Source organism: Vitis vinifera, chromosome 1 (assembly GCF_030704535.1).
Source record: "Vitis vinifera cultivar Pinot Noir 40024 chromosome 1, ASM3070453v1".
Taxonomy (NCBI): domain Eukaryota; kingdom Viridiplantae; phylum Streptophyta; class Magnoliopsida; order Vitales; family Vitaceae; genus Vitis; species Vitis vinifera.
Genome location: NC_081805.1, coordinates 22,894,754 through 22,959,925, shown reverse-complemented (window position 1 = coordinate 22,959,925; position 65,172 = coordinate 22,894,754). Strand labels below are relative to the sequence as shown.

Sequence of the window (65,172 nt, the reverse complement as noted above, 5' to 3'; positions counted from 1 at the left end):
AATAAGAGAAAAAGAGTACAATATTTTTATAGATGTTATTCTTTTAGACTGTTAGAATTGTATCTGATACGAAATATGGGATGAAAAATAATAAGTTTTGTCTATTAGATTGACTATACACTAAGGGTCTCCAAAAAGCCCGCGGCCCGCTTTAGGCCCGGCTCGGCCCGACGGGCTAAAGCCTGGCCCCAGCCCGTTTACGGGCGGGCCGGGCCGCGGGCCTAAATTTACGCCCGGTCCGTAGGCCCGCCCTTAGGCCCTCCCCTTTAAAAAAAAACTATAAAAATAAAAAGTATTAAAAAAAATATTCATTTCAAAATTTTATTCATTGAATGTATAATTACATTTTAAAATGTGGGAAAAGTTTACATCACTACAAAATAAATACATCCCAACTAGGTTGACACCTATTTATTTGTCAATCATCTGTATTTTTCAACCACAAAAAATAAAAATAAAAATATAATATACATTTAGTCATTATTTTCTTGCGGTGATGGCAAACTATCATGCATCCATGAAGATCTTGATAATTTTAAAGATTCCATATCGGCAACCATCTCTGTTTCTCGAATGGAATCGAACATCCTTTTATCTGCTATTTCCCAATCTTTCACACATATCCCTGTTTCAATAACATCTGACGCTAAGTTGCATCGTTTTTTACTAACTACTCTTCCACCTATACTAAAAGCAACTTCTGATGCAACTGTACTCATAGGAACTGTTAGTACATCACGAGCAATTATAGAAAGCACAGGATATTTGTGTTGATGTGATTTCCACCATATTAAAATATCAAAATCTTCTTGATCTTCAAATGAAATTAAATCAGTATTAAGATATTTATCTAAATCAGATGTATTATTTGGAGAACTATTTGTTGTCTTTTTTCGACTTTTCAACATTTCTAGAGCTCCTTTATAAAAAGATGAGGAGTTTGTAGATGTAGGTGGTAATTTAATACTATTAATATTATTACCATATTTTTCTTTATAATAGTTATATAAATTATATAATAATGAATTTATTTCATTTTTAATTTCTTCAATTTTTATTTGGTCATTAAAATAAATAATTGTTAACCATTCATCCAAAGCTTCAAATTTCAATCTAGGGTCCACAATTAAAGCAATATAAAAAATTAAAGGTATTTCCCCCCAATATTTTCTAAATTTTTCTATCATTGCAAATATTGTATCATTAAATATTTCAAAACTTAAATATTTTTGAAGTACAATAAAAATATTAGTTATTTGCATAATAACTCGATTTGAAGTTGGATAATATACACCACAAAAAATGTTTGTTGAAGTATCAAAAATTTCAAAAAGATCTCTTAAAAGATCTGCAATATGCCAATCATAATCACTTAATGCATAAATATCTGCTTCACAATCATTGTTAAGTAATTGTATTTCATATAATTCGACTACTTTTCTATATTTTGTAATATTTTGTAAAAGTTTATATGTGGAATTCCATCTAATGGCCATATCCAAATTTATATTTTTTCTTTTCATATTTAACATTTTGCAACAATCAAAAAATAATTCATGTTTTGCTTGAGAACTATTAATACTATATGCAATGCCTCTAATTTTTTCCAATGTATCATCAACATTTTTTAATCCATCCTTTATAATTAAATTTAAAATATGTGCACAACAACGCACATGAAATATTTTAGCATGATCTTCTTTTACTTGCCAATATCGTTTTAGTCTATGTATTGCTGTATCATTATTAGCAGCATTATCTAATGTTATTGTCAATATTTTATCACGAATGCCTAAATCTATAATTTCATCATTTATTAAAGATGCTATATTTTTACCACTATGTGGAGCATTTATTAATTTAAATGAAATTATTCTTTTATTTAATTTCTATTCATTATCAATGTAGTGAGCAGTTATACATAAAAAAAACCAGTGTGAGTTAAAGATGTCCAAATATCAGATGTTAAACAAATATTTCCTTCAAAATTTGCAAAAAAAAATTTTAAAATTTCTTTTTGTGTATAAATTTTTTTCATAATATCTCTTTTAACTGTATTTCTAGACCAACCTTTAAATTGAGGATTAATACCTCATTGAATTGTTCCTACAAAATCATGAGTTTCCATCATGTTGAAAGGTTGTTCTGCTCTATTATATAATCAATCATTTCTTCACGACAGTTAGATTCATCATAAGAAAATGTTTTTAAATTTCCACTTTCATTTTTACCTAATTGCATATAATTTCTAATATCTACATTATTTTTAGTTTTACAATTTTCATGATGTCTTTTTAAATGACTTGTGCCTGCATTTGAGCCACCAGTAAGAAATTTATTACAAATTTTACATTTTGCTTTTATTTCTTTTTTATTATTTTCTAAAATTATTTCTATTCTATCAAAAAAATTCCATATATTTGAAGTAAATTTTTTGTTTGATGATATTTCATCACATGGACTAGATGAAGAAGCACTTGTCATATTATAATTATTGATCAAATATTATGCCAAAAATAATAAAGTAATAAATATAAAAAAAATGTAACAAAAAAATAATGTAGTAGGGGTGAAGTATGTTACTCAATTAGAGAACCGATGCAGAAATTCCGAGCAAATTTGAACTCTTGGAGCCACCAATACTTGTTTTGCACCACCAACAATATTGTATAATTTGAGGGAAAAATAAAAGAATTTGAAATATTGTAGAATGTGAGAGAAATAGAGAGAATTTGATGAAAAAATGAAAAGGAAGAAAATGTATTTATAGGAAGGTTAAAAAAAAAATAGCCATGTGACCGTTGGAGGCTTAGCTCCAACGGTCATATGACTCACATGGGCTGGCTAGGCTCCAACGGTCACATGACCGTTGGAGCCTTTAATTTTTTTTTAAAAAATAATATACTTTATTTTTATATATATATATATATATATATATATATAATTAATTCAATTAATAAGCATAAAAGGAATGTAGTTCGGTTGGTTAGAGCCTTGAAATTTAAGCATGAGGGGAGGGGTTCGAACCCCCCCCCCCCCCCCCCCCCCCCCTCTCCCTTCCTTTCTTTGAAAGCCATTTTGGCTTATTTTAAAAAGCTCGCGGCCTGGCCCGTTAGCCCGCGGGCTCATAGGCCGGGCCGCGGGCCTAGCATTTTAGCATGGCCCGGCCCGGCCCGAGTTGGGCCGCGGGCCTCCTATTTACGGCTCAGCCCAGCCCGGCCCGCCCGTTGGAGACCCTTACTATACATACAGTTTATATAGGAAATTATAAGAGAAGATATACGAAACAAGAGACATAATAGGAAACTAACTTATACCTAAATCATAAAACTATCTATTTACAGAAATATGAAACTAATAAAACTATCTATTTACAGAAATAGGAACTAACATAATAGCAAAATAATTCTCCTATTCTATTTACAGCTCAACACTCCCCCAGTTGAGGAATAGATGTCTTCCATTCCCAGCTTGAATACAAGATCATGAAACATTGAATTGTTCAGCCCTTTTGTTATTATATCAGTTAATTGATGTTTTGATGGAACATAGGACATACACACTACTCCTTCCTCCAATTTTTCTTTGATGAAATGCCTATCAATCTCAATATGTTTTGTCATATCGTGTCATATAGGGTTATGAGCAATATTAATAGTTGACTTGTTGTCAAAATAGAGCTTCATGGGACCAACCCACTTGATTCTCAAATCATCTAGAATAATCTTCAACCAAAGTAGTTCACACAACCTTTGAGCAATGACCCTAAACTCTGATTCTACAAACGACCTTGCTACCACATTCTACTTTTTACTTCTCCATATTACCAAATTACCTCTAAAAAAAGTACAATACTATGTAGCTGATCTTCGATCCACTAGGGAACCTGCATAGTCAACGTTAGTGTATGCTTCTAGAGCAAGAGTATTGTTCTTCTTGAACAAAATTCCTTTCTCGGGGTTGCCTTTCAAGTTATGCAGTACCCTGTAAGCAGTTTGAAGATGAGGTTCTCTTGGATCATGCATGAATTGACTGATCACGCTCATCGAGTAGGCGATGTCTGGCCGAGTGTGAGCAAGGTATATGAGCCTACCAACCAGCCTTTGGTACATTCTTTTATCCACCACTGGTTCTTCTTTAACTTCTCCCAACTTGTGGTTTGGATCCATTAGGGTAGAGACTGGTTTACACCCAATCTTCCGTGTTTCTACCAATAAATCAGTCACATACTTTTGTTAAGAGATGAAGATCCCTTGTGTGGAATATGTCACCTCAATACCGAGGAAGTACTTCAATTTTCCTAGTTCCTTTATCTTAAACTTTATTATTAATCTCTACTTCACTTCATGCTTTTCTCTCTCATCATTTCCAATCACTATGATGTCGTCAACATAGACTAAAAGAGTAGTTACTCCCCCTACAACCGAGTGCTTAATGAAGAAAGTGTGGTCACCTTAGTTTTGTTTGTATTCAGACTCTTTCATGACTTTTGCAAATCTCCCAAACCAAGCCCTAGGAGATTGTTTTAGCCCATAAAGGGTATTTTTTAGCTTGTACACCTTGTTACCTGTTGTTAGCCCAAGGGTTCTCCTAATCAGGTTTTCATGATAACAAACCATGGTTAAGTGACTAATTGGTTTGAATGGTAAAGAATCTCAGGTATAAACTCGAAAATTCATCAAATGACCAAATGGCTACAAGATTGTGACTTTGGAAGACTTTTGATCATAGAAAACAAATATAAGATGAATGCATGGGTGCACTTAGGTTTTTCATACCTTTTCATGCATCTTTGAAAACTCGGTTTGTTCTTTAAAATTTCAATTTCATTAAAACCCGAGTTTTATCAAATGTACCTTAAAACAAACGTTTTGAAATTTGCATATTAATTTACCTAAAGACCTTGCCTAAGTGTTAGAAAAGAAATGAATTGAAAAAGATAGGTTTTCGGGGCCAAAAAGCTGAACCGGTCAAGGCTCTGGCCAACCGGCTCAACCGATTAGGGAACTGGTCAACCGGTTGCCCTTGTCCAGTCGAGGTATGGTCGAAGAGTGCCAAAAACACTCTCTCTCATCCAGTAGCTTTCTCTTCTCGATCAACCTCTGGTCGAGGTTCGATCAAGACAACGATAACTTGCCAAAGCATTAAATGCTCCAATTGCTAGTGAACCGGTTGACCCCCAACTCGACCAGTTGAGGTTGTCTTTTGCTTTTCTTGGCTCCCGAGCTTAGAAACCTATAAATTGAGAGCTTCACTTCATTTATGACATAGAGAACACTTGCAATCAATTGTCTACCTACCTGTTCTTGGCCTAAAAGCTCTCATTTCTTTCTTAGTGCATTAAATCATTACTTGCATATCTTTTAGTGCACCCTTGTGAGTCATCCTAACTTCATTTTGTTTTTTAGCTATCTTTGAGCTAGGTTGAGGGATTCTTTCTTGTAAAACTTGAGTGTTAAAGCCTTAAAGAGGTTTGAATTTTGAAGAGATTGTGTAAGAGTTCATTGGAACTGGAATCAAAGTGTAAAGGATTGGAAGCTTGGTTGAAGCTTCAAGCTAGTGGAACCCTCACTCAATTAGGAGATTGAGGATAGTAGACGTAGGCAAGGAAGTGTCGAACCACTATAAAATCCAAGTTTGAATTCTCTAACTCTATCTCTTTATTTTTTATTATATTGTGCTCAAATTTTTGTTATGTTGAAAAAGTTTTTGAAAAACCCAATTCACCCCTCTTGGGTGTTTTTCTCATTTAAGCATAACCTTTATTTTCTCACATGTGTTTCCCTCAAATCCCGGTGGGATGTTCAAGTAAATCTCTTCATCTAAATCACCATGAAGAAATGCATTCTTAGCATCATACTGTAGAAGTTGTCAATTGTAGTGGGCAGCCAGTGACAGTAGGATTCTTACAGTATTCATTTTTGCAACTTGAGCAAAAGTCTCCTGATAATCAACTCCATAAGTTTAAGTGTACCATTTGGCTACCAATCTTGTTTTATGTCTCTCAAGAAATCCATCAGCCTTATATTTCAGTGTGAAAATCCACTTGCAATCAACAATGTTTTTCCCTTTTGGTCTTTCAACAATCTCTCATGTTTTATTCTTTTTTAATGCATTCATCTTTTCTCTCATAGCATCATTCCATTCCCTTTTTGTCAATGCCTCAGCAACAGTGTTAGGGTTGATGGTGGTGTTTAGACTCATAATAAAATTCTTGTGGGTTGGTGATAGGTGTTTAAGAGACACATAGTGTGATAGTGGATAGAGTGGTCGGTTAGTGCATTCTCTAGTGCTTTTTCTGACAACAATAGAAAGGTTTAGGTCTAGGTTGTCTGTTGAGTCAATGGAAATTTCACCAAGTTGTGTATGTAAAGGTGGGTCTGATCTTACCGTGATTTCATTCCCAGGGTCTGAGTTGGATTCTTGGACCTACTTTTGTTCTGGAATGGCCTTTTCTCTTTAATACACCTTAGAAAATTGTGGAAAATTGCGAGTGACACTGGTTGGAACAGGGATGACATAGGTTCAGTGGTAAAATTGGGTAACTCAGGTGTGATTGACTTGGATGACTCAGGTTCTTCATCACCATGGGTTGAGACATAAGGAAGATCAAGAGGTTCAAATGACTCATAAGGATTATCTTCTATTATTGAAATCTTCCCCTAAAGAGAAGACTTGGGGAAAAAATGTTTATTTTTTGTGAAGGTGACATCTGCAGAGACGTAAAAAATTTTGGTTAAGGGATTGTAACACTTGTATCCTTTTTAAGTGGATGAGTAGCCAAAGAAGACACATTTTATGGCTCGGGGGTCTAACTTGTCTCTATGTTGGCTGTGGACATGAATAAATGTAGTGCACCCAAATACCCTAGCAGTAAGCCTATTTGAGTTCTAAAGTGTGGATAGAAACTCTTAAGTATCTTTACGGGGCTTTTGTTGTCTAAGACTCGTGAGAGAATTCTATTTATCATGTATGTGGCAGTAAGAATAGCTTCCCTCCAATAGGACTTAGGAACATTCCCTTGAAAGAGTAAGGCTCGGATTATGTTAAGTAAATGCCCATTTTTCCTCTCGGCTACCCCATTTTGTTGGGGTGTGTTAACACATGATGAGTCATGGAGAATGCCCTATGATTGAAAATAGGGTGACAAAATCTGGTTGAAGTAATCTCTAGCATTGTCTGTCCTAAAGCTTTTTATTTTAACCCCAAATTGGTTTTGAACCGTTGAGTGGAAATTAGGTATAACAATGCTAACATTAGATTTTTGTTTAAGAAGAAAGATCCATGTAACCCGAGTGCAGTCATCAATTAAGGATACAAACCAACGAGCCCCAAAAACATTAGGTATAGTCGAAGGATCCCATATGTCACTATGAATCAAATGAAAAGGATGAGAACTTCTTTTATTGCTAATAGGAAAATATACACGAGTATGTTTTGCCAATTAACAAGTTTCGCAATGAAACTCAAAAATATCTAATCCTTGGAACAAATGAGGAAACATAACCTTTAAAACCTAAAAGATGGATGACCTAGACGTAGGTGATACAACCAAATGGTATCTTTATTTGAGGAACTGAGAAAAGACAACGACAAATTATTACTAGTTTTCTAAGATGATTCAAGGTGGTAAAGGCCGCTCATTTCCTTAGCAAGTCCAATCCTCTTCCCCGAGCCCTATTCTTGAAAAACACAATAAGAAAAGAAAAAAATAGCATAACATTTAAGATCATGGGTAAGTTTTTGAATGGAAACAAGGTTGGCCGATATTTTTTGGTACATGGAGAACATTTTTAAGAATAAGGGTAGGTGTGATGTATATGTCTCTGAAACCTGCAACAGTAGCTAAAGAGTCATTGGCCACTGCAATTTTCTTGTTCCTTGGGCTAGGGACATAGGTATGGAAAAATTGAGATTTGGAGGTCATATGGTCTGTGGCACCGAAGTCTATTATCCAAGAGTCATGATAAACCTAGTGTGAGGCATTTATGCAAAAAGAGAGTGAAAGTGTACCTAAAAGAGCCAAAGAACAAGTTCCAGTAGGTTTGTTAAGGGATCCTAACAAGCTTCTCAGCTTCTTCATTTCTTCACTATTGAACAAGTTCCAATAGGTTTGTAAATAAAAAACAAATCCAGCTATGAAGGCTAGAAAAATGGCGATGAATGCCAAAATGATGCCCAGGTCTTAAAAACCTACAGCTCTGATACCATGACAAGACATATGGGATGAAAAATAAAAAGTTATGTCTATAAGATTGACTATACACAATTTATATAGGAGATTACAAGAGAAGAAATAGGAAACAAGAGACATAATAGGAAACTAACTTATTCCTAAAGCATAAAACTATCTATTTACAGAAATAGGAAATTAACATAATAAGAAAATAATTCTCCTATTCTATTTACAGCTCAACAGTATCATTAAAAATCTTGCTAGAAAAACTTAACAGGACAAATCTTGAAAAAAAAAAAAAAAAGGTGTAGCATGTCAACATCTTTAACACATCTCCTTATAAGTATACTTTCTCTCATATTGATATAAGTATGCTACAAAAGTTTAATAAGAAAAATCATTGAATCAATGTATTTCAATATTATACATTAATTTCCTAAATATTGAGCTTAGCAAAGCCTTTGCGAATTAATTTGTTAGGTTATAATCACTTGAATATATTTGTTGAACATCAATTTCATCATTCTTCTTAAGTTAATGTGTATAATAAAATAACTTTGTTAAAATATGTTTGATCCAATCTCCTTTAATAGAACTCTATTTTTATCTGCGTAATGCATGTGACAATACCTTCATATATTTGATCGAGAAAAGTCCATGATTTCTAAATATGTTGGATCATAAATCTTAACCATATACATTCATCACTTTCTTTATGAATTGTAAGTACTTTTGAATGATCTGAAAATGTAACCGGCATTTGTTTACTTGATAGATTTCTATGAAGTAATTGTGATATCCTATATTGAATAGGGGATAAAGTTCCTTGCACCATATAAGTATGTGCTCTTCTTAACCTTATAGACACATTTAAAAGCCGCGAGGACCCCTTATGCCTAGAGCAAACAGTATCTATATGGTTGGGAATGGGTCATTGCAAATCTTCTTAACTATGTAGATGTGTTTTAAAGCCATGAGAGCCCCTTTGGACCCAAAGCAGACAATATCCACACAGTTGGGTACGAGTCGTTATAAATGATATCAAAGTCGATCCTCGATTCTTGTATGGGGGTTTGTTTGGCCTCATGAAGAATGTCTGTCCATTTTACCCCGTAATTCCATAGAACACAACATTGACGTAGTGTCTACATAAAAGGAGTTCTTATGATATCTCACATCAGATAAGGAAAAAAATTCATGGCACTATATAAGTATGAGCTCTTCTTAACCTTATAAACCCATTTTAAAGTCATGAAGGCCTCCTTGAGCCCATAATGGACAATATTTACACGATTGGATGCGGGTCGTTACAGTAATAGTATTATTACAACTGACCACATTATGTTCAAGCTTTGTGGAGGTCTGAAAAGTATCATGCATTTACATATTTAAGCAATTGTAGCTTTGATTTTCTTGAATAAAGTAGATTCTTATCAATTGCTCTGCAAAGATAGCAGTATGTGTTCCATACAATTCCAATGTCTTTGGATTGATGCAAACTATATATTTCCAATAGATAAAACAATATTTGAATATGTACAATTAACAAAATATATAAGTTCACCAATAGCACTAAGTATGGTACTTCATGACCAAGTGGATTTTTGTCATTTTCGTAAGGATAAAATGAGTATTTTTTACTTTAAGTGACCAGAAAATTGTTGAAAAGACTAAAGGATGTGTTTGTTGGGATTGAACCCCTAAAAGCAAGACATGATGTAACAAAGTTAGAATTCATTGTCCATTTGTTATCTTATTTATGCATTAATATTGACTTGAACATTCAGACTCATATCACTTACATTGTACATGACTTAGGTGTATTAGGAGTTGCATAGGAGATATAAATCATGCACTCCTTGTAAGATGATAAGTTATTCACAATCGATTCATGGATTTGGAAATCTAATAGAAATTATGGTGCACTACCTCCTAATTAGAAGGATGACTTGTCTTGATCATCGAGATAGGGTTCCTATGGTGAGTGCACTAGCATGTATGATTGCACATTGGACATGACTTACGGTGAATCATGACGTAAGACTATCAGATAGTCATGATTCACCAAGCTCCTATGTTTCACGGACTCTCAACCTTAAGAGGATATTGAGTTTGTATTGAAATTAATAGGAGGCTTTAACCTATGGGTAAGACCCTAAAGTGGTCATATATTCCTATGAATTGGATCACTATTGATGGAAGTTGGTAACAACAGATATTATCAATAGAGGCACCCTGATATCTCATGGGATTGAGACAATGTGTCCACTTAGGTGATCCAAAGGACATGTGATCATGAAATATATGGTCACAATAATTCATTTAGTAAAATTTAACATATACTCCTTAGAGTTAAAGTATGTCAATTGATTACATAATAAGAGTATATGTAACTTAAGGATTGAAGAGGTAATATTAATTAGTTAACAGCATTATCTTGTTAGATTATAGACACTAGTTCATTAGGAATCTACATACAATGAATAGTAGGTCATAGACCCGAACTGTCTCATTGTAATTTCATAGGATAATATAATACAATTGACTCTCTTTAGTGGAGTATGAGAAAATAAAGGCTATGCTTAATTAAGAAAAACACCCAAAAGAGGGGGAGGGGTGAATTGGGTTTTTTAAATTCTTTTCAATCACAACAAGTTCAAGCACAATATAAAAAAAATAAAGAAATAGAGTTAGAGAATTCAAACTCGGGTTTTATAGTGGTTCGGCACTTTTTTGCCTACGTCCACTCTCCTCAATCTCCTAACCGAGTGAAGGTTCCACTAACTTGAAGCTTCAACCAAGCTTCCAATCTTCTTACACTTGGATTCCAACTCCAATGGGCTCTTACACAATCTCTTCAAGATTCAAACCACTTGAAGGCTTTAACACTCGGTTTTTACAAGAATGAATCCCTCAACCTAGCTTAAGGATAGCTCAAATACAAGACAAAGCTAGGATGACACACAAGAGTACACTAAAGGATATGCAAGTGATGATTTAATGCACTAAGAAAGAAATGAGAGCTTTTTGGTCAAGAACATGTAGATAGACAATTGATTGCAAGTGTTCTCTTGTTAATAAATAAAGTGAAGCTCTCAATTTATAGGTTTCTAAGCTTGGGAGCCAAAAACAGCAAAAGGTAACCTCGACCGATCGAGTTAGGGGTCGACAGGTTCACTAGCCGTTGGAGCATTTAATGCTTGACAAGTTACCGTTGCCTCGACCGGGAATAGAATCACCTCGACCAGTGAGAGAAGGCTTCTGGGAGAGAGAGAAAATTTTGTGCATCCCTCGACCGGTCCTCGACCGGACAAGGGCAACCGGTCGACCAGTTCCCCAACCAGTTGAGCCGGTTGGCCATAACCTTGACCGGTTGAGTCTTTTGGCCCCGAAAACCTATCTTTTTCAATTCCTTTCTTTTCTAACACTTAGGCAAGGTTTTTAAATGAATTATTATGCCAATTTGAAAACAATTTAGCCTAAGGTACATTTGTTAAAACTCGGGTTTTAATGAAATCAAAGTTTTAAAGAATAAACCGAGTTTTCTAAGTTGCATGAAACGATATAAAAATCCTAAGTGCACTCATGCATTCATCTTACATTAGTTTCTTATGATCACAACTCTTTCAAACGTCTTGATCTTGTATCCATTTAGTCCTTTGATGAATTTTTGAGTTTATGTCTGATATTCTTAACCATTAAACCAATTAGTCATTTAACCATGGTTTGTTATCATCAAAACTCGATTAAGAGAACCCTTGGGCTAACAGAGTGTTAAGTCAACTTCAGAATTGGATTTTAAGGGAGTTAGTATTTTCTTATAGGTTCTATTGGTCATCGCTCAAGCTCCTAGTTCATAGTTGCACATGCTTTGAGGGTATTTTGGTTATATAATTCATAAGTGTGCATAAAGGCATTTTAGTAAAAACACGAGATTGCATTGGATTTTATGAATGGCCTTTTTGGGATAAACTAATTAATTAATTGGAACCCATTAAGGCAAATTAATTAATTAGAACCCAAATGGGTTGGATTACGTGAATCAAGCCTAATTTAGGTTCAAGTCACTTAAGCTCACAAAGAAGCTTACATAAACCTATTTAGGGGTTAGGGTTTCAGTTTTCTAGTTTAGATTTCTAAAATTCCAAAGAGATGAATATTGAAGAATTTTGGATTACTCCATTTCCAAGCTTTAGATTGTTAAGGTGCATGAAAATTGTGCCATCAAGGAATATAAGCTCGAGAAAGGACCATTAGGACCCATAGGACAATTCTGGCTCCTTCATAGTCAAAATTTAAAGTTGATTCAACACCTCACTATAGAAAGTCAATTATACTACAATACCCTATGTGTGTTACAATGAGACACCAAGTGTTTGGGTCTATGACCTACTATCCACTGTATATAGTCTCCACATGAACTGAAGTCCTTAATTTAACAAGGTGAAAACTATTAACCTCTCAAGATTACCTCTATCATCCTTGAGTTACAGATCCTCCAAGTATGTCATCAAATGGCATACTCTAGGTCCCTAAGTGCATACATCAAATTCCACTAAAAGAATTACTGCAAGTCCATAGATTTTATGATTACATGTCTTTAAGATCACCCAAGGGAACTCATTGTCTCAAAGTCCATGAGATATCATAATGTCTCCATTAAGAATACTTGTTGCTACTAGTTTCCATCAGTAGTAACCCAATCCACAAAGAATATAGATCAACTTACAATCTCACTCGTAGGTCAAAGCCACTATCAACTTCTATACAAACATAATATTCTCTCAAGGTTGAGAGACAGTATAGTATAACAACTTGGTGAAGTCATGACCATTCGATAACCTTATATCATGACTCACCATAAGTTTTGTCCAATGTATAACTACACACACTAGTGCACCAGCATAAGAAGCTTGTCCCAATTGTCAAGACTAGTCATCCTTCTAATTAGGAGGTGGTGCACTACAACCTCAAATGGATTGCTTAAGTCCACAAATTGACTGTGAAAAATCCATCTACTTGTAAGAAAGAGATACTAGGCCAGAATGCTCAGAGTATAAAACATGGAATAAAATAGATAAAAGTAAATCTGAAATATCATTAAATGAATAATGAATTCTGAATTTTCTACATCATGTCATGATTTTAAGGGTCCATCCTAACAAGGAACACTAGCTAGCATCAAGGAAAAAGATAATTCTAACATTCTCCCATGCCTAGCATCCATGAAGGAAGAGATTGGGTAGAAGATCATTGAGTAGACAAGTTCTATAATGACCACGACATCTTCGTTGGATGGAATTCGATCTAGGAACATCAAGATTATAGGTTTGAGCTTTAGATATAGTATTTTTTTTTTTTTTTGGTTTATAAAGTCATAGCTTTTCACTACTTTAGATCTAGAGACACTTAGGATAGAATGCATGCACCCTACAAGATCTAAGGCCAAGGAATTAAGGAATCTAGAATTCCCAACAATGCTTTGACCATGTAAAAGCATTTTAGAATTTTCTCAATGTATGTTGATTTATGTACTAAAATTTCATTTGAAAAATGTTTGATCTATAATTTGAAACAATTTTGTTTTTCCAAGATTTTTCATCTCAAAATCATTTTTCAAATAAATTGTTGTTTTTGTGAGCTCTTTAAGAGTCCCAAGATTTAAGTCATCAATATATATTATAATAATTTTAAATTTGATTTCTTATTTATTTATAAAAATGCATGGATATATATAGCATACCCTTCGTTTAATAAGTATTCACTAAGGAATTATACCACATGTGTTTGGATTACTTCGATCTATACAAGTATGGTTGTAGCAAGATTAAGTACATGTTATGAGGTTTTGCATTATTTGTTTCAAACAATTTAAATTCTTCTAAATTTTTCATATATATGTCATTATATATAAATCCACATAAATATGTCTTAACAACATCCATGAAACGCATATCTAGGTTTTTTGAGATTATTAATGTAGGAATACCTAGATATCTCCATTTTCCTCTTTAGTTAAAGTATATGCAAATTGTTTTTAGAGCTCTTTAAATCTAACGAGTGGAAGCATAGTATACATTAAAATTTATATCTAGAGAAAATAGTGTTATACATGTGATTTGCATGTTCCTAGATCAAATCTTATTAATGAAAATGTTGGGATAGAGCCTTGAAAAGTATGATATGATGTAACACATGTTAGATTCATTAATAAATTTATTTGTCTATGGTTTTTATTCTTTTTATCATCTCTTATGCATTAATTAGTTATATAAGTATTCATGTCTATATCACTTGCATTGTACATGACTTTGGTGCATTAGGAGTTATACAAAAGATTCAAGTCATGATTTCCTTACAAAATGATAAGTAGTTCACAATCAGTCCATAGATTTTGGCAATCCATTAGAGACTATAGTACACTACTTCCTAATTGGATGGATGGCTTGTCTTGGCTGTTAAGATGAGATTTTTGTGGTGAGTGCACTAGTTTATATGGTTACACGTTAGATAGGACCTACAGTAAGTCATGATGTAGTTGTTATGATTCACCAAGCTACTATACTACATAGACTCTCAACCTTGAGAGAATATCGAGTTTGTGTTGAAGTCAATCGTGAAGTTTTGACTTATAGGTGAGACCCTAAGGTGGTAATATATTCTTATAGATTTGATTAATATTGATAGAGGTTGGTAGCAATAGGTATTTGTAATGAATCCTAGATCTCTCCATTCTCTATACCTAGATCAAGTTAGGCATATGCAAATCTTCTCGGGCTTTCTCTAAATCCTAAGCATAGAGGAAATATGCATATAAAAACAAAAATAGGATTTAAATATTGAGATTAGCATGCTCACCTTTGATTTGGATGTTCCCAAATCAATTCCATTTGAGAAGAATCTACTCATAAAGCCATAATTTTTCGTCATGATGACTCAACCTTGCACTTGGCACTCAATCGATGGTAAAGTTAGGGAAAGTGGAGGCTAGGTCTCTCTCTTCTTTCTAGGTGGTGAAAGATAACTAACCTTAAAACCTTAACCCCTAAGGAGATATTTATAGGGTTCTCTAACTAGGTTTAAGTAACTTGAGTCCACCAAGGGCTTGGGTTACTTAATCTAGCCTGAAATGGGTCCTAATTGATTAATTAACCCTATAAGGCCTTCTAATTAATCGATTAGTTCAATCCAAAGAATTTTTTCACTAACCCTTATATAATCTTACATAATTATTAAAATTCCATTATGTGTAAAAGTGAACCAAGAGTCAATCCAACCCTCATAAACCGTGTTAACAAGGTATATGAGTTCGAACAAGGACCACTAGGACCCATAAAACAATACTAGCTTCCTCACAATCTAATTTTGAAGTTAATTTAACATCCTATGATAAAGAATTAACTGCACTCTAGTACCATATGTAAATAACAACTAGACACCAAGTGCTCAAATCAGTGACTTAATATCCATTGCGTTCAGTCTTTCCATGAACTAGTGTTCGTAGTCTAACAAAGTAAAGGTTATCAGCCTCTCAAGACTACATTTACTATCCTTAAGTTACAAATCATTCTATTGTGTGTTCAATTGACATATCTTAACTCTCCAAGAAGTTATGTCAATATCCACTTAAGGAGCTATAATGGTCATAGTTTACATGAATGCACTTTCTTAGGATCACTCAAGAGGATACTTTGTCTCAATCCTATAAGATATCATAGTACCTCTATTGAAAATACCTATTGCTACTAGCTTTCATCAACATTGACCTAATCAATAAGGAATATATGATCAACTTATGATCTCACTTGTAGGTCAAAGTCACCACTAACTTTAGCACAAGTTCGATATTCTCTCAAGGTTGAGAGACAACACAATGAAGCGACTTAGTGAAGTCATAACAACTTGATAGACTTATGTCACGACTCATTGTAGGTCATATCCAATATGTAACCATACATATTAGTGTATTCACCATGGGAAACTCATCCTAATGACCAAGACCAGTTATCCCTCCAATTAGGAAGTAGTGTACTACAACCTCTAATGGGTTGTCTAGGCTCATGAACTAGTGGTGAACAAGTCATCCACTTTCAAGGAATTCGTGACTTGGATCTTCTATGCAACTCCTAATACACCCAAATCACATACAATACAAGAGGTGTAAGTTAGAAGGCTTACAAAGTATAATGCATGGAAATAGCATAAATAAAAATGAACTTGAAATTTATTAATAAATAATAAAATTCAAAAGTTTATTACATCATGTCATATTTTTAAAAGCTCTATGTTAACAGTATTCTCAATAGAGGCACCATGATATCTTATGGGATTGAAAGAGTGTGTCCAAAGACATGTAATTAGGAGGATTATGGCCATAACAACTTGTAGGACCTCAGGCGCTATTGACTCTCTTAAAAGCAATTGCTATCCGGAAAGGCACATGCCCTAACCTTATAGTGCATTCACCCAAGCGCTTATAACATTCAAACACAAGGGGAGCTGATGGACGTGACCAACGTTCCAATCTACCAACACAATTCCTTTAGTGAAAATTGACATATGCTACTTGGAAGTAGAATATGTCAATTGATTACATAATAAGAGGATTTGGAACCCAGTGATTGGAAAGGTAATCTTTATAGGTTGATGACACTACCTTGTTAGATTACAAACACTAGTTTTTTTGAAGGTTTGCAAACATTACCTTGTAGTGGATAGTAGGTTACAGGCCTAACATTTGCCTTATTGTAATTGCATAAGATACTAGAGTGCAACTAACTCTCTTTAGTGGAGTACTATTAAGTCAATTTCAGAATTGAATTCTAAGGAAGCCAATATTTTCCTATGGGTTTCAATGGTTTCCACTTGAGCTACTTTATGATGACACATTTTATTTGAGGATTTGGGTTTTTAGTTCATATGTGTGCATAAAAGCATTTTGGTAAAAACACAAGTTTGTACTATATTTGTAGCAAAGATATGCGACTCTTTTTTTTAAATTAGCAAATACATGTGATAATTGGTTTGCAAAATTTTGTAAATGAATGATAGAGAAACGACAATTTTCAAAGCATGCCCTAAAAACTTCACTTGTTAAGGTTTCAAGATATTTTATGACAGATAAAAAATCAAGTTCCACATAAATCTCAAGTCTTATTCAAAAATCGTTTTACTGCTTTGTATGGGTGCAATTGGCACATAAAATGTACAACTAAAAATTCATAAGTGGAAAATATTTTATTGTTTACCAAGTACAAGTTGTAAAATGCAGTATTCATCATAAAGAATAGTTCAAATGTAAATTAAAACCGCAACATACATAATAGCATGTTCATAAACAAAAGTAGGTAATGTATATTCATTTGTAAGGTTTGAATAATTAATAAGAAGTGTTTGATAAGGGAATCTACCAAGTCATTCTAGGTGTGAGTGTGAGCTACAAGATGTTCCATATCTTATCTTTACTAACATACAATAGTTAATGATTGTTTGGGAAGTACATTCAACAACATTATCAAGATGTATTAGTCTATAAATTATACTTGTGATTGGATTATTTGTGAAAGGAGCATTTGAGAGTCATCAAAACTATTAATTGAATAAATTTAATTAATCTAAAATTATGATTTAAGAAATTGGGTTTAGCATTAATAAACTAGATAAAAATTATGGACTACTTCCATTTATTTATTTATTTTCTTTAAATATGAATCCTCAATCTTATATTTTAAATAATTGTGCTTGAAATTTCCTTTTTAGCTTGATTGATGGTTCAAGGAGTATTTATTGTGCATGGTAAACCTCTTATGTGTTTGGATGGCACCCCAATTTTTGGTAGACATTTTTATTACTACTATTATTGTTATTACTATTATTATTATTTGAGTTTAACTTAACTCACCTTTCCTAAGGTTTTGGTTAAATATATAATCATCATTAGTTTAAAATTTTATTTATTATTTTTACTTACCTTCCTTTTCTTTGAAATAAATGAGGTATTTGATGAAATTTTAAACCTAATGATAACTAAATGTATTTAGCTTAAATCTTAGTGAATGTGAGTAAAATTAACCGTTATAATTTGTATATAAAGAAAATTTGTACATAAAGAAACACTTCAATATGTTAGGAGTAGGATAAATATATGAATTATTCCCTTCCCTGTAATAGTAGAATCTTGGCTTGTACAAGAGGAAGGAACGCATATGGAACTTAACCAAGATGATGGGTGGGCATTGAGGTATGTTTTAGTTTGTTCACACTAGCTACTGTCTTCTCCAAAATCTTACAAGAGGAGAGATGCTCATAGACCCCCCCCCCCCCACCCCCCCATTAACAATTAACAAAGAGATAAATAAATCTCCAATACAAATAGGAAGAATTTGGAGAATTTGGCAAATCTGGTAGAAAGTTGAAGCAAAGAAACTGTTTAGAGCAACAACTGAAGAAGAGAATTTCAAACTTTCTTATTAACTTTCTAACTGTTACAGTCATGGGCCTTGCAACCAAATTTCAACTGGAGCGGGACATGGCAAAATGCCTGAGGCATAAAGAAAATTTTACCATTCAATCAGTTTAGATACATGGAAAAAGGGCTTCAATTAATACAAAGGAAAAAGCTTAACATCCCTACTTCTACCAAGAAAATGTAGCAGCCACAATGCCAATTCAGAATCAACCAACCTAAATAAAAGCTTAGGAGTTCCTCCACACAAGGCAGGATCATAGCAAGGAGAGCAGTCACTCCTGTATTTGCTTCTCTCTCTCAATTTACGAGAACATGACCCCAATCTTCTTAGCAAAGTCATCCCCATCTTCATCATCCATGTATTCCTCTTCAGGGTCCACATTTTCACCCTCTTCTAAATTATACTCTGCCTCGTCACCCTGCTCATATTCATACTCTCCGTCTCCATCTCCATCTCCATCCCTTTGATCAAAGCCTTCAAGCTCATGATCTTGATCTTCTGTTACTCCATCACCAATCACCCCATCTTCAGTTTCAAGCTCATTCATGCTGGGCACTTGAGAAGACTCATTATCAGCTGCTTGATCTTTTTCTGTTAGGATCAAACCATCTTCTACACTTCCAACTACATCAACTTCTGTAGTCTTGGAGCTGCTCATGAAACCATCCTTGCCTTCTGGATCATTTTCTTCTTTATTTCCATGCACCATTCCACTCCCAGAAACTGCTGTTTCAGCTCCCCTTTTTCTCTTCAGAATCACACTAAGAGGCTTCGGCCCTTCAAACGATAGGTCATCTTCAGATTGTTGCTGACCCTCTATCTTTAAGTTTCTCTGCCTTCCAAGGGACAATGATTGTTGAACCTTCATTCGCTGCTCCTTGCTCTCCGTATTCTTCACAACTTTCAGCTCTGCAAGGCTCTTTGGACCAGCAAAATCAGCAACGCCATCATCCACTATATCCCTTCTGATGCGCTGGTTCCAAGAATTTCTTGCATCAGTAATGGAATCCTCTTGAACCCTTCCTCTTATTCTGTCTCGAAGCCTTCCCTGCTGGGAGGAAATTTGTTGCCTTCCAGGTGACAATCTGCCCCAGTTCCTTCCCCTGTCCAGATCCTTTTCAACACGCAAGTCACTACCATTGACAGGAGAAGATCTCCTGGGAAGCTTTATTCTGCCCCGAAGGCGACTGCTAAGGGAGCTCTCATGTGTAGGTACATGGTGTGAATCCCTTCGAGACGGACCACGATGACTCCTCTCTTCAGCATGATTGTCTAGGTCATAGTCATGACTAACAACTGATCTTAAACCATTAACTCTCCTGTGCTTTGATAAGCGATGTCGCAAATCTGATTCATTGATTTGATCAGGGCTCTCAGATTTACGGTAACCCCTCCTTTCCAGAGGAGCTGCCCCCACTAGCATCCTCTCTGATGAAGACCTGCGATGATCCCAAGGATACTGCCCATGCATGTGCTCATAGGAGTCATAGCCATGTGGATCACGGAACATTTCTCGGTCCATATCAGCCATTGAATTGTAATCAGAAGATCGGCCAATGTCAAATTCATTCATAGAATTCAAATTCCTTCCATCACCTCCAAACTGATCTTCATCATGATAGTAATCAGAATCTCTGAGATCATCATCAACAAGGACATCAAAACCAGGAGAGGACTCTCTATAAAACTCATCAACATCCTTACCACCATTCTGAAAACTGTGATCATCTGATACATCAGACTGATGCATCCGATTGGACCTATTCGCACTGTTTCCATTGCTGGCAGGAGGCACATCAGTTGCTTTGTACCTAGGTAGCTCATCACGCAAGCCTGCAGGTGGCACTGCAGTTTTGTCAATGCTAACTGCGTGTTTTGGTGGAGCAGTTTCAGTTTTTGTAGCTGGTTTTGCTGGACGAGGCACTTCAAACGACTTTGAGAAGTTTGGCTGCAGAACCCTCTGCTCTTGAGTACACTTTTCAAGGCCACCAAACACCTTCTTAAGAGACGGAGGCTCAGTGCCAGGAGTAGCTGCTGGCGCTTGTGGGATTTTGTTACCAGTAGGATTTGGTCCGTGCAAAAAGGCACATCTGTCACCTTTTAAGCACAGTCCCTTCTGGAAGAAAATGCAGGGGACTGATTGTTTACCCGAAGAGCTATAAGGAACATGAGGTGCAGGAACATGAGGTGCAGGAACATGAGATGCAGGAACATGAGGTGCAGGAACATGAGATGCAGGAACATGAGGAGCAGGAACATGAGGTGCAGGAACATGAGGTGCAGGAACATGAGGTGCAGGTGGTGCCACGGACTGAGATGTAGGAATAGAAGATCCTGAAGGAGTTGTAGCTTGGGTTCCCAACAAGCCATCAAGAGGCTGAAAAGAGAAGAAAGGCATTTAATAATAAAAAATTCTAAGACAACAAATTAGAACAATATGAAAATATAAATTAAGACATGCTATTTTCAATTTCCATCATCTTTGCTTCATATTTAGAGAATTTCACAGACAGATCTAATATAAAACAGACATTCATAGTTCCAGCAAGACAAGAGGATGCTTACCGGATGCCGGAACGAACACTTTGGATTCAAGCAATTACCATTCAACCAGAACCAGCAATCCCTAGGGTTCATCCGGGCATGTTCACTATGGCGATACTCACATTCACTTCCCTGATAACAAGGGTAAAATCAAGAAGCATTAGATAAATCACCAATGATATATATAAGCAACAAACAAATTTATTCAAGTTTTTAAAATTTTAAAGAAACTTGTTTTCATCTTCATTAAATATGATTTGGTAAAAGTTAATGAAACATAACTAAAAATGCTTGCAAGAATATATACAATCATTTAGACATGTTTTATACCAAATGCACTGAAAGAACACCATAAGCAAAATCAAACACTTAAGTGTCTGTTTGGATACACTTCTTGTTTTCTACTTTTAAAATAAGAAAATAGTAATAACTTTTATATAAGATACAAGAACTATTAGAGGCTTACACTGAAAAAGCAATAGTTCTAAAAACTGTTTAAAAAAATTGAGGCATTGAAAAAATTTTATCACCTCAAATTTTAAAACTTCTAAAGTAATTTTAAATACTTAAAGTAAATCCATATTTTTAGAAAATAATTTTAAATAGATAAAGTAAATCGATATTTTTTGTACAAAACCTTCTCCTTTTATAAAGAAGTTTTTTATTTTAAAAACAAAGAACGGTAAGTATATCCAAAGGGGCACTAAATTAACAATTCTAACTCGTAGTCCAATTCATCCATTGACTTTGGAGGTCACATATCTAATAAACTTTCTTCTAGAATTGATAACTCCAGATCAAAAACTAGTCACAAATTCAATAGCAACCAAAAGTCACGAAAAGACACTGCCCCCCAAAAGCATCCAGTTGCTGTATCCAAACCAAATTTAGATGATTGGTTACAAAAAGCATTGCCCGCCAAAACCATTCAGTTGTATGGGAAGGGAAACAATCTTGCATGATCAATTACCAACGGCATTGCCCAAAAGAGCAAACTATTTTTTTTGATAGGTAAACTTTTGTCCTCACTGGGACTTGAACCAGGAACCTCCCACAAACCCTCCCCATCCATTTACCCTTTGAGCCAGGCCTAAAGGGGAAACATAACATTGCCCAAAAGAGCAAACTTAGGTGAAAGATCACAAAGAGCATTGCCCCCAAAACCATTCTGTTGTGGTCTACCAAGCAGCATTTTGTTATCCATCGTCAGGGCGGCAAGGCCAACCCAATTTGAAATAGATTCCCAATCTAGCTTATAAGGGAAAAAGAACCTACTATCTCCGACACCCATTCGGACCCAGATTCATGAAATATTTCAAAAATCCATTACCGCCAACAGTACCGCCATAACCCATCCCTCGAAAATCCGTCCTTTCCAATAAAAGATCGACTGATTTTCATGGTGACATTAGCTTCTGAAATTTCCTAATCAGATCAATCAACCAAACCCGACCCGCATTTACTCCTCAGACGCATCAAAACAGCAGTCGATTTACGTACACAGATCAACCAAATCCACCCTAATAAACCCCGCAACAGCACTCAACACATCCAAAACCCCCACAAAACGCACAATCCCTAACGCTCACTCAAAACCCTAACGAGATCCAAACCCTAATTGCGAGATCCCCAATTCCAAACACCTCGATGAAAACCCTAAAACCCTGAAAACCAAAAAAGGGAAAGAAAGAAAAAAAGGCAAAGAGAAAGCAAACCTTCTTGCAGGTGAGAGGCGACGCCAAGAAATAAACGCAATCGGTATTCCTCTTTAACGCGTCCTCCTCTGGAGGCGCTGCCGAGGGCTGAGACGGAGCTGTCGAGTCCTTGGTGGCCGCGACCATGGCGGTTGAGCTCTGCTTATCTCTCTCTGTGAATTTGCAGAGACGCAGAGAGAGATGATAATTGGGGATTTGTAGAGAGAGGGAAGGAGAGGAGGAGAGAGCCGCCAGAGAGAGAGAGAGACAGAGAGAGAGAGAGAGAGAGAGAGTAATGTGAGACCTTAGAAGGGAGCTAAGCCTAGTTTCTAATTTTAAGGTCATGTTTGTGTCTGAGCCTACGCGCTTTCGTTTGCCACGTGGCTATTTTTGAAAGGTGTACAGTGTTGGGTACCCTCCCTGGGTGATTCTAATTCGCCCCCATGCTCCCCTTCGAGTTTGGGCCCGACCGTACCCCAGCTATTTTGGGAATCCCTTGGCCCAGCTCAAAATTATACTCAATTAATTAAATTAAATTAAATTTTGGAAATTCTTCCATTTACTTCCCGTACAAAAATGTTTTCATCAATTGCCACCTCAATAAATTCAACAAAAATGCAATACCTCACGGTATTAATCGACTATTTTCTAAATTAATTGATTAAAAAAATAAAATATCCAAAATTTATAAATATAATATCCCCCACTTTCGAACCTAAAAAATAAAATATTGTCTATTTTTTAGGTTAAAAAAATAGAAAGTTATATTTGAAAATTAGAAATCATTTCATCCCTTTTAATCAAATAACCTCTTTTTATCATAAAATTCAAATTTTTATTTTTAAAAATAAAATGTGAAATATTTTATATAAAAATTAAAACTTTCTCTTAGTTTTTTGAGCAAAAATAATGTATTTGAAAAAAAAAATCCTCATACCAATATAATGCATCTGTCACCCAAAAGTCCACACGGACTTAGAATTTTCTTTTTTTTACCATAGTTAGTAAGGTTGCTTTAGGCTTAAATTTAAATTATTTTGAAAATAAAATTACTTTGTGGAATTTTTGGTTTACATGAATCATTTTTGCCCAAAACTCAATTTCTCTTGTATCCTTAAAAATCATGTTTGGAAATTTCAAATTTAAATGTAATAAAATCTTTTTAATGCCTCATTTTAAAAAAAAAAATCATTTTAAAAATCATTTTTTTTTTTTATGTAAGTTTATAGGCGGTGTTTGGTTACACAAAAATAAGGAATCGAAATGAATTTTTTGTTTCTATTCTTCTTCTCTTTTGTGAATAAAAATAAATTTGGTGATTTCATTTCTAATGTTTGGATAAATCTATGAATTTAATATTAGAATAATTATTTGTTTTCATTCTAATGATTGGTAATAATAGGAATGAGAATGAAAAAGAAATAAATTGATAATAATACCCTTACATAGTTTAAAATAAATTTTTTATTTTCATTTTATAAAAAAAATTTGAGAGTTTTTTTGTTATTAAATAATAAAACTAAAAAAATAGTATTATTATGGGATGAAGAGGAATCTGAGTTTGATGTATAAAATATAAGGATAAAAAAATAATTTTAAACTATTTTATATTTTCTTATGTGATGAATTAATTAGAATATCACCTATTTACAATTAATTGAAATTTCACTTATAAGTGAGATTTGATTTCTTTTGAAATATTTTTATTTCATTCCTACTTCCATAAAATTTATCCAAATATGATAATGAGGACAAAAAGAAGTAAAATGTCTATTCTCACTCTTAATTCCCACTTATCAAACACACCATAAGGCTTATCATATTTTATACTAAGATACTATGATTTTATATTTTTTATAATAATAAAAAAAAGAAATAAATTTAAATTACAATTAACTTTATTTATAAAATTAGTATTCAAAAATTGTTTTTTCAAGCAAACAATAAAAAAAGATTTACATTATATTTGTGGGTGACTTAATATGAATAGTTATTATCATCATGGGGTTAAATTTATATTTGGAAACTGTATATTTAAATTTTTTTTAATTAATAACATGGATAAATCATATTAGGAATGTAAGAAATTTGTTTGATAATCCTGTTTAAATTTTTTAAAACTGATTTTCGTTTACAAAAAAATTTTAAAAATAAGGGTTTAGATTGATTTAGAAAAACTTATGCCCAATAGAAGTGGGTATTTAGTAAACTAAGGTGGTGTTTGTTTTTTTATTTAATTATAAATAGAACCTTAATGTTTAATAGTGTTAAATATTATATTGTTTATTTTTATAGTATTTTATTTCTATTAAGTATTAAAAAGTAAAGAAAAACCAATATGTTATTTTTTCTATTTAGAAAAAACTATATATTTTGGGTTTTTTTTTTTAGTAAAAAGTTTATAATAAATTTTGAAAAAGTAAAAAAACAAACAACCTAAATTCTGAAAATAAATTATTTTAAACAAAAAAACCAAAAAAACAAACACCACCTAACTTAATAACTTAAAGTGACTTAATAACTTAATTTAAGTCATTAAGTAAATTAAAAACATTTGGTAAAATAGCTTGATAGTGTGACTTAAAGTCAATAACAACTTTAAGTAATAAGTAAAAATAATTAACTTATTTTTAAGTTCATATCTTCATTTTACTTTATTATTCTTATTTATCTTAGTAAACTTCACAATCTTTTTTGTTACTCTACGTCCTCTACTGTTACTCGACCTCTTTTGCCCTAATTATAATTTAGAAAGATAAATATGTCTATTTTATAATTTAAAATATGTTTTAAGTTGATTTTATCAAATAACCTCAATGCTTAAAATAAAAATTAAGCAATAAATTTTAAATCAACAACTTAAATATAACTTAATTTAAAATAACTTAAATCATTAACTGATAAGTGTTAAGTTTTACCAAACACTCGTACACAAATAAAACGTGACTTTTTCTCAACGTTTTATTTTGATTTTTGAGTTAGGTTATTTATGTTATATGTAACTTTCAAATATCAACATTTTTGTGGCATGTGGCTTTTGAATTAATACTAAATATAACAAAATTGCAAGACCTAATTAAGTTAATCTATCTTTTCAAAAAGTCTATTTTTGGGAAAATACCATTTAGAAAGAAAAAAAATAAAGGAAACAAGTTTAGTTAATATTTTAATGACATGTTTGGAAGGTTAAAATAGAAAATGCAAATGAAAAATCAATTTTATTCTAATTTAGTAATGTATTTGGATTTAAATTTTAAAACAAAAATAAATTATTGCTATAGGAATCAATTATCACTTCCACTATGACATAGAACTTACTCGTGGGATTATGATTCATCCAACACATTCTTTTGTATTCTATTTCCATTCAATAGTTGTTTGGTATGTAGAAAAGAAGAGTGAGAATAGAAATCTCATTCTTTCTCTTTCTCGTTCCTATGTTTTGATAAATTTTATAAAGATATAAATAGAATAAAAAATGATTATGATACAAATCAAATATGATTTATAAGTGAGATTTCAATTCATGTGATTCATTTGAATATTTAAAATAGTTTAAAATTAGTATTCTACCCTTAGATTTCATTCATCAAGTTCGATATTTCTTCATCTTATAATAAGACTATTTATTTCAATTCTATTATTTAATAACAAAAAAACCCTCAAAATTTATTTATTTTTAAACTATATGTAAAGGTAGTATTATCAATTTATTTCTTTTTAATTCAATTTCTTATTATTACCAAACATTATAATAGAAACAAATAATCATTCTAATCTTGAATTTCTACGTTCATCCAAACACTAAAAATGGAAGCATCAAATTCATTTCCATTCACAAAAAAGTAGGAATGGAAACAAAATATTTATTTACATTCTCTATTCTCATGTACCAAACACCCCCTCATTCGTATTTTATTTCCGATCATACTCCGACAAGTTTGATTGGATACCCTCCTTATTTTTTGTTTTTAAAAATAAAAAAGTTTTATACAAAAGTTAGAATCTCTTATTCAAAAATCATATGTATTTTAGTAATATATATATAAATTATATATTGATTATACAATTCCATCATCCCCAAATTAATATAAAATAATAATAATAATAATAACAATAATAATGATAATAATAATGTTGGCACTTATTTGCCCCTTTCTCACCTCAAGGTGTCATGGGGAACATTACACTTGGAATAATTAAAGTTCCAAACACCAAATTCTCACACATCTTAATTATTTCAATTATTACTACTAACCCTCAATCATAATTATTTAGTTTAAATTGAAATTATGTTTAACAGCTAATTTCACCTTTTTAACTCTTATTTAAAGTTCTCCAACTTCAGTTATAAGTTTATCAACTTTTTGAAATTACTATTTAATCACGTTAAAATGTTATGAGAAATTTTATTAAGTGCATATTTCCATCAACTTACTAAATTCTAAATTCTAATTAGTATATGCTTAGGGGGTGTTTGGTAAAACTTAATCCTTATTACTTAATGAATTAAGTTGATTTTAAGTTAAATTATACTTAAGTCGTTAACTTAAAATTTATTATTTAATTCCTATTTTAAATATTAAGATTATTTGATAAAATTAATTTAAAACTTATTCTAAATCATCAAATTAACATATTTATCCTTATAAATTATAGAATTAATTTGTTAAAATGGATGAAATAATCCTCATATTTGTAAACTTAACCTCTTTCATTATTTTGCTTGAAAAGTAACCCATTTTTAACATAAATGCCCTTAATCATTTCAAATATTTACATGTAGGTTTTAAAAGAAATGATTATTTTATAAGAAAAGAATAAGAACATTTTTGTCAAAATGTGGTCAAAAGAACATGGAGAGTTAGATTTTTAAAATTGGGTTTTGAATGGTCTTTTTAATCAAATAACCCTAAATTATAATTATGACAAATAAGATCAAGTAACAATAAAATATCATAAAGTAGTAAAGGAAATGATAGTAGTAAATAGGGCAAATGATGATAAAAATATAAAATGAAGATGATAACTTAAGAATAAGTTAATTATTTTTACTTATTACTTAAAGTTATTTTTATTTTAAGTTATACTATTAAGTTATTTTACTAAATATATTTAATTTACTTAATGACTTAAATTAAGTTATTAAGATAGTTGACGAAACACCTACTTAATCTTATTTTATTTTTATATTCTAACCTTTTATTGCAAATTAAGATTTCAAAATTACTTATAATTTCATAACAAGTACCGATACACCTAATTCACCTATTTCTTAAGTATTAACCTAGGATTGATTTAATTTGACTTCAGAGTTCTAATATACTTAACAATATTAAAAACAAAATGATGATATTTGCAATGGTAAGTTGTATTTTTTATTTTTCTTTTGATATAATAGTTTCTAAAATATCTCTAATTTTATCTACAAATTGATGTTTTATTTCAATCTAATTACTATATAAAAGTTATAAAATAAAAAATTGGTTAGAAATATTATTACCACTGAGTGAAGACATCATTCTGACAAGAGATGTCAAAAAATAATTCATGTTATAAAATATGAGAATTTGTAGCATTATGGAAATTTGTTGATGATCATCCATAATGATGATATGTATCTCTTTGTGGCTCTCGAGGAGACCTCTAATGAAAATTCAATCAGTTTTCTTCCCACATTCTATTTTTTCTTTCTTGTTTTCTTTTCATTCCACTTTATATTCTATAACAATTCCAAGCTAAAAAATTTTATCTACCTCAAATTTTGGTTCTTACCAAGGAGAATTAGAAAATATTCCAATTTTTTAAAAATTACATTTTATTTTTATAATAATTTTGTGTGGCGTAGCAAATCAAACAATCTACCATTGGATAATGTTTTAAAAAATATTATTAAAAATTAATTAATAAAATAATTTTTAAAAGATAATTATTTATTATTTTAAGAACAAAATTCCATTTAAAAACTCAAATTTAAACAAATGTTTTCTCATGCAGTATAATCTTATGGTATATTCTCTTTTTTTTTTTGAATTATTTATCAAAATATTTTCAAAAAAATCTAAAAATATCTCAAATTTGTTTTCATAAATCATTCAATTTTAAAAAAAAATAACTTTAGTATTATATTTATAAATATTGTTTTCACTTGTTTTTTAAGAGTGATTTTAAAGAATAATTATACAAACATGTATAATGATTAAAAAAAAGCTCTAAACATAAAAATTATTTTTAAAATATTAAAAAATAGGTTAAAATCATCTCAGATTCCCAAACAAATTTTTGTTTTACAAAACATCATAAAACAGTTTTCAAAAACTATTTTTTAGAACCGTTTTCAAAAATACTAAACTTTTATAAAATCATAAAAAGAATTACTCTATTTGCACTCTGATCGGAACACTGATTTGAATTAAGTAGAATTAAATTTTAATTGATGATCTTAAAGTGAAAATTTTCAAAGGCTTTCAAAATATGAAAACTACCAATTTTGATTTTTTTTTAAAATTTTAAAAAGATGTTTGCATATTTATTTATGATTTTCGTATTTCAAAACATATTCTCAAAAAGTACTATTTTTTGAAACTCATTTTAAAAAACTGTTTACTATTAAAAATCATTACTGAATGTATTTTGAAATTTGAAAACACTTTTCTAAAACAGTTCCTCAGGGAGTCCTTTCTTGATGTTCTAGGCACTCTTATCCTATGCCTCCCTTAAACCGTGAGTGAGATTAGGGAAAACCTACAAAATGAATTTCTTTTTTTTTCTTCCAGTTTTTTTGAATAATTTAAACTTAAGAACCAAAGATAGAAAGAAGGGTGGGTGAAAAGACAAAAAAGAAGCTTCATTCCAGCTCTTAACAGCAGAATACAATTGTTGTCATGAGAAAACAGCCCACGAGGCTTCTGCAAAATGAGACGGCCACAATGGCAAAGACATATCAACATCCTTAAATTCATACATGCTATATATGCTACATCACAGCACAATGTCTAAGGAATCAGTCACAGTGCAAAACAAGAACCGAACCGGCCTCCCCAACTAGTGTTTCAGAGTTTAGGAGCACCAATTCCAGCAGGAAAAAGAGGAAGGGATGCGCCCAGTTTTTCGTATATACTCTGCTTGCTGCTCAGTTTTTGCTGCTTGTCGACTCCTCTTGGCTTCTGCTGCCGCTCGCTTCTCCTCAGCCCTGTGCCTTGCAGCTGCCAGCTTGTTCATCAGCCTGTCATGGGCCCTTCCCCTTATCCTTTCCACCTCCACCTGAAAGGTACAAGTATTAGTCTGCAATAGATTGAATTTCAGTGACCTAATTGGAAGCTAAACGTCACTGACAAACAAAATTCCTCTCATTTATTTATTGATATGTAAAGTAGGATTTTCCATGAGTGTTTACAATACAAGATGTTTAAGCGAGTATTGCATTTTTGCCTTAAATCAAAGGGAAGTTCTTTGGGTAGGGTTATGGACAAGCAGAAAGGTGTATAATCAGTCTAAGACTTAACCAGGAAAGAAGGACAATATGCTGTCGAAAAAGCAGGGGGATAAACCATCAATCAACTTCGAACTGTTATGTTCACCCCATTTCTACCTCAACATAGTGGTGGGTTTGTCTTTAGCACAGCTGTTCATGAGACATGTACCATGCATCGTGTCCATGTTGCACCATGTCATGACAAGTAACAGGGTACTAGAGAGTGTTTACAGGCTATAATTCTTTCCCCAATTATCCTAACCAAAGACAACATCAAGGGGATGTAGCCCATTGCCCAATGGGAGTGGGATCACAAAAAAGAGGAATCAATAAAGATAGGACTACACAGGAATCGTATCTAACCGCCTCCAGAAAAGGATCCTGCAATCACAACTATGCCGGAAATCAAATAGAAAGCAAACATTTTCTGAAATTTCAAAGGAAGTTTCAATATCATTTCACATTCTATGGCCTATCAATACATAGATACAAACACAGAGCACATGCTATATTTAGACAATGTTATGTGTGATTTAATTTTCTTCATCCCATAGGCTCCTACAAAAGTGTTACATACAAAATCCACAGGACTTATTAAGGACCTAAGAATTCTGAAAGACCACGTCCCAAGGTTTCAGAAAGCAGACTCATTCAATTTTTGGATATACAGTAAACACAAAAAACCAGATAAGTTACTTGTTTTAAAGCCCATTTAACTTTGTGGGTTTTTAAAAGATGTGGACCCCATTATAAAACCTTATCCAGTGAATTTTGGATGGTCCATTCAGTGAATGCAGGTCACACACACCCCATTGGTACTAAGACCACACCAGGGCCAGATTAAATGAATTCCAAAAAAGATATGCAGTACAGGCACACATGACAGATTATTGTCCAAATTGTTTTAGTAATAATTGCATGACTTGGAAGATGAAGCTTAAAAAATATAGTAGAAATAATTGAATAGTATAATAGTATAGGAGTACCATCATCCCACCTCCGCTCTAATATTTCTTCTTTAGAACTAAATTTTATGCCAATTAAAAAAAAAACAAATTACTAGTGTGTAAATAGGTCCACTACATTTTCTCCACTTGCAAGATCAAAAAATAAATAAATAAATAATCAAAGTTTAAAATATATTAACGCATGCAGGGCATGTCATGACTAGATGGGTCAAGTGTCATGTTGGCATGTTGGCATGTACAACATGGACACATTGCATGACTCTCTAGAACCGTCCATCCTACATAGCTCCAGAGAAGACCATTACATTTAAATTTTCTTCAATTCAGAATTTCTTCTGATCAAATTATTAAGAAACAATAACTTGAAACATGGACAGCAAACACTCTATTGTTTCTAAATAGTTGCCTCAAAACAGTTTAAAAACAAGGTCCACCCATAGAACTTAAAATGTCAGCAATTCATGGAAGGTTCCTCATTAAAAAAAAAAAAAAATGATCTCCAAAGGATGCCCAGAAACTTAATGGACATATCTTTAAAACATGATGCTGTGTCATATGCAAAGGTTCATAAGGTGTCTTTCCTGGTTTAGAATGGGCTTAAGCAGTCCTATCATATGAGTACATCACTGGGTGAACCAACATTAGAGACCAAATTCAGAGTCTGGAAGTTTTGACACGTGGGTTCTATGGCATACTTGGGGAAGTTCCCACTCCAATGGAAGGGAAATTGTTGCCTTATGTGCTGGTTTGCCTCAATACCATAACTACTGTTGCCCTTGTCAGTGGGATAACACAAAAGCCTATGGTTTAGAAGGCTTGAGTTTCCAAGCAAGACTCAGTCCTTACCTTAATTGGGCCAGCAACATGCACACTGAATTTCTTGAGACAAGTGAGCTGCCCTTCAGTACAGTAACAGGCATCACACACAGGTTAATATTAATGCTGTCACCACCTGTCCCACTGAACCATATCAAGGGTAGCAATCTTCATTGACAGACTAGCTCCAGTGCCACTAAGTTGTTTGGTTTACTAATTTTCCTTTTCCAACTGTTTTTCTTTATTTAAATTTTCCACTATATTTTGGATTTTTAGATTTATTTCACATATCCCTATGCAGTTCTACTTACCAAAATGCATCCTCAATATTAAGTAGTACTGAAGATGTGAAGATGTCAGTAATTTGAGTACAACTAATACCAAAAATCATGACAAACTACATCTACAGGCACAATCAAGATGCATAGTGCTGATCGTCATGGAATACTTTGGCATCCTACTATCTTGCAACTATGGATGGTGGGTTGTGTTACCATTCAAAGCAAAGCCGAACTCTAGATCATACAAATTTTCCTCCAACACCTAAATATCAAGTTTTAGGTAACTTCCTGATTCAACAAATATGACACCATCATGTGTAGGGATGGCAACATAGCAGATTTGGGACAGGTTGCCCCCATTTTGATCCTGTCCCGTTTAAACTTATTCCAATCCTAGTCCTAATAAAAAAACTTAAATTGGGCAGGTATGAGAATTTCTGCCCCGTTTATTTTTTAATTAATTTAATTTGAGAAGCAGATTTTTATTATTTTATGTGTTAAAGGAGAAAATGCTAAAAAAAAAAAAACAATTTTAAAATTTAATATTATATACAATCAAGGTGAAGAAAGTACTCAAAAAAAACTCACCCTATTACTATCCTTAATCATGTATGTTTACATTGTGTTTTGACAAGGAAGAATATCAATAGCCAAACAATATAAGCACGCAGCATGGAAGCATGGATTTCATTGGCTAATCAGGATTGGTATGATATGAAGTAGTCATACAGAATCCAGCATGGCCATGAAAACCAAATCTTTTATAACAAGATAACCATACAGACCTCAATTTTCCTCATCTCAGCTTCTGTCTTCGCTTTCTGATGATTTTCCCATACTTGTATTTTGAGCTCTTCACGTTCAAACCTGAAAATTTTGTAATCCTCCTTTTAGGCCACATGTTGAGAACTAGTTACCCAAAATAATCCATTTAATTTCTTCATTAAGTTCTATAATGGAATTGAGGCATAATGCAAAACACAATATACATTTCACAGGTCCCTTGGTTAGAGCAAGACCTCTCAAAAGAGAATATCATGGCAGCACTTAGTAATATGATTGGAGAAGATACCCACGGTCCAGATGGGAAGATCATGGCTATTTGGCAACAAAATTGGGGAATACAGAAAGGTGTGTTGATCATGGCAGCTTTTCATGAATCGGGGAGGTCCTAGAAGGCTCTGAATGCTACTTTCTTTGTATTGATTACTAAGAACGGGGATGGAGGATTGAAGGATTTGGGATATTTAGTTTGCTGAGAAGCATTCATAAGTTAATTGCCAAGGTCCTTGCTTTAATGATTAGAAAGTTAAATGGCAAATTGATCTCAAAATGCTTCTGCAGAAAGCTGTCAGATTCTGAATGCAGCAAAACAAGGCTGTAGATTCGTGATTTTGCTAGGCTTGTTTTGGAAGTTAGACATTAAAACAGCCAAACTTTTTTTTTTTTTTTTTGATAGGTTAAAACAGCCTAAGACCTTGTTGATCAGAACTACTTTTTGTATCTACTTTCCCACACTGGGTTTGGCGATTGGTGGCCAAACTGAATAAGAGCTTATATTTCTTGCTAGATGTTCTCTCTTCTCGTTAATGAGACTCCTATTGGATTTTACCTTTGTTTTCTTCTCTAATATATCCAAGGGTTTCCTCCAAGGAACCCCCTCTCTCCATTTCTGTTCATTAACGTGATGTAAGTTCTCCATAGCCTGGTTGAGAGGACAGGTGAAACATGGCATGTTTCAACATCTTCAAGTGGGGTTGAGGAGCAGGGAAAGGTACAACATTTCTCATCTTTTTTTTGCTAATGATTCTTTTTTTTTTGGCACATATACTGGTCTGCTTAAATTTCTCAGATTTGTTTACTCTGTTTTAAGAGCATGCCTCGTTTAAAAGTTCATTTGGAAAGATTGAACTTACTTCTTTGGGTTTTGTAGAGATGTCTCCTCTTCATCAGCAGTTTTCAAGTGCAGGATTATCAGTTATGCTTACTTCCTGTTTTGGCATTCCCCTAGAAACATCTTTCCAGACCAGGTCAGATTTGGAATCTTATAATGGAGAGGTTGTATCAAAGATTAGCAACTTGGAAACATATCTTTCCAAATGAGGTAGAATTGCTTAAATTAAAATCAATATATGGAGCTTACTGGTATAACATGTTAAACTACCAATTTAACCTAAAAGTTAAAGCTATTATGTAATGGACCTATGGTACATAAACCCAAGAAAACTCTCTAAGGGGATGCTGCAGACACCACAAATCATTGCATGAAAGGCAAATATACATTGTTGATCCATTACATAATAGCTTACTTTTCAGTTACATTGATAGCTTAACCTGGTAATAGAGCTAGCATGAGGCAAGTTCAGCTACATACTTGGCTCATATTAAACAACTTAGGCTTGTGAGTTAATGTGGTATTAGAGCTCTGATTCCTAAGGCCTTGAGTAAGAAGTCTTCCTCTATTTATTCATGATCTATTGTTTCTGTTGTTTATCTCTTCAAGTGCAGGTTGGGACAGACCATGGGTGAAAGAAGGTATATGATTGTAATATGGTGTGCCTCCCCCAAGGATAAGGTGTGATTGGGGGTTAAGAAGCTGAGCACCTTATATAACTCTCCGAATGGTTATGGAGGGAGGAGGAAAGCCTATGAGAAAGGTGGTTGAGAGCAAATACAGAGCTGAAATGGATGGTTGGTGCTCTACATTAGAGGGGAGGCCCCCAGGAGAAAGGTTTGTGAAGGGTATCAGATGGAGTGGGATGAATTTTCAAAATTCACTTACTTCTCACTAGGCAGTGACCAAAGAACGAGACCTTAGAATGACATGTGGTGTGGGGAGCTTCCATTCCATTTAAGTTTCCCCAAGTTGGTTTCTATTGCTAGGGATAGAAAGTCTTTAAATAACTAGTTATCATGGTTTCTAGGAGGTTGGAACTTTTGGGAACCCAAGTTTTACAAGAAAATGTCAAGATCAGGGATAAAAATTGGTTGAAGATTTCTGAAGCTATTAACCCATAAGAATTCAAGTTGAGAGTAGGGAGACAGTTTGAGATGGAATGCTCCAATAAAAGAGAGTTTTCAGTGAAATCTTTCTAACCCTGTCAATAACATATGAGGAAGTCAGCTTCGCAACTAAAGAATTTATAAAAGTTATCCATGCCTTTGGAGGTGGCTTTGTTTGTATTGCAGCATTCTTGGAGAGAATTTTGACTTTATATCATCTCAAGGTGAAAGGATAGAGCCTATGAGAAAAAATTGATAAATTTTTTATGAATTGTTCTTTGGCCTATCCAAAAAAAGGGGCAAGAGAGTAGAGCATGGTTAGCAGGTGTGATTTGTTAAAATGAATGAGAAATCAGTTGATCATCATCCCTTGATCTATTATCCATTTCCCAATAACAAAGTTACTTAGAGTTGTTAGCTTTGGTTTTATATTTATTTTAGATTTTTTGGTGCTTCCTCAATCCTTGAAAAGGGTGCTTGTAAGTTGCTTTGGTCAATCTATCATAAAAAATTAAAAAAAAAAAAAAATAAAGGAAAAGGGAAAAGGAGAAAGATTTGGAGGACCATCCCCTTTTGTTCAGCCTGGAGCATCTACAAAGAGAGGAATAAGAGAACCTTTGAAGTTCTGCACTTGTTGCAGTCTTGGGTAGGTGTGGTTCATTAGGCAGATGGCACACCCTCGTAGATTTCATGAGAAGATTTGGTAACCCTACCAAGCAAACAGTGTAGTTTTTTCTTTTATTTTTCTTTTACCGTATAGTTACACTTTTGCAGCCCTAATACGTTTCTTTCTTTTTTTTTTGATAGGTACTTTTGCCGCCTTAATACACACCACATGCAGATGGGTTCTACAGCTTTGGTTCTTTTGTTTAATTTCTGTATCCATCAAAAATAATTAAATATTTCCATGCACTATGATGCTTAATTTTATACAAATAAGAATAAGTTCATGAATATGAAAGTACATAGTTGAGTCCATCAATCGTTCTAATTCTCCAAAGCAGATACTCCATGTCTATTGTCAGATTTTGAAAGTTAATCTTGTAAGATAGATAGAGCTTGTATGCATGAGAATATGTGTTGATAATTAATATAGAAGTTCTGTAAGAAAAGAGAAGGCAACCAATGGCTTAGAGTGAAATAACCTGGCCATATACTTAGCTTTCTCCGCCTCCTCCCAAGCTGCTGCACGTGTCTCAATGACACTTTTAGTCGGTTGTTCCACTGCTACAGTTTTCAGGGATGTAGATGCATCCTTATCCTCCTCCTCTTTACTAGCCCAGGCAGCAATATTCATCTTACCAAGCTGCGTTCCAAGAACCATTATTTCTCTCCTAGTTTTCATTTGTATTTCCTTTTCAGATAGCTCATTCTTGTTACTATCCAGACAGTCATTAAGTGGACCAACAGGAGATGAAGCTGGTGCACCTCTGCCTGGAGTTGAAGGCCTAGAAGATGTTGGACTACGAGTCGGCGTTGTTGCCCTCACAGGAGTTCCAGTCCTGGAAGGCTCTTGACTGGCAATAGGAGTCATTTCGGTGCCCATATCTCTCATTGACACAGACCTAGCAGTTGAAGGAGGTGGAATAAATGTAGTTGCACTGTGAATGGACATGGATGGATCATGCCGACTGAGGCTAACTGCAAAAGATACACATCACATATGACCATTAAATTTTAACCATAGCTCACTTTAGTGATATGCGGAATATGATGGTTGAGACACAATACACTGCACTGCTTAGCTATAGGCTTATTTTGTAATTATTGATACTTATCCTGAAAGCACAAGTACCATTACAACAATAAGCTCTCCATGTTTTTGTTCCTGAGTGATACCAGTTTCATTTTTTTTCACCATCAAACTGAAGCAAAATTAATCTTCTGCAGATGAGTACTAAAGACCTATCAATTCCTTCCAAAGTTTATGTCAACATGTAAGATAGTTAAAATTTCTTCTATACCCAATGGTTTGGTAGGAAAATTTGCAAAATTCAAACCAAAGTTTAGCCAAATATGGTACTTCCAAATACAGCCACATTTCCAGCCAGAAGCTTTACTCCACTAGTCATGGTTCACAAAACAGCCCCTTGAGCAGCAACTCGATTAAAGGTGCATTATGTCATCCCAGGATGTCCAAATCTCCGAATACAAAATAATTTTATTCTAAACTGAATAGCAGAAGAAAATTTTGTATAAAACTATGAATGAACAACAAATCCTTACTTGCTGACTCTTCAACGGTATTCTCAATCATGAGAACAGGCTTGGCATATGGATCTGCAGTTGGGTACGAGTCGACTTCCCAAGTAACAAACTTCTGCCCAGCACTTTCCTTCTTGGAATGGCTCGGATCAATTCGCTTGGTATCTGGTTCTTCAAAAGGAACCAATCTCTGATCTGGAACTTCGACAACAACCTTAGTGGATGGTTGCCGGTTCCCATAACCTTTTCGTGAGCCAACCCCTTGCCCACCCTTTGGCCGGTTTGAAGTAGGGCTTGCAATCCATTTCTGTGCATCATCCCATTTTGATGGTGCAGGTTTTGAGAAGGGTCCAACAGGCACTCTCTGGGGGGCACGCTCCGCCTTTTGGAACTCAAATATTGACGAGGATACGCACATACCATCATGCCCACTATCATAATCAAAAGGCAAGTCTTCTTGAAACCTAATTCTCGGATTAACTGAAGGGTGATCTTTCAATCGATGGTCATTAATCATCTCTGGTGCTAATGAGTCAGCTGCCGCTGAAGTGGAACATTCAGGAAGTTCACTTACAACATCTAGATCTTTGCAATTGTCAGAATAACTACCACCTGCACAAAATATTTACCACAAGACTAAGGAGGAAAACCCCAAAATCAAGTGCTGCAAACCCTAAAGGTCAACAGAATAGCAACAAGAACATGATTCAGATTTCAAAAGGAAAATTTAATGGCTCCATTCATTTTGACCCAAAATACCTTAAGGTTTTGTAAAATAAACAGAGCCCAGCCTTCTGTTTGGTTTCCTAGAAAATTGAGAAAGGAACTCTACGATGAAATTTTGAATGCTGTGATTTGTGCTGTGGTGGCTTCCTTCAACCATGATCGAGCCAAATGGTTGGTTTAGGCAATGAGAATCTAATTAATATCTTTAACAGTTAAACTCAGTCAACCAAATGGACCTTTTGAAAAGCATTGCCTACAAACCATTTTCCAGGAAAACAAAGAAAACAAAACAAAGGGTAAACAAAATGCAGAGAAAAGCACACCTCCATCATCGACCTCGGAAGCCTGAGATCTCAATGAGAAATTTGAATCAAGCCCTTCTTCTTCCTTCCTCTTCTTCTCCACTCCCAAGAGCATAGTCCTCAACTTTCCCGGAGAAAACCCTCCACCAACCTGCAAAAAAAAACGAAATCAAGAAAAACCACTTAGGGTTTGTAACCTAAAACCCCAAAATCCGAACGAAAGCGAAAACTCGGAGAAACAAAGCATTTGCCATGAAAAGAGAAGCATCTTCCCGGAAAATCAAGTGACGGATGACAGATCAAAGAAACGGGGATAGGAAGGAAAAATGAAAGCTAAGGGAAAATGAGGAGTACATTGGGAGAAGAGAAAGTGAAATGGGGTTGACAGACCTGAGGCTTTTGGATCCTTTCATAGTCCATTATGGGATGCAGAGGTTTTGGGTTGAATACTTAAATCAAACGAAGCTATATAGACAAAAGCATGGTGAAGATGATGGTGATGATAGTGTTGAATGGCGTGAACCAGTGATTTGCAGTGAAGCGACTGAATTGGGATCCTATTCTCTTCAACAGGCAAAAAAACAAGGATCAGCAATGGCAGAGAATACTACCCTACTACTCCACTCTTTCACTCTTCCTTACTGAGCTGTAGCTCTAGTAAATCTTTTCAACTGTATGCTAATGTCTTATGCTCACTGCGAAATCCTAATTTTATTCCATTCCCACATTTTCCTTCTGTCTCAAAAATAGGAAAATTTCTTTGGAAACTATTCTTAAAAAACAGTCCTATGTTGTTTGCTGTGGAAATCAGTTTCCTAACTGGAAAAAAAAATGTCTGGTAAACTTTTAAAACAAATTTTAATTGTTATTTATAAAGTATTATTAATAATAATTAAAAATATGGTAAGATGTGTGGAGCATAGAAAGACGGGAGGGTGAAGATGTAATTTAAAACGGCTATGTTATAGTTTCTTTGTTCGAGAAGTATAATGAAATTGATGAATGTGGAGTCCAACTGCAATTGATTTTATAGATAAATTATCAATCAAGTTCCTTTCTTTATCAAATAATTATTCCACGTAGTCTTGATTCATAAATCATAGTCTATTCATCCATCATTATGATTTGAAAAAAGTCATGAGATCTTTAATATTAATTATTGTTTCTCTGAACTTAAATGTACAAGTATGGACTAAATTCAAATGGTTAAAATTAATAATAAATTTAATTTATGAGAAAAAAAATTGAAAAAATAAATAAATATATATATATATATAATAACTGCATGGATTGGATGTGACCTAGAAATGCTAACCTAAGCAAACCATGTTACCCTCTTATTTTTCAAAGTTGATACCTTTGAACAGGCATTTGTTTAAGGTTAATCAGACAAAGAGCACCCTCTTATTTTTCAAAGTTGATACCTTTGAACAGGCATTTGTTTAAGGTTAATCAGACAAAGAGCTTGCTCATGATTAAAGAAAAGGTCTTCCAACTTAGCCATGGCTCTGTTTGGATGTTTGAGGAAGAAAATTTTTAAAAATTAATAATTTTTTTTTTTTCGTTTTTTTGTTTTACTTGATACCCATGTTCTACCTAATTATTTTATATCTGATGTATAATGTTCAACTTTTAACTACATAAACACGTTTTAAAACCGTAAAAGTCATTTGGGTTTAAAACATACAATATGTACATAGTTATGTATGGGTTATTATACTATCAATTAAATATGATTTTATTATAAAACTTATAGGATTTAATAAGTATTATTAAAAGAAAAATAAACATAAATTTTGGTTGGGATGATTTTTGTAGTTCAAACTAAATTATTTTGTTATAGAGAAAATGATTAAATATTTATTTTTATTTTACAATTTTTCATATTTTTTTCATTACAATTCGACAAGAAAATTTAAGAATTCATTTGCGAATTGTTTTTTAAAATAGCCTTTTTACTTTGAACAGCAAAAAAAAAAACAGTTTTATATTTCGTAAATTTTGTTATGAAAACAATATTTTAAGAATTTCCAAAATATATTAGTTTTTAAAACAAATTAAGGTATTTCAAATTTTTTTAAAACGATTATAAAAAATAATTAAAAAAATATGATAAATATTTTGAGGATTTTGCATTATACATAAGCACACAAAATCATTTTTCATATTTGAGTTTTCAAAATATTATTCCTCAAAACATTTGAAAATTATTTTTAAGAACAATTATTAAGACCCTATTTGATAAATGTTTTTGAAAACAAATTTTGAAAACTGTTATTTGATATTTTGTAAAACATAAGTAGAATCTGAAATATTTTTAACTTGTTTTTAATATTTTTAAATATGTTTTAAAAATAATTTTTATATAATTTTTATCCAAACACAATATATGCTCAATGTTTACAATTCCAATCAAGTATCACATTTTGTTTGGTCAATTTATCAATTACAAAACCTAAACATCAATTGCAGGAAGTTGAAATCTTGTAGAGAGGGTGAAGGTATGGATGGATATTCATTGTACTGAGAATCTGTGTGGGCCTGCAGCCCAAGGCTTTTTCATTGTGAGCCTTGAGAGCACTTTGTCTAAGGTTTTTGTCATTTTGTGGGGACCTGGTTGTTATCACTTTAGGCATAGACTTGCCATGTCAGACACCTTTGGATCCCTACCCCATCACCCCAGATATTTTTTTTTTCTTTTCTATTTTAAGCTCAATAATGAATTTTATATCTATTTAACTTTTTTTTTTTTATTCTTGCTTTGGATTTTAAAAAGTGTTTTGTATTCCACCTTTTTTTTTCCTTTTCCTGACATGAAAACTATTTCATATTTAATAAAATATTTTTAATATTAATAAGACTTCTTAACAATTATAGTTTTGATTTTAACTTCATAAATCCAAACCAAGAAAATTGAATTAATTGGTTAAAAATATAATATAATCTTCGTATTTGTGAAATTATCCCCTCTCATATTTTTGTTTGAAAAATAACCTATTTTTTATATAAATATCCTTAACTATTTCAAGTATTTACGATATGTTTTAAAACAATATATTTATTTTTATAATAAAATAATAAGAAATTTTTTATCAAAGGCAAAAAAAAAAGAAAAAAAGAAAGGGTTATTTTTTAATCAAATAATTCAAATAAATTGTTATTTCGAACCTGGTTTATATTTTGCTTAAGTGGCACTTTTCTTGCTATATAATAAGAGAATTTAAAATTTCTTGTTTCTATTTTCCTTGTTCTTTATATGGCTGTTAAGGTCCAATTTTATTTTATTTTATTCCTAAACTAATAGTTTCATTATACAACAATTTTTTTTTTCATTATTTGAGTTTCAAGTTATTTTTATAAATTAATAAATTCAATCTTATTTTATTTGAAATTTATTTATCAAATAAAAACAAATTGAAAAAATATGATTTTATATAGAAGAGAAACAATAGAATAGTTCCAAGCCAATTTTTGTCTATAAATTTATTTTATTAATTGAATTACTATTTGAGTTTCAAGATATTTTTAAAAATTATTAGATTTGTTAATGAATCCAACACATTAAGTCTTGTTTGATTTTGAGTTTATTTGCTTACTGTAAAAAAAAATTACAAATATATAATTATATGCAAATTTAATGATTGAATTTCGTGACTTTCTAGTGCTAATTAAATAATTTTTTTAATTTTAATTTGTTTTTAATTAATAAATTTGATATATAAAATAAGGTTTGATTTGGAATTTATTTGATGATTAATTTTTTTTTAATTAAGTTAAAAGGAAATTCATAAAAACATTAAAGGAATATCATATGTGAAGATTTTTTGTATCAGTATTAAATCATGGAGAGAGAAGAACATAAATATCATGTTTAATTTTATTTATTTTTTATGTTTTTTTTATTGCTCTATATTTTCCTTTTGTTTCTAAAAACTTGTGAACATAGTTTTTAGTTGTTTTTTAAAACTTTTTTTCTATTTTATTTTATTTTTAAAAAAGTTAAAATAAAAAACAACAACTAAACAGCCTTATGAATTTTTAAAAATAGTTTTCCATTTTTAAAAATAGAAAACTATTTGTTAATCTTGTGGCCAAAAGAATTTTTATATTCTATAAATTTATTATTATAGCATTACTACCTTATTTCTCATAAGAAATTAAGTAATTTGGCTAGAAAATGAGGTAAGAAATCCTTTTAAAAAGTAAGTTATATAGAATTGAATGAATGCTAATAATTAATGAAAAAAAATATATTTACAAGTAGAAGAAAGAAAAGAGTGAAAGGAAAAATATATTTTATAATTTCTTCAAGCAACTAGATGTGATTCGACAAATAATTATAATTAATAAGCAAATTTAAATTAATGGTAAATCCATAAGACTTGGGTGGTGTTTGTTCTTTTGATTGAATATAAAAAGTCAAAATATTTGATATTTTTTATTCATGATACGTTTAATATCAACTAATATAATTAAAATGAACATTTTATTAAAAGTTTCAATTTAATTATACTGTTTGAAATCAACGTATTATTTGTAATTGAATAGAAAAAACAAATTATTTTAATTTTTTCCATTTAATAAAAAAAACAAACACCACCTTATAGTAAGTATGCCCTTTTCCCGATTACTTTAAACTAAGTCAAAATTTCAATAATACCGTTATACACATCCTGTAAAGCATTTTCGCAAGATAAAACTTTTGAGCCCTCGAGTGGAAGAGAATGGAGGTAGAAGATGTCCTACTAAATGTATAAGAAATTTGTACATACAAGCTCCATGTCTTGCAAAATTAAACCAACTAAAAAAATAGTAAATGAAATTAAATGTATAATAATTTAGAAATTAATAAGAACATGTACAATTTTCTATGATACCTTTTAAACTAAAGAATATTAATCCTCTAATTCAATCTCTCAAATCAGTGACAATGTCATGATTTCAGTTCAGAGGGTAACTTATAAGACATAGTTTGCACACTTTCCAAGGGAGACAAAAGTTGATAAGGGGTTCGATTTCCCTTAGGAGAAATTAACATTTTCAAATGGGAGACAACTCTTCTATTTATTAAACATTTGGATAAATAGACATGTCCTTTCAATATTTGAATTTAAAATTTAAATTTAAAGACTTTAATAATATGATTCTTTTGAATCGTGACACATGTTACTTAAAGATAATCTTTTATTATGATTTGGGCCCACCGAATTTTTGGTGTTTTAGAGGCTTACAACTTAATTTTGTTGTCGAATATTCTAGCAAAAGAACTTGTATGGCAAGACAACCGATTATCTACTAATCAAGCTAAGCAACCCATCTAGGAAATATGCATTAGTGATGTGAACTATCATGGAGGGTGAGTCATGGTAGGAAATATATTTCATTTGAAAATATGATTGTTGAACACGATAATAAATTGCTATTTTAAAGAAAATTTAATCCTCATAAAATTTATTGAAAAAAAAATATTGAATCTATTTGATAATGATTTTAGGAAAAATTTTAACTTAAAAAGTATATTTGAAAAAAAATAATAAAGTATTGATTTGAAAACTGTTTTTGAAAATAGATTTTTTGAGAACAAAAAAATGTAGAAAATATGATTTTTTTTATTTTCGTGAATAGAAAACAGGTTGTTTTTAGATAACATATTTTAATTGTTATTAATATTATTTTAAAAAATAATTATGCAAACATGTAAATAATTAAAAATATATATTAAATATGAAAATTATTTTTAAAAATAGATTAAAAATATTTTAGATTTTTAAATAAACTTTTATTTATGAAAAAAAATTTCAAAAAGTTATTTTTAAAATTATTTTAAAAAATAGTTATCAAAGACCCTGATTGCTTGTGGATTTAATTTTGAAATTTGAATACCAATGGGTTGTGAGGGTGCAGTATAGTTAGCATGGTGCAAGCCACACGGGATGGGAGTCCAGCGAATGATAACAGGTGAGGGTCACGTGGAGCGTGAAAGGCGGAGACAGCGTAGCTTGGCTGTCCCTAAACTAAAGCGGGGGACTAAATTATGAAGATGGGCTGCGTTGTTTCGCCCACAAAATCCTAACAACTCCTTTATAATCTCCCCCACTTGCTCCACGCGCCATGTGTTCCAACTTTTCGCATTTAATTAATCTAACTTTTTAGTTAAAATTTCTTTACTCACATATTTATTCATAAAAATTAATGTAACTATATTTCAAGTTTCAACACAATAATTAATAAATTTATGGTATTATTACAATTAAAAAGCCTATCAAATTTTTTTTTTCTAAATCATTTTACAAGTCATTGATGTTTTGCAATTATTATCAAGAATTTTTTTTTTCTGAATATGTATTTGAATAATTATCTAATTGATTTTCTAGAAATAACTAACCATTTTTAGGTGTAATGTAAAATAAGACTTTCTAACTATCTTTTGAGTTGCTTAAGAATTCTAATAGGCCATTTTATTGATCAAATTTTCTTGTTTTGGGTCATGAATAGAATTACGAATACAAGAATTATTTTTTTCCATAGTACAAAAATCTTGACCTTCGGTTTCATAAAGAAGAATTGCATTTTTTTTTCTTTATTTTAAGGGAGAGAGAAGAAAATGTATTATTCTTTTTTCTGGTTTTTCAAGGAAAGACTGTTTTTAATGGCAGTTTATGGGTAATTTTAAAAACTCTCCGAAACTACTCCCTTTATTTTTGTCATTTATTGAGTTAGTGAGTCTACTTAGGCACCCTAACCCAACTCAAATAAGGTGTAATCAAGACTTTGAAATTTGAGAATTCTATAATTATAATATCAATCAATTTTCTATTTTTATTAGATTATTTTCTTTCATTTTTTTCACTTATGTTATTAGGGCTTGTTTGAAAATGTTTTCCTCATTTTGAAAACAAAAGTTTGCTTTAAAATTTATAATATTGTTAATAGTATATTTATTTGATACTTTATTTTTAATTATTCTCGTAGACATTGTGAAATAAGTGAAAATAATTAAAATATATTTAAAAAAAATCCTATTTTCATTTCTAAAAAATCTTCTCTCAAAGTTTATATCACAAAAATTACCAAAGTTTTGAAAGGTGCACTTTAAGGCAAGGCGTTCTAAAAACGCTTGAAGAAGCTGCAAAAAAAGTGCAAAACACAAAAGGCGCACACATTTTAGCCTGAGGTGCACACTGGGTATGCCTTTGACACCTTTTTCAGTGAAATGAGAGTTTTTTTTTTTGTTTCCTGAGGTGGGCAATATATATATATATATATATATATATATATATATATATATATATACACACAAAAAAAAAACCCTATTAAACCCCAAAAATGATGAGATAAATACAAACAACGCATAACCACGTTTTATCCCCTCTTGTGAGAACCTAATAGGAATCAATCAAATACAGCAACAAGAATTCACTCAATCTACAAGTATATGAACACCAACAATTTTTAGCGTGGAAAACCTTCTTTAATGTGAGAAGTAAAAACCACAGGACCTTTAGGTCACTTAAAAACTCTACTAATATAATCAATGGGTTACACAATTCTCTCTAGATAAAACTAGAGGCATACATCAATCATATCTCAAGACAAATTAATCTTGGCAATTTCAACAACTTTGCATAAAGACAATGGAGAAATCTCACCAAACACAACCACTGCTCTCGGACTGAAATATAATTGTTCTGAACTCCAAATCCAATCTCCACCATTCAGAATTAAGATCAATGAGTTCTGAACGTGCTCACCAAAAATCAGCTCAATCGAACCACATATTAACCTTAATTGGAGCTCATAATCAAAACTGTCCAGATAGGAAACTCACCAAAACAGAGGCTTTGTTCTTGGACTGAAAGACGACTATTCGGAACTCCAAATCCGATCTCCACCGTTAGATTGAAGATCAATGAGTCACGAATCTCTCCTCCGAATTTCAGGTCGATTGGCCCACAAAAGAAGCAGGATAGGACCTTTGATGAAATATGGACAATGAAAAAAAATTGAGTTTTTCTCTCTAACTTCAAAAATGGTAGTTCTCTCTTTCTACTCTCTTTTTCTTTTACCTCCGATGGCTGCAAAAAAAATTGGAAGAAGAAGAAGAGGGATTCTTCTTCTAACCCTTTTATATAAAGGCCTAAGAGGCTTTCAATTTTGGGCTCTTAATTTGGGTCTTCCACATGAGGAAAAACCCAACAAATCTCCCAATTTCCGATTATGTGGAAGGACTCGCCATCTCGACGATTGAACAATAAACTTCAAGCTTCTCCCTTAGTAAGACTTCGTTAACATATCTGAGCCATTGTGATCGGTATGTATCTTCTCAAGTTCAAACAAGTTATCATTGAGAGCATATCTCATCCAATGATACATCACATCAATGTGCTTCGATCTTGCATGAAATGTAGAATTCTTATTAAGGTGAATGACGTTTTGGTTATCACAGTATACCACATAGCATTGCTGCTTAAACCCGAGCTTATGTATGAAACACTTCATCCACAATAACTCTTTACATGCTTCTATTACTACAATGTACTCTGCCTCTGTTGTAGAAAATGCAACACATTTCTGTAGTCTTGATTGCCTAGACACAACACCTCTTAAGAATGTCATCAAATAGCCTGAAGTAGACATTCTATTATCTACATCCCCTACCATGTCTGAATCAGTGTTGCCAATAAGTACTAGTTTCCTACTTCCAAAAGTGAGTTTCAACTTGGAAGTGTCTCACAAATATCTCATAATCCACTTGACTGCCTCCCAATGTAGTCTTCTTGTATTAGATAGAAAGCGGTTAACAACACCAACTGCATAAGCTATGTCTGGTTTAGTACATACCATGACATACATCAAACTTCCTACTACTAAGGCATACAAAACTCTTCTCATGTCTTCCTTCTCCTTATCTGTAGAAGGGCTATGTATGCTGCTTAACTTAAAGTGACTAGCTAGAGGAGAACTAACCACTTTAGCTTTGCTCATGTTAAATCTTTCAAGCACCTTTTCAATATATTGCTTCTGTGACATATACAGCTTCTTGGATGCCCTATCTCGCTCAATTCTAATATCAAGAATTTTCTTTGTTGGCCCCAAATCCTTCATGGAAAATGATTTGCTCAACTACTTCTTCAACTTATTAAACTTTGAAACATTTCTACCAACAATCAAGATATCATCAACATAGAGCAACAATATAACAAAATCATCATCAGAGAATTTATGCACAAATACACAATGGTTAGAAGTAGTTTTTCAGTAGCCTTGCTCCCCCATAACTGATTCAAACTTCTTATACCACTGCCTCGGTGTCTACTTCAAGCCATAAAGACTTTTCTTCAACGTACACACATAATCCTCTTTTCCTTTTATTGTGAAACCCTCTGGCTATTCCATATAAATTTCTTTGTCTAAATCACCATAGAGCAATGCAGTCTTAACATCCATCTGCTTAATCTCCAAATCAAGACTAGCTGCCAAGCCTAAAACTACATGAATAGACAACACTTAACAACAGGAGAAAAAATCTCATCAAAATCAATACTTTTCTTTTGACTGATCATTTGAAAACCAATCTAGCTTTGTAACGTGGCTGTGAAGTGTGTTCTTCTTGCTTCACTCTGTAAACCCACCTGTTCTTCAAAGCTCTTTTTCCCTTTGGCAACTTGACAAGCTCAAAAGAATGATTCTCATGCAATGACTTCATCTCATCTTGCATAGCATCAACCCACTTCATTTTATTTTCAACTCCCATGGCTTCCTCATAACTTTCAAGTTCTCCCCTGTTAGTTAGTAATACTTAATCATCAATAGAATACCATGTGGAAGGATGTTGGTCTCTGGTAGACCTCTTGAGTGGAATATTTGGTGGAGCTTCTACTACTGGTGACTACTCATGAACATCATCATCCATCCCAACATGTGTGGGAATTTCAACATCACCAATGTCATGTTGGTCATTATGTGCTTCATCTTCAACTTGTGTAGGAAGATGTGTCAAAGGAATTGGATCTAAGTCAATTAGATTATCACTATACTGAAACTCTGTTGCATTAGTCTTCTCAAAGTCCTGTATGGTACGATCTTCCATAAACATAGCATCTCGGATTCTTACAAGCTTTTTCTGCACCGGATTATAAAACCTGTAACCAAGCTTATCCTGACCATTGCCAATGAATACACAAGGTCTTGTCTTAGCATCAAGCTTAGACCTCTCATATTTCGGAATGTGCACAAAAGCCTTGCATCCAAAGACACGCAAGTGATCATAAAAGATTTCATTATCTGACCAAATTCTATCCGAAACATCAAATTATAAAGGAACACATGGTGTAAGATTGAGAACATGTACAACAGTATTCAAAGCCTCACCCCAAAAGGATCTTGGCAATTGTGACTGCGAAAGTAAACATCTCACCCTTTCAACCAGTGTCCTATTCATTCTCTCAGCCAACACATTCAATTGAGGAGTCTTAGGAGGTGTCTTTTGATGTCGAATACCATGTTGTCTACAATACTCATCAAAAGGACCAGAATACTCACCCCCATTATCAGTCCGGATGCATTTCAATTTTTCACCAGATTGTCTCTCAACAAAAGCATGAAACTACTTAAACACCTCTAACACTTGGTCTTTTGTTTTCAAGGTATACACCCAAATATTTCTTGAATAATCATCTATAAAAGTCATAAAATATAGAGATCCACCAATTGTTTTTGTTTTCATAGGACCACACACATCAGAATACACTAAATCAAGCATACCTGACTTCTTTGTATGGCGGTGTGTTTTGAATGCAACTCTGGTCTGCTTTCTTGCTAAGTAATGAGCACGTCTTTTCAAAGATCCCTTCTTCATACTAGAAAGAAGATTCTTCTTAGCCAAAATCATCAATCCCTTCTCACTCATGTGACCGAGTCTGTTGTGCCAAAGCTCAACTGTGCTATCATTATCCACTGCATTGATACTGGAATCAATTACCCTTGCCTGCATCAAATACAATGAGGAACACTTCTTTCCTTTTGCTACCACCATAGAACCTCTAGTGAGCTTCGACTGACTATCACGAAAGATGTTGCAACACTCTTCATCATCAAGCTTACTTGTGGAGATTAAATTCATGTGGGTATCTGGAATGTGTTTGACATTCTTCAAAATCAACACAGTACCATTACTAGTCTCCAAACGCACATCTCCCATACCAATGGCTTTAGCTGAGCCATCATTACCCATCCTAACACTTCCAAAATCACCGAATGTGTAGGATGTAAAGAAATCTTTTCGAGGTGTAGCATGGATTGAAGCACCGCTATCGATCACCTAATTGGTCTCCTGGCAAGCAAAATTAACAACATCACTATCATAAATAATAAGGAAATCTGAAGTGGTAGTGGCAACTCGATCATCTTCACCACTATTGTCATTCTTCTTATCCTTCACTTTCCCTTGTTTCATATCTTTCTTCAATTGGTGACAATACTTCCTCATATGCCCTTTCAAATGGCAATAAAGACACTCAACATTGACAAACTTGTTAGTCTTGCTTTTGCTTCTATCTCTGTTCTTCGGACCTCTACTCTTACTCCTCCCATTCTTTTCAGTAACTAAGACATCTGACTGTGAAGAAGAACCCTGTGACTTTCTTCTCATTTCTTCATTCAAAACACAAATCTTAACCAAATCCATATTCATAGTACCATCTGGGGCTGAGTTAGACAAAGAAGTTCTAAACGTCTCCCACAAGTCCGACAATGTACCAAGAAGTCATAACCCTTGCACCTCTTCCTCAAACTTGATATTCATTCCAGCCAATTGATTAGTAATACCTTGGAATGTATTCAAGTGATCTGTCATAGGAGTTCCATCTTGATACTTTAAGCTAATGATCTTGATCAGAAACAATTTATTATTACCAGTCTTTCGAGCATATAACTGTTCGAGCTTGTTTCATAAACTTCGTGCATGTTTCTCTTCACTAACATGATTGAGAACATTATCATCTACCCACTATCTGATATAACCACAAACCCACCGATGAAGTAAATTCCATTCTGCATCAGTTTTATTTTTTGGCTTTTCAAAAGCAAACACAGGCAAATAATAATCCTTCACATACAATAAGTCTTCCATCTTTCCTTTCCAAACATGATAATTGGAGCCATTCAAAGTAATCATTCTTCTTGTATTGCTTTCCATTGTTCTACATAAGACACAAATTATCTTGAACAAATGCTCTGATACCACTTTGATGGGATAAACACAAACAATCAACAAGTATATGAATACCAACAATTTTTAGCATAGAAAACCTTCTCCAATGTGAGAAGTAAAAACTACGGGACCCTTAGGTCACTTAAAAACTCCACTAATATAATCAATGGGTTACACAATTCTCTCTAGATAAAATTAGAGGCATACATCAAGCATATCTCAAGACAAATTAATCTTGACAATTTCAACAACTTTGCATAAAGACAATGGAGAAATCTCACCAAACACAGCCACTGTTCTCGAAGTGAAATATAATTGTTCCGAACTCCAAATCCAATCTCCATCGTTCAGAATGAAGATCAACGAATTTTGAACATGCTCACCAAAAATCAGCTCAATCGAACCACAGATTAACTTTGATTAGAGCTCATGATCAAAACTGTCCGAATAGAAAACTCACCAAGATAGAGGTTCTGTTCTCGGACTGAAAGACTACCTTTTGAAACTCCAAATCCGATCTTCACCGTTCTGATTGAAGATCAATGAGTCAAGAATCTCTCATCCAAATTTTAAGTCGATCGGCCCACAAACGAAGCGGAATTGGACCTTTGATGAAATTTGGACAGTGAAGAAAAATTGAGTTTTTCTCTCTAACTTCAAAAATGATGGTTCTCTCATTCTCTCTCTTTTCTCTTTTTACTCTTTTTTTCTTCTACCTCCGATGGCTGCAAAAAAAAATAAAAAATTGGAAGAAGAAGAAGAAGAAGAAGGATTTTTCTTCTAACCCTTTTATATAAAGGCCTAAGAGGCCTTAAATTTTGGACTCTTAATTTGGGTCTTCCACATGAGGAAACCCAATAAAAAACCCACTAAAGAACAAATAAAAAATGATATTGAAGGAGAAATCTAACCCTAACTCTTGCTCCCTATGAAGAATTGAATATTAAAGAAGAGATGGCAAAATTGTAACTTTTTTCTCACTTTGAGTCTTTGAAGACATTTTTTTTTTTTGTCGTGTACATTCGACAACACCACAATGTGAAAATCGTTGTTGCTTCATCCCTAGATTCTCTCACAGGTTGGTTGAGACTAATCCTCATCTCCCATTCTTATTCTTCTCTTGGTTTTGGTTTAAAGACCAGTTTTTGATTTTTTTTTTCTCTTCTCTCTCTTCTCTCATTTTTTAACAACTCCACTCCCAATTTCCACAACATTCACTACTATTCACTAGTTTAACTCCACTTAAATTTTCTAGCCCGATTTTTCTTGGAATTCTACCACTGCACTATTATATATATATTTACCAAATGAACAAAAAAAGAAAAAAAAATCCAACTGTTTACAACAACAATGCAACGAATAGTGATAAGTGATGTGAACAGTGAATGAGTGAACAATGATTTTTGAAAAAAAATTATTTTCTTTCATTTTGAAAAAAATAAATTATTTGTGTTATTTACTTTTGCTTTTTTAAATCACAAATTGTAAAATTAAATTTCAAGTCAATTATATCTTATTATTTTTGTTAAATCAATTATATTATTATATATAAAATTTTGATTATTATTATTTTAGAATGAGTTCCTTCGATTCAAGAACTTTACAAAAAGATTTTGTATGAAAGTATACTATTGAAGTTTTTTGGGAGAAATATATATATATGTAAATTTTGCAATCAAAGACGCACAGAAAGGGTGAACATACTTAAACATCACTTAGCCGGAACTCATCATGGTATGAAACCATGCAACAAAGTTAGTGAAAATGCTAGATTAGAGTGCAAGGAGACATTGGCCAATTATAAGGATCAAAAATAAAAAAGAAATGAATTGCTCTAAGAAATTGGTATGTGTTTAACTTCAATGCATGAGAGTGCATTTTCTAAAACAATGGCGGCATTGGGGAGTGGAAGTGGGAGTGAGACTGGGAGTGGGGAACCTATACCTAGGGGACTGATGGATCAATTCACTACTTCACAATTTAGACAAAATACTTTGAATTCCAAGTTGAAGCAAGAAGAAAGAAAGGAAGTGTGTTGAAAAAATGGTCGATTTATGTACTCAAAAGGGCTCCCATTCAATATGATGAATGATCCTTGTTGGGTTCCTATGATTGATGCTATTGTAAATTTCGGGCCTAGATTTAAGCCTCCATCTATGCATGAATTGAGGACAAGGATTCTTAAAGAGGAGGGGATTATTATCTTAATCCTCAATTGCGATATGAAGATAAGTTCTCTAATGTAGATGAGGTGAGGAGATGATTATTTGAATGCATGGATATGATGTTGGATTATCAAGAACGTTTAAAAGTTGACATTCAGTTAGATTCATATGATTAAGCAAGGGGTGAGGAAGGGATTACTTGTAGTGCTTCGGGATGTGAGAGAAATTGGAGCACTTTTGAATCGGTAATACTTCTATTTTTAAAATTTTTATACATATGTTTCTATTCTAATGTGAGAGAATTTAATTTCATCTTAACAAATAAACTTGTTTATTTTATTATTTGTAGATCCATACAAAAAAAAAAAAAAAAACAGACTTAAACATAAGAAGTTAAATGCTCTATTGTATGTGAAGTACAACACTAGATTAAGAGAGCAAAGTATACAAAGGAAACAAAATGTTGATCCAATTTTGGTAGACGAGATTGATTCAAATGATGAATGAATTGCGAAGAAAGAAACTTCCCTCCTCCTACTTGATCTTTGTTGGCTTGGAGATGATGAACTATTCAATGTTGATGCCATTAAAGTTGTGTCATCCAAAGACCAAGAGCCTTAAGAGTCATCGAACAATATGATTTATTCGCATTCCAAGAAAATGAAACATGATGAATTTGCAAGTAAGTACTAAAAATTTTTAAGTTATAAATGTGACTAAATGTATTAATGAACTTATAATATTTACACATAATTAAATACTATATGCTAGGTAAAAGTGGAGGCAAAGGCAAATAGAAGGAGATGAATTTAATACCAATTCATGAAGATGAAGAGTTAGATGAAATGAAAGGATTTGATAGTGGAAACTTTCCTACTATTGATACATTGGATGGGAATGATGATGACATTGGAGAGGAGTGTTTAAGTTGAAACATTTTAGTCATGGACTCATATGTTTTCAATTCTATTTGTTATTTTGTGATCTAGTTGTGGTTTTTTTTTTTTTTTTTTTTTTTGTGAAAGTTTAGAACTATTAGTATGATTGACTCTATTTTCTATCTTGTGACCTTGTTGTTTTTTGTGAAAGTTTAGAACTACTAGTATGGTTGACTCTATTTTTTTTATCTTGTGACTTTGTTGTTTTTTGTAAAAATTTAGAACTATTAGTATGATTGACTTTATTTTCTATATTATGGCTTAGTTATGGCTTTTTGTGAAAGTATAGAGTTAGTATTTTTTTTATTTATGATTCTAATGAATTGTTTCATGTTTTCCATCTATACTATTTTATTTTTATTTTTTGTATTTTTTTAAAATATTTATTAATTATAAAATGAGGGTCTCAAAAGACTTACACTTCAACGTTTCGAGTTTACGTTTCGCCTAATGAACATAAACGTTTTCTCTTTTCAAAACTTTGAAAATTACTAAATCTACTTTTTAATTTACAAAGCATGTTTTCTACTTTTAAAAATATTTTCTTACAACATGTTGGGCATGTCATAATTGTAATTATGGCTTAAATAATAATTAAAATAATTCTGATTACAATTAAGCATAATAATATACCGTCCTTCAATTTGACAATTAATATACTTGAGTTAATTTTTTATTTTATTTTAATTATTCATTACCTATTATTTTAATATTTATTGGTATTATTAAATTGTGTATAACCTAATTAAGAGCCCGTTTGGCAGTGATTTTTAAAAGTGTTTCTACCCTTAAAAACACTTTTAAGTGTTTTTGGGATGAAAATAAAGTGTTTGGCAAATTTTAAAAAACACTTTTGAAAATATGGAAAAACACTTGAAGTGATTTTTAGAGAATCACTTGACAGGTGTTTTTTTAAAAAAAACACTTCAATTTTTTTGAAATATTCCAAAAATGCTCCCCAGTGATTCCCGATATCTTTCTTCCCTTTCGTTCATACCTCTCTCCTTTATTCTCCTCCTCCATCGCTCTCCATCTGAGACAACATAGTAAACCTCTATTTTCATTTGAGATCGTGGATCGAAGGTAACCCTCTATTCTTTTTTTGTTTTCCTTTTCCATTTTTTTTTAATGTCTGATTGCCTTGAAATGTTAGTTAGGGTTTTGGGTTTTAGGATTGTTTGGTTAGGAGGAAAGTATGAGAAAATGAAATCTGTAAATCCTCAAATGTTTTTACACGAAATCTTGATGCTGCCTGCGATCACCGTATCTCAGGTATGATTAAAAAAAAAGAATGAAAAATAGAAATCAGGATCTTAACTAACGAAAAGGAGAAACTTATCGGCGAAGAGAGAAGATTCAATACCAAAAACGAAAAGAGAGAAGAAGACAACAGCGTAGATCAGATGAAAAAGAGTTAATCTCATCTTGTTGGAAAAGGGCCTGCTTGGAGGATGAAGAGGTCTCATGATTGAGATTCGAAGATTGATTTCAAATCAATTTTCATGTAGATCTTTGTTATAGCTAATAGGGGGACTGTGGATTGTCTACAGTTCCTGTTTCTTAGGTTGACACTCTTTAACAAATAAACATAAAGGTAGAAACTGTGGTTACACTGATCTGGCGGAGCCACAGAATGGCACCATGTCATTAGAGATTCTATGACATCACTTTTAGTCTTTTCTCAAAATTTTATTTTATAGTAATATAATTAAAATATATATTTTTTTATGTACAGACCAGTGTTCCATATGTAAGTTAATCGTCCCTTCATCATCTACATAGTAATTGTGCAGGGTTAGCCAATGAAGTAATTGATGTTTGGTTCGATATGAAGAGTGGGTTATGTTCAGAACATTAATCCATTCTGCATTACCTATTCTAGATTAAAGCATGGTCCACACTAGCAAATTATGGAAATTCTAAACTTTGCACTGATTGTTTATCAATTAATGGACCACATATATTCTTGATGTTTTGTTCCTTAATTCTTTCTTTATTCTTCATTTTAATTATGTGATTCTTTGTTTGAAAATTATTATTTCTCTAATATATATATTTTTTTAAATAGAGAATGTCTAGCAATATTGTTCAACCATTTCAACAAACAAGTGGTGGAGAAAGTGAAAAACAAAGCAAGGCTTATTGGGATGATATTACAATGGATGCTTTTATCAAAGTTTGTGTGACTGAGACTTTGGCTGGAAATAGACCAAATAGTGACTTTAACAAGTTGGGATGGAAAAATGTGATAAAAGCCTTCAACAATTTGACTGGAAGAAACTATCAATATAGGCAACTTAAGAATAAATGGAGTTCTCTTAAAAAGGATTGGCAACTTTGGAATACCTTGATTGGGAAAGAGACTGGCCTTGGGTGGGATCCTATGAGACAAACCATCAATGCAAGCAATGAATGGTGGGATAAGAAATTGAAGGTATGTTTTGTTTATTCATTAAATTTATTTGATTAATTTATATATTGGTTATGAAATATGATAAATTAAATACTCTTGTAGGAGAATCCTGAAGCAATAAAGTTTAAAACAAAAGGCTTGAAAAATGTTGAGCAATTAGACATACTTTTCAAAGATATTATTGCTACTGGTGAAGGAGCCTGGGCACCATCACAAGGCTTTGTAGGACAAGAGGTTGATGATTCATCTAAGGTGGGGGAACACGAAGATAATATAATAGAAGACCAAGATGACTCTAGTTGCAATCCGCCACTTGATACTATCTTCAATGGTTTTGAAGCTACTACTCAACCTTCTATGGCAAAAAAGAATGAAGGAAGAAGAAAGAGGAAAAGAAATGAAACCAAATCTGAGCTTGTGGCTATCCAGTTAGAGCGCATTTGTAGTGCTGTGGAGAATAGGTCTTCTATCTCATCTAAAGGAGATAAGTCAGGTTGTAGCATTGCTGAAGTGATGAAAATCATACGTGGGATGCCTGAAGTGAAGAATGACTTTGAGTTATATATGAAAGCCATAGATATCATGGTTGTCAAGGAAAATAGAGATATGTTTGTTGCATTAGAAGACCCAATTGATCAGATTGCATGGCTTAAACATAAACATGTTTGAGTTTTAGAGTTGTTTCTTGTTTTTATATGGAAACATATTTTTGTTACCTAATATTGTTTAGTTGTTAGGTTGAGGGGAGGAAAGAGATGTTGGTTTGCTTTATGTTAGTTGTTATTTTATATTTCATCTTAGTCATTTAACTTTTTTTTTTAGGTTTATTATTTCTATAAGATATTTTTTTTTAATACAAAATGTCTAGTAATGGTAGGAATTCTAAACTTCAATTGTGTACTTTCTAATTTTTTAAAATAACTATAGTAATTGAAAATATACATTATTGTTGTTTATTAACATATTTCCTTTTTTATTTGTGTAGATGCCTTCTAATAATAATGATCAAAATTTTGATGATGAAAGCGATGATGAACATGGTTTTTATCAGTTGGTGCTTGCGGGTTGTGCTGCAGCTGCAACATTTACTAGTTTCAAAGAAAAAAAACCTTGTAGAACTTCTTCCCACACAGGATACAAGTTTGTAATGGATGTCTTAAATGGCCATGAAATTAGGTGTTTTGAGCAATTTCGAATGGAAAAACATATGTTTATGAATTTATTAGAAACACTTACTAAAAGGTATGGCCTAAAAGAAGGTTTTGATATGCCCTTAATAGAGGTTTTAGCAATGTTTCTCACTACAATAGGTCATGGACTAAGCAATAGGATGATTCAAGAAAGATTTCAACACTCTGGTGAATCTGTATCTAGATGGTTTGAGATTGTATTAGATGTTGTTTGTCTTATGGCTATAGATATTATAAAACCAAGTGATCCACAGTTTAAGGAAGTCCCTGATAAAATAAGAAATGATGATCGGTATTGGCCATATTTTAAGAATTGTATTGGGGTAATTAATGGAACTCATATACCTGTTGTGGTTCCTAGAGATAGAAAAATACCATATATTGGTAGAAAAGGTGTGACTACCCAAAATGTTATGGCAGTATGTGATTTCAATATGTGTTTCACATTTGCATGGGCCGGATGGGAAGGTGCTGCTCATGATGCACGAGTCTTTTTAGAGGCATTAAGAAGGCCAGAATTGGGTTTTCCTCATCCACCTAGAGGTTTGTGAATGATAATATCAAACTTGTTTTGTGATCAAATTTTTATTATCTAATATATATTTTTTTGTTTTTGTTTTATAGGTAAATATTATTTGGTCGATGCTGGTTATCCTCAAATGAGTGGATATTTAGGCACTTATAAAGGCGAGCGTTACCATCTTCCAGATTTTCGACGAGGTAGTTCACCTAAAGGTAAAAAGGAAATATTTAATCATAGGCATTCATCCTTGAGGTGCACAATTGAGAGAACGTTTGCCGTTTTGAAGAATAGATGGAGAATGCTACGAGAAATGCATAGTTTTCCTCTTGAGAAACAAGTAAAGATCGTTATTGCTTCAATGGCTCTTCACAACTTCATAAGGATTAATGCTAGAATGGATATGGAATTTAAACCTTATGATGATGATCAAGGGTTGCTTCCACTTAATGAAGAAGAGAGTAGAGTGGATTCACTTGTTGAGGAAGATGGTTCACATCATACAAGAGAGATGGAAGAACAACGTGATCGAATTGCAAATCTTCTCATATCTCATTGATGTTTGATTATGACTCTAATATGTAAGAATATAATTTCCCCCAATTTTTTTGCTATGAAAACACTTGTCTTCTTATTTACTTTTAATTATAATTTTTTTTTTTGGGAAACTAATAGGTAATCATATATTGTTTTACTTTGAAATTTATCTTTTATTCAATGTTCTTTTTTATTGATTTAGATATTTTTTGTAAATATTTTTAAAAATTTTAGTATATTGATAAAAAAAAATTATTATTTTTAATTAGAAAAATATTTTTTTTTTATAGAAATTAATAAGTGGTCATATATTGTTTTACTTTTAAAATTATCTTTTATTCAATGTTCTTTTTTTTTTTTTATTGATTTAGATGTTTTTTGTAAATATTTTTTAAAATTTTAGTATAGTGATAAAAAAATTATTATTTTTAATTAGAAAAGTCTTTTTTTTTTTTTATAGAAATTAATAGGTAATCATATATTGTTTTAATTTTAAAATTATCTTTTATTCAATGTTATTTTTTTAGTGATTTATAGATGTTTTTTCATTAATAAAAAGTTTTTTTGTTTATCATACCATTTTTTTTAATTAAAATTGTATGTCCTTTTTGGTAATTTATTAATATTAAAAGTGTTTTTATATTTATACAATATATTATCAAAAACACTTTAGAATCATTTTTTCTGATTATCATAAAAGTGCTTTTCACATAAACACTATAGCAGAAAACACTTCAAATAAAAACACTTCCACTAGAATCACTACCAAACGGGTTCTAAGATTAAAAGAATTGGAATGAGAAATTTAGAGAAATAAAAGGAAGTTTTATCCCTCCTTGGATTTTTATTTTTTTTGAGAAAATTTCTTAAATAAAATTTTATATGAATCTAATTTTACTAATAGAATCTTTAGCTTAAAAAATAGTAAAAAAATAAAACAATAATATTAGGGCTCATTTCACTATGTTTTTTGAAACTCGTTTTTAAAAGTTGTTTCAAAATAGACCCATATTTAAAAAAAAATATATAGTGAAAACAACTCAAATTGTTATTTATTTCACTTTATTTTTAAAAATTGTTTCCAAATAACAACAACGAACAATATTAAAATAATTTAAAACAATTTTCTATTTTTAAAAACAAAAAACTAGTTTTAAGTCACAACGATCGAATAAGTTCTTTAAAAACTTTTTTTTTGTAAAATTATAACCATTGTAATATCTAAGGATGATAATGAGGTGAGTTTTTTCAAGTACCTATTCCACACTAATGAAAAAGGTTTAAGATAAAGATGAATGAGTTTGAATAGGTTTATTAAGTTTTAAAAAATCTAAGAGGAGTTTGGGATGGATTGACTTATCCTTACCCGATTGTATATAATTTTAAATAAAAAATTATTTTAGTTGTTTTTAAAACATTTTCAAAATCTTTTAACATAAATAAAATATTAAATTTTATAAAAATAAATTATGAATATTTATAATATTTTTATGTATAAATCATATTTATTTTTAATAAAAATAAAAATTTAAAGCAAAAAAATTAAATAAAAATTAAACGGGACACGACAGAATGAGAATTTTCCTAGACCCCGACATGTTTAAATATTTCTCTTTTGAGTGGGAGTGAGAATAGATAAAAATAATCGGGATGAGTTGGAATGGGGTGAGTCATTTTGTACCCGCCCCATTGCCAACCCTAGTAATATACTAATATTACGAATGTTCTTTTTCAAAAATGGTAATTTTATTCCTGGCATCTAATTAATATTAAAAATGAAGGTTAGAAAAGGTAAAATTGAATTTGAATAGATGCATAATTAAGGTATAAGAAATGGGAGGAGTCTTTGATTTTTATGGAAATAATTTGAAAGGCAATGATTATGAGACACGTAAATATGAAATAAAATATTGAAAAGATAAGGTGGGACCCACAAATCGTGACATCTAGATATCCATCCAAGAAATATTTTTATTCTAATAATGCATATCTCATGTAAGCCTCGTTTGATCCACCTTTATGAAGATTTAAAAGAGAAAAATATTAAGTGAAAATCTCATTATTATATATATATATTTTATTATTTTTAAATTTATTTATTTTTATTTTTTATTTTCACTAAAAACCTTTAGAACTCTTTCACCTAGATATGATAATTTTATTAAATAATATTCGTAATCTTATAAATTTTATAACATCGTAAAACCAAAGACTTAGATTGACTGAAAATTGTTTTTTATAATAATTTTATATTTTTCAAAATAAAAAGAATAGAAAACATGTTTATTAATTAAAAAATAAAAATGAGAAAATATGGCATTTTCATATAGTACTTTTTAGTTTAATTTTTTTTTCCAGATTTTCACTTGTTTTTAAAAAATTGTTTTAAACAATAATTATATTGAAAAAGTATTAAAAATGAAAATTACTTCTAAAAAATATTTTAAAATATAGAAAACATATTAAGAATATTTCATATTACCAAACAAACTTTTATTTTAGAAATAATTGATTAAAAGTATAAAAAAAATTCATATTTATAAATCTAATCTACTTTATTTTCTTTTTTAAAAAGTAATATGTTTTTTTTTTTATATGAATGTCTCTTTCTTATTTGATGTGAGACATCAGATAAGGATGTTGTGTCTACGTGGAGGATATTTGTGATGTTTTGGATCGGATAGAAAATAAAGTTTCAAACTTCTCTTAACCATGTAGATGTGTACATTTTAAAATCGTAAGGGTCTTTTTGGATTTATGGTGAATAATATTTACATGACTGGAACGATTTGTTACAAATGATATCGGAACTAATCATCGATTCAATATGAGAGTTTGTTTGTCTGTTTGTTTAACACCACAATCCTGTGAGACAAAACTGCGGGGACACAATGAGAACATTGTACCACATAACACGAAATTAAAGTGTGAGAACACAATGGGAACATTGTAGCACATTTATATGGGCTAAAGTTTCAAAAACTATATAATCATAAGTTTCTCTTAAAACATGTTTTAAAATCGTAAGAGAGTGGACAATGTGTATATAATTAAGAGTAGGTCATTACATTTTTATAAAAAATGAGTATTTTTTAAGGTTGGATTTATAAAATAAGGATAATTTCATCCATTTTAATCAAATAAACCTTTATTTTATATGATATCAAACAATAGTTTTTTAAAATTATTTTTGAAAACACTTTATGATAAAGTGAATCTTATTAATGTTTGTTCCAGTAATTTTTGTTTTTTGATTTTTATAATCATATAATAATAATAACTTTTATATAAGATATAATAATTTTTACATAATTATATTAAAATATAATGATTTAAAAACTTATTAAAAAAATTTAAATACTAAATTTTTTTACTACATCAAATTTTCAAAAATTTTAAAATATTTTTAAAGATATAAAGTAAATTTATTTATTTTATTTAAGATACTTTAATTTTATAAAAAGAATTTTTATTTTAAAAATAAAACATAAAAAATATATTCAAACAAATACTTATTAATTTAATTTATGAAAATGGACCGACGAAATATTCAAGAATATAGTTTTTTTTTTCTTTATAAATGTTAAAAAATAATTTGTGCGAAGTTAGAATTACGCGGAAGAAACGTGATGAGAATTGAAAAGTAATACCGTCCTGCACTCCGGTACCGTGGAACTCGGGGCACGTAGATCGCAAGTCGAGATTAGAACCACGTGGAAGAGCGTGGGCATCAAAACCCTCGATAGCGCGTGCACGAAACATCAAAGCCTTCCAGCGTGAGCCTGACCCATAAACTCCAAAAAATCGACACCGCCTCGGCCTCGCCTTCGACCTTCTCCATCTCGTTTCTGGCCGGCCGTTTTGGACCTCCTTCTCAAATCCATATTTGGAAATATAAAGTGAATAAAAAAATTAAATATTTAACATAAAAATACCAATTTATCTCTATACGATTTGAATTTTCTCGCCTCAGGAAAATTCCCCTACACTTTTCCCAGTCCTTTCAATTCTCGCCGTGAAATCCAGTCTCCGTTGGTCATCATCCATGGCGCCGACGGAAGAGGTAGCGTCGGCGGTGAGCGCCTACGCTATCACACAGGCCTCTAATTGGTGGGAAGAGGTTAATAGGTCCATCGTTTGGCAGGATCGCATCTTTCATGTCCTCGCCGCTCTCTATGGAATCGTCGCTGCCGTCGCTCTGGTACTCTTACGTTGGAGAAAAATTTATGTCTGTTTCAATTTGTTACCGAATCAATGTGGGCTAGGGTTTCTGGTTTTTTGATTCTTTAGGGTTTGGAATTGAGAAATGAATTAAATGAATCTGTCATGCTTTGTTCGGTTTCTGGAATGAAATTGAGTATTTCGAGCCTAGGTTTTTTTGCCTTTTAAATTCTTTCAAATTTTCAATCAACTTCAGCCTAACTCAGCTGTGGCTTGTTCTAGGTGATTTATTTCTTTATGAATCTTCTTTTCCATAAACGAAACAGAGTGATTTTTTTGTTTTTTTTTTTTTAAATTTCTAATCTGATATTATTTCTTAATTTTTTAAAGGTTCAACTGGTTCGGATACAATTGAGAGTCCCAGAGTATGGTTGGACCACGCAGAAGGTGTTCCACTTTCTCAATTTCCTGGTGAATGGGGGTTTGTATCTAAGTTCATAATTCATACTTTGTGCTATGGATTATAATCTTTTGTGTATTTTTATTGAATATGGTCTCATGCGTTCTGCAGTTAGATCACTAGTTTTTGTGTTCCGCAGAAATGTGCAGCGCCTGCATCCAGAGGTCTGACTGTTGTTAATTCAGTTTGCTCTTTTTAATTGTTGATTAACTTTGTTATTGTTATCATTATTACAATTACTTTTAGAAGTCTATCCAGTTGTTAGATTGTTTCTAATCTGTTGCTTGTTGTGGTATTTTTCTTAGATTATCCAACATATCTTACTTGATATGCCAAGTCTTGCTTTCTTCACAACCTATGCTCTTTTGGTATTGTTCTGGGCAGAAATATACTATCAGGTTAGGCATAACTTATGGGTCTTACTCTTTTGTATGTTTGTATTGTTATTAGTTCGTCTCATTATTTTCTCAACATGACAGGCACGTGCTGTATCTACTGATGGACTGAGACCAAGTTTCTACACAATTAATGCAGTGGTTTATGCCATTCAGGTGACACTTCTTGTCTTGCTTTAAGTCCCAGCAAAGGGGAGATTTTGACATTGGTTTCCTTCTGCATGGAAACTTAACCATGTTTTGTAAATAGAGCATTGCCAATTATTTACCTTTCAGCTTTTCTCTTTACCTGTTCTATTTCTTTCTCTTCTTTTGTTTATTTATTTATTTATTATTTACAATTAATCAACGTGGAACTAGAAAGCTATGATAGTGACCAGTGGCATTGTACGGAAGACACGTGAGATACTTTTGCAAGTTAGTTGGCATTCTTAAAGGTTACAATTGTGAACAAGAACCATTTAACTTGCCTTGTAAATAGTATGATTCAGATGATATTGATGACCTTGTGTATTTCCGGTTATCATTCTCTCTTCCTTTGCATTCAAGAAAGATATGACGATTTTATATTTATTTTTATTGGATGCAAATTTACTACTCAAAATAGTTTATTTTAATTTTTACGTCAGTGGATGGCTTCTAACTTTTTTGGTCTTTCAGAGTTCATCATGTTTAAAAGAATTGGAAACAAACGAATACATTAGCCAATGTTTCATATGTAAGGGTGAAATTGGCATTAGTTTTTATGCTAGTGGGCCAATGAAACTCATCTGAATCCCTTTGCTAGAAGTTGTTTGGAATTCTTTCATAACAGAACTTACTGATCATTTTATAAAGAAATATCCAAAGTCTTTTTCTTTTCAATTTGCAATATTTGACTTTTTTCTGGCAATTTTTTCAAAAAATACGTCTAAAGAGTTTCAAATTTAATTGGCTGATTGACAAGCTTCCTGCTTAAACTTTTAACTTGTATTAAGTTTTCAAAAATTTTAAGTGATAATAAAATATCAACATGGCTAAATGTTTGTCAAAATAAATTTTTTTCTTAAAACCGGCCAAATACTTTTCATATGAAAATTTTAAAATAAAGTTGATATTCCTTAAAGAAAAGGAGGGAAAATGTCCAACTATCTGATCTATACTACATTTAAGGGTGGCTTGGGTTTCTCTATCCTTTTTGGTTGCTTCCCAACTAAAATAACACACCTATGATGAATTAAAAAATTACAAAAATGAGGGCTAAATAGTAAGATACTAAATTCAAACTGCTCCATGACCCTAGTCTTTTCCTTCCTTCCCTCTCTCTCCATGTTTCTTCAGTTTACTTGCGCTGAAGTAGCATCTGCCATCTTCTAATGTCAATAATCTCAATGTCCCTTTGATCTACATCCTTTCAACCTTCCATATCAGATTCATAGTATATTAACTCACCTTTTGCATCACCGAGATATGCTTATGTACCTATGGATGTTTTATTTTGCATAATGCGATGGTCTTATCATTATATGGAGCATATTTAGCTGA

General features: G+C 32.1%; 4 protein-coding genes across 5 annotated transcripts in view; 2 read left to right on the top strand and 2 right to left on the bottom strand.

Annotated features, from left to right (window-relative positions):
- Positions 1 to 18,618: 18,618 nt before the first annotated feature.
- On the bottom strand, positions 18,619 to 23,201 carry LOC104880250 (zinc finger CCCH domain-containing protein 17). Its single transcript, XM_010656412.3, has 3 exons — positions 22,905 to 23,201; positions 21,211 to 21,321; positions 18,619 to 21,022 (listed from the first exon to the last, which is right to left on the bottom strand). Exons 1-3 carry the CDS (start codon positions 23,028 to 23,030, stop codon positions 18,947 to 18,949), a joined length of 2,313 nt encoding a protein of 770 aa, XP_010654714.1. The 5' UTR covers positions 23,031 to 23,201; the 3' UTR covers positions 18,619 to 18,946.
- A 6,508-nt stretch (positions 23,202 to 29,709) lies between these two features.
- On the bottom strand, positions 29,710 to 39,443 carry LOC100251322 (uncharacterized). Of its 2 annotated transcripts, XR_009466631.1 has the most exons (7): positions 39,049 to 39,443; positions 38,680 to 38,809; positions 37,652 to 38,242; positions 36,571 to 37,066; positions 34,339 to 34,429; positions 33,208 to 33,289; positions 30,077 to 30,146 (listed from the first exon to the last, which is right to left on the bottom strand). XR_009466631.1 is itself a non-coding variant. In XM_002273308.5 (6 exons), the coding sequence occupies exons 1-6, from the start codon at positions 39,076 to 39,078 to the stop codon at positions 29,943 to 29,945; spliced, it is 1,533 nt and encodes a 510-aa protein (XP_002273344.2). In that variant the 5' UTR covers positions 39,079 to 39,443; the 3' UTR covers positions 29,710 to 29,942. The 2 variants fall into 2 exon arrangements, 1 of the variants encoding a protein (XP_002273344.2); XM_002273308.5 differs by lacking the exon at positions 34,339 to 34,429 and having other exon boundaries at positions 29,710 to 30,146.
- A 16,650-nt stretch (positions 39,444 to 56,093) lies between these two features.
- Positions 56,094 to 57,054, top strand: LOC104880670 (L10-interacting MYB domain-containing protein-like). Its single transcript, XM_059736939.1, has 2 exons — positions 56,094 to 56,406; positions 56,488 to 57,054. The coding sequence occupies exons 1-2, from the start codon at positions 56,131 to 56,133 to the stop codon at positions 57,052 to 57,054; spliced, it is 843 nt and encodes a 280-aa protein (XP_059592922.1). The 5' UTR covers positions 56,094 to 56,130.
- A 5,203-nt stretch (positions 57,055 to 62,257) lies between these two features.
- LOC100266794 (tobamovirus multiplication protein 3) overlaps positions 62,258 to 65,172 on the top strand; it is a 14,388-nt gene continuing 11,473 nt past the window's right edge. Inside the window, exons 1-5 of the mRNA XM_002275143.5 lie at positions 62,258 to 62,833; positions 63,184 to 63,274; positions 63,365 to 63,417; positions 63,559 to 63,651; positions 63,733 to 63,804. Coding sequence (XP_002275179.1) covers positions 62,678 to 62,833; positions 63,184 to 63,274; positions 63,365 to 63,417; positions 63,559 to 63,651; positions 63,733 to 63,804 — 465 coding nt within the window. The 5' untranslated portion in view covers positions 62,258 to 62,677. The remainder of the gene's footprint in view (positions 62,834 to 63,183; positions 63,275 to 63,364; positions 63,418 to 63,558; positions 63,652 to 63,732; positions 63,805 to 65,172) is intronic.

Excerpts from the sequence above, each read along its gene's own strand:
- LOC104880250 (XM_010656412.3), bottom strand. The coding sequence starts at position 23,030 with ATGGTCGCGGCCACCAAGGACTCGACAGCTCCGTCTCAGCCCTCGGCA. Across the intron at positions 21,322-22,904 it reads CGCCTCTCACCTGCAAGAAG|GGAAGTGAATGTGAGTATCG; the intron begins GTTTGCTTTCTC and ends CCTTGTTATCAG. Across the intron at positions 21,023-21,210 it reads AGTGTTCGTTCCGGCATCCG|CCTCTTGATGGCTTGTTGGG; the intron begins GTAAGCATCCTC and ends TTCTCTTTTCAG.
- LOC100251322 (XM_002273308.5), bottom strand. The coding sequence starts at position 39,078 with ATGGACTATGAAAGGATCCAAAAGCCTCAG. Across the intron at positions 37,067-37,651 it reads TACCGTTGAAGAGTCAGCAA|TTAGCCTCAGTCGGCATGAT; the intron begins GTAAGGATTTGT and ends TATCTTTTGCAG. Across the intron at positions 33,290-36,570 it reads AAAGCTAAGTATATGGCCAG|GTTTGAACGTGAAGAGCTCA; the intron begins GTTATTTCACTC and ends CAAAATTTTCAG.
- LOC104880670 (XM_059736939.1), top strand. The coding sequence starts at position 56,131 with ATGGATGCTTTTATCAAAGTTTGTGTGACTGAGACTTTGGCTGGAAAT. Across the intron at positions 56,407-56,487 it reads GGTGGGATAAGAAATTGAAG|GAGAATCCTGAAGCAATAAA; the intron begins GTATGTTTTGTT and ends ATACTCTTGTAG.